The 72,089-nt window shown below is 36.2% G+C and overlaps 1 protein-coding gene and 2 pseudogenes across 1 annotated transcript; 1 reads left to right on the top strand and 2 right to left on the bottom strand.

Moving 5' to 3' along the window:
- Positions 1–6,568: 6,568 nt before the first annotated feature.
- LOC122529572 lies at positions 6,569–7,880 on the bottom strand (annotated as a pseudogene).
- A 31,469-nt stretch (positions 7,881–39,349) lies between these two features.
- On the bottom strand, positions 39,350–47,919 carry LOC122529566. The gene is made up of 3 exons (XM_043655824.1): positions 47,782–47,919; positions 43,384–43,876; positions 39,350–39,666 (listed from the first exon to the last, which is right to left on the bottom strand). The coding sequence occupies exons 1-3, from the start codon at positions 47,917–47,919 to the stop codon at positions 39,350–39,352; spliced, it is 948 nt and encodes a 315-aa protein (XP_043511759.1).
- A 13,388-nt stretch (positions 47,920–61,307) lies between these two features.
- LOC122529565 lies at positions 61,308–62,619 on the top strand (annotated as a pseudogene).
- Positions 62,620–72,089: the final 9,470 nt, after the last annotated feature.

Genomic DNA, 72,089 nt, shown 5'->3' with positions numbered 1-72,089 from the left:
GATAATAATATAATAAAAAATAAAAGAATAATAATAATATGAATTGTAATATAAAATTGAGATTATTTAAATAAAATAGGAAGTTTTTTTCATTTAAATATTAATTTAATTATCTAGATAAAATATAAAGTTAATGAAATTCAAAACATGTTTGAATAATTGGTATTAAAATTTCTAAAATTAATAATAAATTTAGAATGAAAATTATAAAAGCTATTATTCAATTTATTATAAGATTTCTTAATAAAATTGAAATTAGATGACCCCAAATTAAATTTGTTGAATAAATGAATTGATAAAGTACAAGGTTGAATAATTAATCTAATTAATTCATCATTACTATAAAATATATTAATAATTTTGGAAAATTTAGGAAGGAATTGTTTAAAAAGAGAAATGTTTAAAATCAGTTAATAAATCTGTTTTAAAAAAATATAAGGAAGCACGTGCTACGAAATATATAATGGCTATCGCATGTCATGAATCATAACACAAATAGAGTAGAAAATGGATGCAAAAAAGAGACTATCGATTACTATTGACACCATTGATAAAATTATCAATAATTTTTAATATTAAATTTAATTTTTAATGTTATATTTAATTATCGATATATTATTGATATTTTTCTATTTTATTCTTATTTTTCTATTCTTGTTCTTATATTTGATATATATGGAGACGTTGCAAAAAGTTAATGCCGCGCCCCTTTGCGGCCGATGTGGTGTATCAAAAAGTGTATGCAAATTCAAAGTGTCCAGTATGCTTATTTCAAATTCGAATCTCGCATGTTTCGGCAATCGCAGATATGTGCATCGTTTAATAGATTTTCGAAGTACGCGTGAAATTTTTCCTAAATTTTTATATACGCGTGAAATTTTTCCTAGATTTTTAGAATACGATTCTGTGCGTTTATTACAATTGTTCCTATTGCTTTCGAATATTTTATTCTGAAACAAATTACACGTGTTTGTGAAAAAGAATACCCTAACCTTATCTTTTCTCTATGTTGGCAATAGAAGCTCGGAGCAGAATTTATTAATGTATTTGCATTTATTATTAATCATTAACCTTTTATAAACATATTGAACATATGAAACATTAACCTTTTATAAACATATTGAACATATGAAACATTAACTTTTTATAAACATATTGAACATATGAAACATTAACCTTTTATAAACATATTGAACATATGAAACATGTATCAGGAATTCAAGAACTACTGAAAAGTTTCTGGACAGCAAAGAAAGTGAGTGATATTCGTTTCCCTCGTTTGTATCAAAATTTTATTTTGTATTATTTAATTTTATCTTGTATTTGCTACTGCCACACTATTTTTTTTAACATTGTGAATAATTTTTCTTTTTATATTTGTCTGTATTTTATATTTTATCATATTTTGTTAAACTGTTTTTTAATATTGGAATATTATATTGTAATCTTATATTATTTCTGTTAAGTTAACGTGAAATTTTTATAACAAATTTATTAGGATATATTTTTTTAAATATTTCATACAGTAAAGCATTTAAGATAAGATATTTAAAAAAGATTTTGTACTTTTGTATTATTATTTTATGACAATAATAAAAGTCAACAGTTTACAAAATAATTAGTAAAAATTAGTACTAAATATACTAAATATAACAGAACAGAAAAGTACTAAATGTACTAAATATAATAGAATAATAAGGTAAAATAATAGATTTGTAGTTGAATCTTTAAATTGAAAACAAAAGATTTACAGTTAAAATTTTACAGTAACAATAATGAATTAATTAGATTAATTATTCGAGGCAAACTAATAAAAAATCTAACAATTTTGATATCAAAGTTGTTAAAATACAAATGTAGCATTATTTGAATGATATGATGTTATACACATAAAATATTTTAGTTAACTAAGTGATTTTTATTTAATAATTGTTACTTTTATTAACATTATTATATTTAACATAAACATGTTTTTTAAAGTTTACAAGAATATAACTGTCGAAAACTATTTTGGACTTAATTATAATAAAGTAATATGATAGATTTTTAAAACTTGGATAGATGTTGCTAAGCTATTAATGCTTATAATTAATTATGATTATAATTATAATTTGTATTATTATTGTAAGGAATAATCAAATGTTAATACTGTAGTCAACTATAAAATGCTAATTTTGCCAATTTGCATTTTGCAATTGACTGCAATATTTATTCTTTACAAGAAAATGTAGATTTCATTTAAGTAGCTTATTGTAATTATTATTTTACTTCATTTCTTTATAATAAAATTACATTATATTCTTAATCTTTTATAAAGTATTACACAATAGTCTAATTTTCACAATAGAGAAAAGGGACTTAATTTACTTGTCATCCAAAAGATTTATATAACATTATGTTACATTACAATAATGTTTATTTCTGAGAGATTTTGCTTTTTGATTTAAAATTTTATAAAGATTATATGTAACTTATTTATTCCACAAACATATTTTGAAGTTTGATTTTTATATATTTTTTTTAAGAAACATTGGAATTTTTGTCATAAAATAACTGTTCTTTATATTTTATTTCGTTACAATAAAATACTAAATTGATATTGTTTTAATATCTCTTTAGTAGTTAGGAAAATAAATTTTTTTTTTTATACAAAATATTTACGTAATTTAAATGGACTCAAAATAGATTTTTTTTAACACTGAGTTTTTATATTTAGTAAAATCTAAATTACTTACTTTCAAGATACTATAATATTATTAACATAATATAGTACCTTGAAAGTAAGTAATTTAGATTTTATACTTCATTTTATTTTTATCAGTTTTTGTTTGTATTTTTCAATAACGATGTAGTTTATTAGTTGTTTATTTGTGTCAATAATTATTTGAAAATTTAAAGATTTGATCTAATAGATTTATTATTAAATAATAAAAATGTTAATGGAATGAAGATTCATAAGAATTATGCTGTAAATACTTATTAATAATTTAATATTATAATGATTTATAAAGAAATGTTTGATTTTTTTATGTTGAATAATAATTATCTCTATACTGGGCGGGTTTCGTAACATGATGACATCAAATAACTCATAAAATATAACTCATAAATATTTCTTGTATGAAAAAATGTTTCAGATGGAAGTTGCATGGCTTCCAGGGGGACATATAGTACTGTAATCAATTTTATGTTATTTTGCTTTTTTATCAAGATATGGTCATCTTCAATTTTTTAAATAGAATAGTTAATATTTCTTCCCGAATTCAGATAAAGCATTGAATTCTACATAAAAAAAGTACAATTACACCATATAGGGTCTAAAATACTAGTTACTGAGATATTAACAAATTATTTTATTCGATATTCGAATTGCTGCCCGTTACAATCAATTATGTAATCTTATTATCAGAGAGCGAGAAACATTTTATAGTTTCTGCTGTTATTGCACGATTAATACGTTGTCTTCTACTGTCGTTGGTGGCTTGCAATAAACTTCGTTTTTTAATGGTTGCCAAAGGAAGTAGTCGAGCGGCGTTAAATCTGGTGAGCGAGCTGGTCAAGCAATGATATTACTTTAACGTCCGATCCAACGGTTAGGAAACATTCTGTTTAATACTTGTCGTGAGCGGTGCCACCAAATTTACTTATGATTTTTTTTTTAAGTCTGTTAAAAAAATAAAAGAGCGGAACAAATAAGGAGCGAAGAAAAATAATACTAAATTCACAAATATATTTTAGTATATAGATTACGATACAAAATAAGAAACGAATGAGTATATACAAGGTGTCCCAGTTTTTTTCGGCATAACTTTGCCAACGTGTTCTACAAGCAAAAGTAAGAAAAAAATGTTATATGAAGATATACTCCTAAATGTTTTATTAAGGAGTTATAACTAATAACACAAAATGAACTGGCATTTCGTCGACACAGCGTACGAACATATCATCAGTGTTACAGAAACTCACATAATCTCATTGAAGCTTTGTGTTTACTAACAAAACTAAATTCAACAAAACTAAACAAAATAACAGTAGATATCTTCTTAATGTAATAACATTTCAAAATGACGTCCGTTATTACGAATATAGGATTGGCATCTAACAAAAATTGACTCTATCGCATTATTAATGTCTTCTTCATTTTCTCTAATCGCAGCGTCATTAATTGCGTCATTAATCTGTATTAACTACTCATGAGTGTTAATTTGTGCTTCATAAACTTTTACTTTCACAACTCCCCACACGTAAAAACCCATTGGCATGATATCTGATCTTGGAGGCCGTGAGATTGGTCCTTCTCGACCTATCCGTCGTTGTGGATAATGGTCATTTATCCATTGCCCTACTGGTACTGCGTAATGTATTGGACAATCGTCTAATTGAATCCATGTTTTGTCGAAATAATAATGGAATATCTCCGGCTACATCTATCTCAAATTCGTTTTCTAAGAAATCCAAAAAAGACTGTGCCGTTAATCTATCTATCGTAAAAAGTGAGGTATCAAACATAATTAGCTCAGTAAAAATCAATGACGATCATCAATGACGAAATATCAACTACTTCAGCAAGAAAACAAGAGTTCATGTAAACACAAATATTCATAATACGTTCCTACATTTTGTCGACGAAATGCCAGTTCATTATCATTTTATATTATTAGTTATAATTTCTTAATAAAATAATTTAAGAGTATATGTTCATATAACATTTTTTTCTTACTTTTGCTTCTATAACACGCTGGCAAAATTATGCCGGAAAAAACTGGGACACCCTGTATGTATATCCACGAGGGTACATTCTAGCTCTCACACACATAGGACAGCCCCCCCCCCCTCTCTCTCTATATATATATATATATATATGTATGAAATTTCTAAAAATGTAGTGGTATAACTGTCTCACTCGTTACTAAGCCGAGGCAATGAATCACGCACCGATCCACACACACACACACTAACTGTCTTCTTTTGTTCGAACGAAGTTCAAACTGACTCGTCTGTGAATATAACATTTTTCCAAAAGTCAATTGGTTTATTATTTATTTATTATTTATTATACATAATCTTCTTGCCTTGCGGCTTAAGGATGGCTTCCATTTGATACTTTGACTATCTTAAACTAGCTTAAGTGTAACTTCAACTACTAGTCATAAATTTCTTTAACACTAAACACATTACGCTATGAGCTATAACCAATAAACAATAAACAATAAATTCTAAATTCAGTGATAGATTTTGGCTTGTCTATATTAGTCACTACTTTTTTTCTTTGGCTATTCTTTGGTTTCCATTGCATTATAATGTTCTTCATTGCTTTGTGCCCTTTGTACTCTTCCTTTTTTCCCTCTCCTCAAGGTTTCTTCATGGTTTCCCTCTCCTCAAGGTTTCTTCATGGTTCTTCATGGTTTCCATCCTTCTTCCATTTTCGTCTAGAAGTTTTCCTATGTATATGCATTATGCTTTCCTCCGTCTCTCCACAGAACCTGCACATCTTTTCCTCCTCCTCCCTTCAATGCTGTCTTGCCTTCCACTCATTCCCGCACCTAAATCTCGCTATCATGCATCTTTCCTTTTTCTTTCTTATACCTTTCAAATATTTTGGCAAGTTTTCTGTAACCAGTCAATTGGTTTATTCACAAATTGCATGGCAAACGCTAATCTCTGAGCGTTACGTTTGCTGATAAGTGGTCGCTTTCTCGATACTCTGCCATGATATGTTGCTTATTTTATTCTCATATGGATTTGTGTTTCTTTGATAGGAAGATTCAATTCAGGTTTCAATTGTTTCGCAGAAATGTTGCGGTGCACCTCTCTTAACACTTACGGGCGTTTCTTATATATCTATTTCTACAAAAATCCGTCAATTTGATGGGTAAACAAAAATACACATTTTAAAAAGTAATACGCATAAGTAAAAAGTCTTTTTTTAAAAATTATCACGGAAATGTTAACAATAATATTAACGATATACGGCAATCATATTTATTGAGCACATTTTTTACAAACATACTGAATTTTGTTTGTGCATTTTCCGCACACGATCTTTTTACATACAACAATACATACAACAATTATTGCTTCTATTTTTCTTGCAGTAGCCCACTTGGCAACTTTTTCGCATTTCTGACGTTGAAAGTGACAAAAATGAAGCGTCTGGTCTTTGGCAAATGTTCTCCTTGTCTTTTTGAGCTAATTTCTCGGCTAAACAAAATATGAACTCTTTCCTTCGATTCCTGGATATTTTCGATCCGGTACACTCTTGATATAATATCCACGTGTTTATCGCTGCCAAGTCTAAAATATTAAAGAAAACTTGGAGAAGCCATCGGAAACTCCCTGCTTTCACAGTATATTTGCGTGCCATCTGGTCAACGACGTCACACCGAACTTTGTTTTATTATAAAAAGTAACAGTTTCTGGAACAGTTTATAATCGTCTTCTACTTTTACACCTGTATGTTTGGTACTTAGAAGGAGAACTTTTACATTCGGCTTTACTACATTACTTTTATACACAGTAAGCGTGCAGTTTTCCGATTTATAAAAGTGTGAGGAAAACAAAATCATCTTGTCCTTTTTTTCCTTCGCCGGTTTTGGTAGTTCTCTTTTGTTCGACCGGATGATCCCAACCAAGGTTGTACTTTTTGTAAGCAATTTTTTGGGACGCTTGTAAAGAAATTGACTGTTGTTATATTTCTGCCTCGTCGTAAATATGGTTTGGCTAATATTAATGTTACAAACTCGCTCAACGGTATTGAGCCTCGAGTTTCATTTTTCCCCATATAAGGGAAACCATTCAAAATATATTTTGTTCGGACGTCAACTGCTAACCAAAACTTAATACCAAATTTATACAGTTTCTTCGGCATATATTGCTGCACCGGGCTTTCGATGGAAATAACTGTTCGGCTATTGAGATATTTTCATATGGCTTATAACAAGCCTGGCTATTATTTATAAATCTATTCCATATTTCGAATATCAGCGCAAATTTATCTATTTGTAATCTTTCGAATCGTTGGTTTGTCAAAGCATATGAATCTCAGAATTTCTGTAAATTTATCTCTGCGCATTGTGTTTGCGAAGAAAACGGGTTCCCATTTTTTCGACCATAGATAAGAAGCTTTCAATGATCTCGCTTCATATGCGCCCCGGGCATATAGAATCCTAGAAACCTATATAACTCAGGAACTGTGATTGTCCACTCTTGTTTCAAAACTCGACGTGCCTTCGTTTCAGTGCAATCTTTTATGTGTTCTATTATGTGTGTGTCAATTATCAATTCGAAAGCAGTTACACAACCCGATATAATATTTTTCTTAGCCAGTAGGTCCTGCGATATCCTTGAATATCATACGAATGGGCGGCCTACCCACGGATCCACCGTGTTCCGTCAACTGCAATTTCAATTTCACATATTACATTTTGGGATGTGCTTGGAATGCTCGTCCTCCCATCTTCGGTGTCAGAACTAGAAAGAATACGCATCCTTTTCTTGCTCCGATACACTTTAAAGAAATTTTCCTCTTCACTATCCGAAGATCCTTCTATTTCTCCACTTTCAATGCATTCGGAGCTTTCACTCTCATCTTCGCTTTCGAGTAATTCATATTGATCTTCTTCGGAGGTATCTTCAGAACAATCTTCATTGATTTTGACAATTTTGTTCAATATTTTATTATATCTCCTGGATTTACTCATGATTGCTAGAAAAGATATTGGTCAAAATAAAAAAATACTGTGGTCCAATTTAATTACCCTATTGTAGATACTTACAATAAGCGGAGACTGTCTATAATAACTTTCTACAATAACAATAACTATAGAAACTTTTGCACACTGTCTTTCAAACACGTCCTTACATTGGCAGTGCAACGATCATATTGAAGATCGTTTCTAATTTTAGGGATTCCGGCAATAGACATATGCAATTTCGTTCAATGTGTTGAAAACAAAAGTAAACACTCAGACATATAATCCGCTTGTTTACATTCTCGCGGCGCGATCGAGATAAGAGATTGGATTGAATTTACGAACAAAGCAAATATATAAGGATTATTTAGCTAGTCCGTCAATTTGACGGGTTTAGTAGAAATAGGTATACTACATACAGATTTTAAAAATTAAAAATATCGGCACTTTCTTACATCTATTCTGACAGGAATAAATTTTCTATTGGTTTGGATATTGGTTGGTTCCAGCTATGTGGCATTTCATTTTAGTAGCGTATCAGCCAGGAATATATTTGTAAAATAACGGTCGTTAAAAATATCATATCCTGCAGCTTCAGGGTTTGATTGTAGAAATTTTGGTACAGCTGTAAAACTATTCTTGCACTTATTCGGAAATCAGGCCTAACTGATTTTTCAGTTGTGAAACTGCCATAATATGGCAAAATGGTCTATATATATAACTAATATTAGCATTTGCAAGAACATAAATGCGGATACCTCACTTTGTTGGTTTTTGTGGGTTGTATGTAATAAAACTTACTCTCCCTTCAATTTTACTATCGATTCATCCACCGACAACTTGGTCGGATACAAAATCGACGTCCCGGATACAAAATTTTCCCTACATTTACGGTTGATATATTCTAAAAAATTGTTAATTTTCTGCGCTCGAGTTCTGGTGATTTGCGCTCCTTGTGAATTTTCATTTACATGAAGCATCCAAAATATTGTAAGAATCGATCTCTTCTGAATATTTCGGTAAAGTAAGGAATCCTAGAATTATTATCTGTCAACCAATATTGCTTTAGATTTGGAAGTGGTGTTGTTTCCATATGCAATATTATACACAGAGATGCTCGCATTTCCTTTTCTGTAACATTTGTCCACGTATGCCAAATAGACCGTTTTTATAAATGTTTTTCTTTTATCTTATTATTCGTATACCGATTAGTCTCGTCAACTATCTTTTTTTTAAAATTTTTATTTATTGAAATTAACCTTTTGAACTGGAGGCCTTTTTCGCTCGGGCGAACCAGCAACTCGAGACGATTTTCCGTATATTTGGTGAATTTCGTACAGCTAATTAACGTATAAAACTTTTTTATTTTAATATTTTATGCATCTTTATACATCAAAGAATGAAATTTGTTAAACGTTAAGTTCTATATCGTTGCTTTGTATGATATTTTGTGAAACAATCTCCAAGGTGCAACTTCGGCTTGTCGAGGCAAGTATTACAATAATATGTGGTTTGGTGTCTTTCGCCATGCTTATTCCGTTGAGAGCAAACCTTGCAATTCTTTCTAACTTCTGTTAGCATAACATGTAGCTTCCCATTCAATCGGACTTCATTAAAACTGCAGGTCGAAGTAGAAGCTCGATGTCGTGTCTGGCGAAAATCTCCTCTCAATTGATCAACCAAAGTTTTTGGATACTGTAGATGAGTAAGCGGCTGTTCGTTTCTCTGTTTCTTCACTGATTTATAGAGGATATAAGAATTTATAGAACAGATCTCTAAACCTAAAAATAGCTTTCGCGGCCAATTGGTCAGCTCGATCAACACCGCCCATATATTTTATGTAGTTAATGATTATATTGGGTTTTTCTACAGCAATCTCAATACCACCTCGTAAAATCATTTTTACGATAGTTATTCCCGCATTATCCCAAGTGGTCAAACATGTGACGATCATATTTTCTTTCCATGCTAGAACTAAGGTATTAGCTTCGCGATATGCTACTGTGGAGTTCATGTGGCTTTTTTATTTGACATCCTATAATCCTGAGCTCCTTTCTATTAGAATCTAGTTAAGTGGCACTTCAGTTCACGTAATTCTTGAGCTAAGATATAGCTTGTGTAATAATGATCCGTGAACAGGTAGTGTCCGTGAGCACCGGGAATTTTATCCAGCGTCATTCTGTAGAGGTGCAGTGGAATTCTGGTTGATACCAGAAGGTCTGGTCTTATCTCTGTTGTCAGAGATCCATAATAGGGTAGGATACCACAAATGTAGCCAGTGTTGGAATATGCCATCGTGTAAACTCTAATACCCCATTTGGTTGGTTTCTTTGGATTATAGGTAATGAATGAAACCCGACCTTTGAATTTGATAGTGGACTCATCCACACAAATCTGTTCTCTTGGTATAAAATAATCCAAGAATTTTGAATTTATATATTCAACGAAGCAGCTTACTAACTGCAAATGGATTCTTGGTTCTGTACTTTGTGACGAAATTGTTTTCAAATGAAGCATCCAAAAAATCTGGCTAAATCTATCTTTCGTGAATGTATTAGAATAAAAAGAAATATAGCTAACGTTATTTCTTGACCGATATTCTTAAATGTTTGCCAACGGCATAGTCCCTATATTTATTATTAGTGCAATAAATGCCCAGAATTCTTCGATAGTCACATCATACCAAGTTCTCCCTTCTAACTTTTTTGTAGCGTAATAATTAGTTTCACTCACTATTTCACTAATTAGTTCATCGGTAAAAAATAACTTAAAAAAATCCAATGGTTCTTTCATGTCTGAAGATACTTGCGGTCCTACGGATTTTTCGCCGGCTACAAACGGTATTCTTTATGGTATTTCTTAGAATTCTGTGCACGTTATCCATTCTGGAATTTCTGTCTCTACTGCGGAACCACCGTCACTTTCGCATTCACTCTCTATTTTCCTGATTTTTCGCCTCTTTATACCTCTTATTTCATCACTGTCGTCATCACTGCTTTACTCCTCTATCGTCAGGTGTTACACATATAGACATAATTTCGTTCTTCAACAATGAAAAATCAAACTCATCTTCACTTGAACTAATTTCATTACTACATTACATGCTGATTCGTATGAATTTGTTAGTAAGACCGTGAACTGTCGTGCGTTGATATGTTGCTGTTGAAACTTCTGTTCATTCTGCTCGATTGCCAAAAACTAACGAATTTTTTTTGTCAGTTGGTCTTATATAGATGTGATTGAGCGAGTTCGGTCCCAGAAAGTATTATCTACGCTTCTAATGATCCTAAAATGCGTCCCTCGCAATATGTTTGGTTTTATGTATGTTGTAAAAAAGTTGCAATAAAAAAACTTGCCGAGCCTTAGAATTGAGTCAGGTATGACTACAATAATGAAAGAAATAGTAAGGGAAAATATGAAAATACGGTAAGCAAAATCGCCGCCATAGAGAAAATAGTAAATTTGAAGATTTTATTCTTGGCTCGACGAATTTATAAATTAGAAATATGAAATTATAAATTAGAAAGTTACTATCCTTGGCTCCACGAGTCTTTGTCTTTCGCGTTACGATTTATCCCTATTATGTTCGGTGAGGGAACAGAACAGGGCTCAAAAACTTTGAGAATATTACTCCTATTGCCACGACTGTCAAGTTCGAGCAGACACTGAAGACGGATTCCAATCTGCGAATACGAATTAATTTGAGATAAGATCTCAGAGCCATTTCAAAAGGTGTCATTCAACACTTGAGAAGATTATACACAAAGATCTTAGAAATGCACTCACGAAGCGAAACCAAACCCAAATAAACATCGTCGCCGCTCGAATCACTGCGTCAAGTGGTGACCGAGAGTCACCTCTCGAGTTGCCGCATAAAATCCAATGGTGACCGAGAGTCAAAAGGTTAATTCATACCTTTCGGCTTTGGATGACTTCCAGTCTTTAACAATATATCATCGAGTGCTGGTCCTTAAAAGTAACGTTTAACGCCTAGCTTGCGACACCTTAACCTACCAATATATGTATGTATACTATCTCTATTTTGTTTACTTTGGCTTGCAACTTTGGTTTGTTTTGATGTTAGCCTCATATCTATCTTCTTTTAGTCTAATATTTTCTAATTATAATTCTAATAATTTTCTTCTTTTATTCCCACTGCTCTTCTTCACCTTCTCGTCTCTGTTCCGTCCTTTTTCCTCGTCTATCTTTTCCTTTCCCTTTGAAAGTAAATCTGTGAAAGTTTTAATTGCTTAAAACCTTCTCTCCTGCATCACCCTTCTCATAATATCCAGCCCTGATCACCTCGTCCAGCAGTTCTTCCCCCCTCCTTCCAGTCTTTGTCTTTTGACATTCCTCCAAAATATGCTTCACATTTTCTTCTCCTTATATTTTCTTTCTTCAAAATTGTTCCCCTCGTGCTTATTCCCACACCTAAATCTTGCGATCAGCCTCTTATCTTTCATTTTCCCAACCTCTTTTAAATAATCTGGGCGATATTCAACTATCATCTTTTCATATTCGCTATTGTATCTTGATTCTTCTATTCTCCTTTCCTTCTTTCCCTTTCTTTTTGCCCCACTCTTTCCATTATTACTCGTATGGTTTTCTTGATTTCTCTCTCCGATTCTTCTCTTATTTTGTCTCTTTCTGATCTTCCTATTCTATATCTATGCAAAAGATTTTTTCTATCTCTCACCCATTTTTGTTTTCCGTTACTCTATTCAACTGTATTTCTTTTATGCATTCGATGACAATCTTCTTTTCTGACTTTCTCGCCTTTTCTTCGTAGCTTAGAGAGCTCAGTGCTTTAATCGACGTGTCCCCTTATTTCAATTCTTCTGTTAGGATGCAATTGGGTGTGTTTTTGTCGAGTCCATATATCCATTTTAGGTACTTTCTCTTGATCCTGTCTATCCTCTCCTTCCATCCTTAGATTTCCGTTCCACAAAGAGCCACGCTCTTTACTGGTGCCTCAAACTCGATTGGTCTCTAAATAATCTTTGTCCTATGCTTCAGGTCTTTACCATAGCAAAGGTAAAGTTTATCATCGCTCTTCTTATTCTTTCCCTTATATGCCTGCTCCTCCATTCTTTTGAAGTATATATCCCAAGTATTTGATTTCTCCAACTTCTTCAAATTCTTTCCCTTCCCATTTCCATTCTCTATACTTTCTTTTTCCTCTTCTCTTCTCGAATACTATAACCTTTGACTTTTTCATATATAGTTCCATCCCCTTCCTTTTAACATATCTTTCCAGCCTATTTATCATTCCTTTCAGTTCTTTCTCCCCTTTTGCGATTAAATAGATGTCATCCGCATAAATTAGCGACTATACCTTTTGTTTTCCTACTACTATTCCGCTTTCACTTTCCTTTTCTCAACTTTTCTTTTAAATTCACAATATACAGGTTAAACAGGGTTGGACTTAATAGGCAACCTTTTTCGTCCAGAAAGCTACCGATCTCTTTTCCCTAATCCTTACTACATTTCTTGTTTCTTTGTAGATTTCTAATATTCTCTTCCTTAGCTGGGCTCCTATTCCTTTCCTAATCATTATATTCAGCACGTGCCTATCAATCTTATCAAACACTGACTTGAGGTCCGCATAGAAGGAAAAAACTTTCCCTCTCTTTTTTAACACTTTCTTATTGGCTACATAATTCATTATGTACACTGCGTCTTCCGTCCCTCTTCCTTTTCTGAAGCCCAACTATTTTCTTGATCAATTCATCGGTAAAGAATGATTTGACGTAGTCGATAGATTCTGTATAGTTTGGACTTACCTGTGGACCAGGGTTTCCGGACGTCAATTGTATTTTTTATGGGATGATATCTTGATTTGTAACATTTTTGCATTCATTGTTGGGGCTTGCAACATTTTTATCAATATTTGGTTCATCATCACTTTCACTATCGCTGGATATATTGTATCGTTTGAACTATCTTATTATACCGATTTCGCATCCACTGTCTGAATCACTGTCGTTATCTTCTATCATGTCAGATTTAAGGTAATACTCATTATCACTACTATCACTGTTAAAAATGTCCTTTTTGGGTCTTTTAGGCATCGCGTAAACGAAGGCGTAAAAATATATAAAATATAAAATATATGAATAAATAATAATAGAAATAATAATATATGAAAAATAAAAGGCTTGCTGAAAGGTTTGTCTGATAATTCCTGTAAAAGACTGATTCGAAAGACTGAAATTCGTTCTAATAAATCTCATACCGTGAATTTACATCAGGAGAAGATAAGACTTCACCACATAAAATCCCTGATATACTTCCATACAAAGGAAAGTAATATATATGCATTTTGTATAAACCGTTTAGTTTATTATACCGTAGCGTATTTAATTTTTTAGAAAAATAGTATAATTCGAGTACACAAACAGTAAATAGACTCGAGCGGCTATTTACCGACGCTCGTCCGCAAAGGGTCAAAATCAGACGCGATTTTTTTGAGTTTTAAACGTCTATTAAATATTTGAAACCAGCAGGTGTCAATTCACAAATTTTTGGCGTTTTGTAATAATACATATAGGTTTTACATGTGAAAATGTTAAAATGGTAAACAAAATGTATAATTTAAAATTTAATTATTATAATTAATTTTTAAAAAATTATAAGAAAATGCAGCTAAAAATATAATATATGTCAACTTACTTTCCGCCTACTTGATGTCAAATCACACTTCGACAATATACACCTCTATTTCACACAAAGAACGAACTTCAGCTGTTCGTACAGTGTCAACAAACGCTAACACAACATTCTAAGAAACGAAAAGTCTACACATTGTGTTTACAATTAAAAAAAGCTCAAAATAGAGAATTTGAGCGTGTCAACCTACTTTTGTAATATGTTTAGCTACGGCTGGACTTTCCGCAGTATTGTATCTGTGTACGGCAAGTTTCCACGCGGACTGCGCGTAAATTGTGCATGACGTTTCTTACTATGACATTAGATCGGAATAGAGTTATAAGTGAATAAGTAATAATTTATTTATACATTTTCATGTAGAGTTCAAAAAATACGCAGATACGTTTTAAAGCAAGGAACGACACAGAGTTCCACGTAACAATCTTCACTTTCGTACCGTGATCTTCTCCTTATATCATTTTTAGAGTACACTACACAGTTTCGCAACGTTTTTTTGGTATTTACAGTTTTACAAAATGACGGGAAATGTCTTTCTGTTAATTTTAATGGATGGTTGGCAATAGATTTATTACGATTGCTATAATTACTGTTTAACGTCTTATGTTTTTTGACCATTTCTTTTATTAATTGAAGGTGAAATGCGCGCATTGCCACTTTTTCATTTTTCTTCATCTTGTACAAACAAAACGCATTCCAAATGGCCACATCAAGTAAATGGAAAAAATATTTTTTGTACCAATTAGTACTTTTCCTGACGGATTCAACATTAGTTGTTACTTTATCCCTATTATTTATTGCGCCTATATTTACGGTATAGTCCACGATGCAAGACGATTTTTGGATAAATTGCTTCCTTCGGTAATTTATTTTTTTTGTATTTACAAAATCTGCAGAGTGACAAGTGGACAGCATATGTACATATCTTCAGTCCCCAGAAAAATAGTTTTTGCCATCACTTAAGTGATTTCTTCCAAAAACAATAACTGGTGGCATATTGATCAGCCCGATCAACACTGCCCATCGACTTTTTTTTATCCGACAACTGCATTTGGCTTTTCAATTATTTTTTTTATACCTCCTCGTCTAAATCTTTTATTGGTTATTATTCTAGTATTATGCCAGTTGCTTAATAATGATACTGTTTTCGATAAAGTTTAAGAACGAAGTTAGATACCTAGGCGTCGACTTCGATCAGATGATCGTGAGTCCGCACTGCTCACGCTTAGGAAACAACATAGGGAAGCTTTTCGGTAAATTAGTTAGATTAACCGGCACTCGGTGGGGACTTCATTACGGTGCTCCACTATCTACCATGGCGTTTTCACTCCTGTAGTGGAGTACGCAACCTCCGGATGGTACGGAGACTGACTCGAGAAAGCTCCGTTTAGTACAGAGACAGGTTCTCCCGGCGGTTACAGGCGTACGAGCCTGTGCGTTATCGCGGGCGCGATTCCCATCGATCTTCTCCTCGAGAAGCACAGGGCCCTCTTCAGTTTTCGAAGAGGAAAAGACGCCGAGGTTGGGAGGAGAGTAATTCGCGCGAACAACGAAGCTAACGAAAGTAGGAAACAAGTCGTTAGCTGTGCGGAGTATGGCAGGCTAGGTGGAATTCTTCCCACAAAGGCCGCACAACTTACGTATATTTTAGAGATGTTAGAGAAAGATTGAATTTGAGATGGATAAGTTCATCTTACCACTGCACGCAGGTACTCACCGGTCACGGAAAGCTCGTATCTCCCCGAGCAACAAATAGCCACGGACGAGTCTTGTTCGTGTTGTGCTCAGAATGATACCGTGGAGCACTTTTTGTTAGAATGTTCGAACCGCAAAAGGAGGCTTTGCGGGATGTCGTCCCAGCAGGGATATGTAAATGGCAGCAGAATACTTCGTCTCGTTCAGTACTTCATCTCCAGAGGCGTTCCACATCTTCGCAGGCTTCTGTGAAGAAGCACTTTACCTGAAGCATTTCGAGTAAGCGTTCCAATCTTTTTCGAACGCTCTGATATATAGTAGAGTTCTTCGGGGTTAGCCCACTTGCTCTGAGTCTGACAGGGCAAGCATGGCGTGGCGACACTAGCAACACGTCGGGCGCTCCAAACACTGCGGCGTCAGTGTAGTATAGGTTAAGAAGGTGAGGAGTGAGTACTCCTTCTGTTTTTGTTCATCGACCACCTGTTCAACGGGAACATACCACTGAGAAACTATATGCATTTCCTAGTGGTCAGAGTGGCGTGCTGGCGTGCACGCGTGAGTCTGCCTCCCCGTGGTTCCCCGTGGATGCGCCTCCGAGCCGGCTCAACCAAAGGACTCATCCACGGCAAACACTCCGTGGCACTGCTGGATTTTTCCCGGCTCTGTCCCGAAGAGTGGTGTAACTATGGGTAGATGGAGTAGTTGTGTGGTGTATGCCCCTCGTGGGCGAGGTCGCAAAGCCGTTGTGCCGGTTTGCCGGACAGGCTAAACACTAATTGGTCGGTTTAAAATTTTCGGCTGCTGTGGATATATCATACTCATGATTTAATGTTGATAACAAGACAACACACTTTTGCGGCTTTGGAACGTAGGAAACCAGAGTTAAATTTTCTGTGAATAAAAATTCTGAAGAGTATTGTTTGCATTTTTTTATTTCTATGAATGACTTTAGTAAATTTCGTCTATTTTTCCGCATTGTGCCAACCAAAAAAATGTTATTTTTCAGTAATTCATCCCCTAAATTAATGTCCGTGAAAAAATTATCTGTTGTCACACAGTGTCCTAATTATTCTCGAATTATTCCAAAAATTTGTCAACTGTTTGACAACGCGTTGTCCTTGTTGCTTTTCCGGGGCGCTTCCGCGTTTCCTCAGATAAACATCCATATTGCAACAGTAATAAGTTTTTGAATACTCTCTTGTTAGTTTCCATATTTTTGCAAAGCGTCCATATGTTTATTCCATATTTCCCGGGCTTGCTTGGCATATATACTTTGAAAGAACATCTACCGCTAAATGTAACTAATTGTTCATCAACACAACCAACTTCTGTCGCATCTTAACAATCCTTATAATTTTGTGAAAAAATGTTTGTTACTTCGCTCAACGGTGCTAACTTGTCTTTTACTTTTCTTTCTTCGCGGAATCATCAAATCGAATATACCGTAGTATATCTGGTTATGCGACATTATTGCCGCATAAAAGTGCCGAGATAGTCTACTTTCCATAGATCTTGTTTACTCTCACGAGATTTTCTAAATCGGCCAATCAAAAGTCCAAAAAATACGTTGAGTTCTGCATGATCTACTGGTTTCCATTGTTTATTTGGTGGCATATTCTGCTTTGCCTTCTCATTGGTGTGTTAGATGATGATGTCCATCATTTTTTTATTGATAAATAAATGAAAACATTCTTCCATCGTTTGCACATGTTCACTATTTTTAGTTAGTAAACACTTACGAGAAGGATATTGAATAGTTACATACGCCATTTTTAGGAAAAGTGAACTGCTAATTACGAGTAAATTCATTTTGATCATTTGAAACTGTCCTTTCGATTGTTGCCGACGTATCCACTTCAGCGGAATCATAATTTGAAACTTCTGGCTCAGCATCGCTGTTTGATGCACTTCCTCCATTCGAAGATTCTTTGCTATTGTGGACATCTTCCTCAAATTCGTCATAGGAAAATTCGTTGTTTGCTAATACAGCTATTGTGTCTGAACGCAACAATGATATTTCACTATACAAATATTACGTGTATGATACTAGTCTGGGAGATGCTGCTTCTCTTCTCATGGAACTTCTCTGACTGTTGCTAAGAAACTGAATGCTACGTGACTTTTTGGTGCCAACCAAGAATCCTTTTTTCTAGCCTTGGCTTTGTTTTCTATCCTTACCGAGCCTTTCCACATGTTTCAGAAGGCAAGAGAAAGTACCATAAAATGGGACAATGCCAGGATATTTGAAAATTCTCAGCAAGGTTGCATAGAGCGTCACGTTGTTGCGGAAATGTGGTGGAGGCCTCTTATCTTTTCTTCCTTCGTTTCTTCTGTCATAATATAATTGGGTGTGCATTTATCGAGACCTAATATCGATTTCATATATCTTCTCTTTATCACGTCCAGCCTTGTTTCCTCCTCCTGTCCCCAAATCTCTGCTCCATATTTATTTTATTTATTTATTTATTATATATAATCATTGCCTAGGCTTAGGATGGCTTCTAATAAATTTACATCTTTCTTATTTTCTACTTCTATAGTTAATCCTTACGTCTTATGGATCTAATTTGTCTTGTGTTCATCTTCTTGTAGGAACTATAAGTAAAAGTAAAAGTAAAAAGTAAAGGTAAAGCAAAAGGTAAAAGGTACTAAAACGTGAAAACTTTCTACTGTCTTCTACTATTGCTTTTTCTTTATTGTATTGTCTTTCTGTATTGTCTTGTTGCTTCTTCTTTTCCCCTCCTCCCTTCTGCGTTCCTTTATGTCTATTCCTCCCAACTCTATCCTCCTCCCCTCCACCTGTTCGTTTGACTCTTCTGTGCTTCTCCTTTTCCTTTCCCGCTCTATTCTCTTCATCCGCTCTAACCCTTCCTCCTCAGCACTTCTTTCACTCTCAAGTTTCCTCTCGTGACCTCACATCTTCCTAATGTCTCCTCTTCCTCATTGCATATTCTACATCGTCTATCTTCCTCTTCTCTCCAGTGTTGCCTTCCTCTAACTTCGTTGCTGCACCTGAACTTTGCTATCAGGCTTCTTTCTTCTTTTCTCATCCTCCGCTTTAGGTATTCTGGCCTTTCTTTCGTTGTAATTTCCTTGTAGTGTACGTTGAACTTCGACTCTTCGATCTTTCTTCTCCTCTATCTTTTTCCTTACTCTCTTTGCAACTTCCTCTGTTTTTCCTTCCTCTTGCTCTCTAACTCTTCCCATCCAATCCTCACTGATTCCCAGTCTCCCCTTTAATCCTCTTCTGCTTTCTTCCCACCCACTTAGCTTTTTCTCCCCCCTCTGCCTTTCCATCTCCCTTATGCATTCTCTCACTAATTTTTTGTCTGAACTTCTTGCTCCTTCTTCATATTGAACGCTCTCCTCACTGTTTTCGTTCGTATTTCCTCCTCTTGTGTTTCCTCTCTCTGTAATTTGGTGTGACCTTGTCCAGCCCTAGGATCTACTTCATATATCTCCTCTTGATATATGATGTCCAATCTTCCTTCATCATTCCAGCCCCAGATTTCTACCCTGTACATCGCCACACTCTCCACTAAAGCCACAAACATCTTTATCCTTCTTTCGAAGTCTTCCTTGAACAATCTTTCTTCAATGTGCCATGTTCTTTTCATCCCCACCGCCGCTTATCCTTTCCTGTATGTGTTTCTCTGCTTTTCCATCCTTTTTCACTATATATATAGCCCAGATATTTTATCTCCTTTACCTCCTCCAGTTCCTCTTCCCCCACCTCCATTCTGTCCTTCTCCTTCCTCTTCCTCTGTCCCTTTCGAAAACCAGCACCTTAGAGTTCTCTCTGTATTTACAATCAGCCCTTTCCTCTCTACGTATTTCCTAAATCTTCTCAGTATTCGCTTCATCCTCACTTCTGTCATCGCTACAAGCACGATGTCATCCGCGTACACTATCCGCTCCTTCTCTCCTCCTATCACAACTCCTACCTCCTGCACCTTGCTCATGTCCTCTTCTAAGTCCGATAAAAATGTATTAAAAAAATTGGGCTTAGCGGGCATCCTTGTCTCACTTTTATTGTTGTCGAGAATTCTTCTGTTCTCTCCTCCTCGATCTTCACCATGTTGCCTGTTTCCCTGTATATTTCTCCTTAAATTCCCCTTCACCTCCATTTCCTTTAATCTTTCCATCATAGCTCTTTTATCGACTTTGTCGAATGCCGCTTTCAGGTCCATGAAACAGGCAATCAGCTTCCCTCTTTTCTTACTTCGTTTCTTGTGTCCCATAATTTTCACTTATTTCCAGTAAATTTTTTTCTAAAACATCCTTATACGTATACTGGTTCACCGTACCTTCTATTCGATGTAGTGAACCTACACCGAACGCCGTAATTCACCCTCACACCATAAATGAACCACCATCAAATTTAATTGTTTGCTTCACATGGCGCGGTAAAAGAAGTTCGTCTTGCTTCTTCCAACATCAAGAACATTTAAATATTTTCTTGCAAAATTCAGACGGGCTTTGACATACTTTTTTGATAGAGCAAGTTTTTTTTTCTTCTCAATTGCTGTAAAATTGGCTTCTTTTAATGCTCTTCGCGCCGTCTACTTACTAATTTTCTTTCCAACATCGCTTTCCAATAGCTTTGCAGCCATTGATGCCGTCGTTGCAATTTCTGAAGTAATGTATCTTGTCAATCTTCTCTTCTCCTGACAAGATAGTTTTGAACGGTCTCCAAAAGATGCAGGGACTTCATTACAGTATTTTTTCCGTATTTTATGTACAACTCCCTGACTGACGCCAAATTTTCTAGCAATTACGCGTTGATAAACTCAATTTTAGTTGGAAAATGATGTTATTCTTTATATAGCGTGCCAATCTGAATTCGACATGGAACGTTGATTAAGCTTGCTGCTTTCAATGTGATTGATAGTCAACTGGTTCCAGTGAAGTTTGATTCGTATGATTGAGATAGTAAGATTGTAGAACCTTGAGTTGTCGCGCCTTGATATGTTATGCGTAGATGTGTGTGCTCCTGAAACTTCTGGTCACTCTGCTGGATTGCCAAAAACTGTTCGAACTGCCTTGTAGACGGTCTTATATAGTGAGAAATTCCATTGTTTTTTCCGGTCACGAGATTGGGCAGGCAGCTAATTGGACACGGATGTGTAGTTAAGCGAGGTCGGTTCTGTAAGGTCATATTTACTTACTCTATGGGCTACGGAATTTGTTGTTTCTTAAAAAGTTGTAAATGTCTAAATAAATGAAAATGCTAAGTTGGTGCTAAGTCTGAGGAGTACGGAGGATGCGAAAGGATTTCATATGACAAATTCTTAATTTTTTTTATTGTCGTTTTCAAAGTGTGTGGTCGGGCATTGTCGTGAGAGCAAAACGCTGTGTCTATTTACCAACACAGGTTGCTTTTCACAAAGTTTTTCAAATTGTTTCACGTGGTTTAAGAATAGTGTATAACTCCGTGTACAGACCACCAAACTGTCACCGTAACTTTTTTTTGATGAAGAGCTTGTTTCGCTGTATGTTTTGGGACTTCGTCGTAGTTCAACCATTAAGCAGATCGTTTTCGATTATCGTACATGATCCATTTTTCGTCACACGTTACGATTCGGTGTAAAAAAGGATCCCTTTTATTGCGTTCAACAAGAGAAATGCAAATTTCAAGTCGACCATTTATCCAGCTTCTTTACCTTTCCGATTAATTTTAGGTGTATCAAAACTATAGAATAAGAAATATTGCAGCTTTTGTGCAATATCTCTTACAGTCTGACTTGAATCAGACTCAATAAAATTCATCATTATCGATGACTTTCTTCTGCCAAACACGCGGTTCATTTTGCAGCTTATAATCTCCTGTTCGAAATTTTTGAAACCATTGCGTTCATTAGCTGTATCTGTACCAAAAGCTTTGTTAATATTTCGCACTGCTTCCATAGCACTATGTCTCAACTTAAATTCGTACAAGTAAATTGATCGAATTTGTTTGGAATCCATCTTTCGCTTTTTATGTTTATGATTTTTATGTTTATGAATACAACGTGAAGTTGTCAACTAATACCATGTGCTACGAATCATTAGACGATAGACAAGAACATATAACATGACATTCGACATTTAACAGTGACTTTCATTCATGAAAGTTAGATAAAATCTATCAATTTGAAAAACTGCCATTTTATGCACAACAGTCTTCAAGTACCACTCTTGAGCTGACAAAAACAAATATCAACTCGAGAGTTCGACGCCACAATATATATCAGATTTCTCTGTTGCCCGAATACATGCAATGACAAATGATTACGTATTGCAACATATAAAATCGTAACAGATTAAGAATTAAAAGGTAGAAGATCGATTTTAAAATGTTATAATTACAACGGATGGGTGGGATTTTTCTGGATATTCGGAACTCTCGGATTACACATGTTATGTATTTTTGGTCACTCAAAAAAGACAGAGACAGCGACCGTTTATTCATCATCTAGCTACACTACTCCTCTCCGAGTCGCTCGACCCGGAGGGAAGAGCAGACGATATTTGCCCCTTGGCAAGTCCGCGGTTGTTGTTCCTCCTATAACTCTACGCCGGTTTCAAACGTTCCGTCGAAATAGTGGTTTCCTTGCCTTTCATATCGATTAAGAATACATTGTCGGAGATATATTTTAGTATGCGGTATGGACCCTCATACGGCTATCCCAAAGAGTGCTTTACATGGTCCACTCTCACAAATACATGCGTTGTTTTAAACAAATTGTTGAAAATGAAATATGAGCGTCTGGAGTGGTGTCTCGTTGGTCTTGGTCGAATTTCTTGCATGTATTTTCTGATTTTGTCGACGATAAAGTCCGTATGTGTTTCTGTGTCGACGAAAAATTCTCCCGGCATTCTAAGGGGTGTACCATATACTATTTCGGCCGCGGTTGCCTGTATGTCGTGTTTAAAACTGTTCCTCAACCAAGAATTACTGTTGGGAGTACTTCCAGCCAATTTTTGTTTTTGTGGCAACGGATTGCCGCCTTCAGAGACCTATGTCACCTTTCGGTGATTTCATTGGATGCAGAGTGATACGCAGTTGTGAGGATGTGCCTGCACCCAATTAATTTTGCTAACGCGTTAAATATTTGGGATTCGAATTGTGCTTCGCGGCCCGTTGTTATAGTGGACGGGGCTCCAAATCTCGCGATTCAGTTGGCATAGAATCCTATGGCTATGATATCTGCGCTTATTTCCTTTAACGGAACCGCCTCGGGCCATCTAGAGACTCTGTCGATCATCGTCAGGCAGTATTTATAGTTGTCGACTGTCGGTAGAGGTCCTATTATGTCGATGTGGATATGTTGGAACCTCTCTTGAACAGTAATATGGCTCGGCGAATTTTTGATGTGTCTGTTAATTTTGCTTCTTTGACAGCTTACGCAATTTCTTGCCCAAAGTAAGATGTCTTTGTTTATTCCCGGCCATACGATTCGTGATTAGATGTCTCGCGGCTCGGCCGGTAGAAAAACCCAATATAATCATTAATTATATAAAATATATTCGCGGGATGAGCGAAATTGTGCTCGCTGTCAAAGATTTTCCTACGCAGCACTACTGGAATATATGGTCTGATTATTTCGATGGAAATATCACTGCGTTAGTTTGAGGTCCTTTGATTGTTCTTCGACAAGTTCTGTTGTGCTCACCACGACTACCATACTCATAACGTACAGCCGTGATAGAGCGTCTGCCACTTCATTGTCATTGTCATATAATCTAACTGTATCTGTCTCGGTGAGGCCTTGTCGGATTTCTGTAAGAACGCGTAAGCAGCGGTTTGTAGTCTGTCAGTATCGTGAAGTCTCGTCCTTCTCATAAATGTTTGAAGTGTCGTATTGCTTTGTAGACAGCAGTCAGTTCACGATCGTACGTACTGTATTTTATTTCTGCTGGCGAGAATTTTTTTGAGAAGAACGTTACGGGTTCCCACAAACCATTCACTTCCTGTTGGAGTACAGCCGCACAAGCTACGCCAGATGCGTCAATTATTAGCTGTAAAGAACTATTGAGTTTTGGATGGGCCAGTAGTGCCGCATCCGCCAATGAGTCTGCATAATTTAAATGAATGATCCATAATTTAAATGAATGATTTTCTTTGCTTCTTTTGGTTAGAGGAGCTTATGCAGCAGCGGCATTTTTTAAGAGTCGTCAGTAGAAATTAACCATCCCGAGGAAGCGTCTTAATTCCTCGATGGTTTTCAGCTTCGGAAAGTTAACTATAGCTTCTACTTTCTCAGATACAAGCTTGGCTCTCTTCTTATCGATCTGGTACCCCAAGTACTGTACTGATTGCGCTCCAAATACGCACTTAGCTGTGTTAATTGAAATGCCGTACTGCTGCAGTCGCTCCAATACCTGTCGCAAATGTACCTGAGGCTCAGACTCGTTGAAGGAGGTTATTAACACTTAGCCGACCGCGCGCGCCACAGTAAACTGTACGATTTCCACCGCGCATTTTTCGCAACGCGAGTGATACTATCTATTTGAAATAAAAGAAGTCTGAAAATTATTTAAGTGGTCAATTTTATTTAAGATAACTGTGGTACACAACCACAATGTGAAATGGTTCTTATTGTTCGGTTTTTCTTCGCTCGCCAAAGTTGTAAAAGAATTTGTCCTTTTCTCGCAAATTTTGTTTGATGTTCTCTCAATGTGATATTTTTTAAATTCTGTGGAAATCCTCTATTTGCCCTAATTGTTTCGCAAATTCTTGTATTTTTCTGTAGCAGTAATTCGGCTGTATGTACGCTATTGTAATAATTGTCCATGTAAATATGATGATGGAATCCCACATAGGGATCTAAGATAAAACTGTATCTTGTAACGTTGTTTCTGCGCCTGAATATACTTTAAAATTACAAATTGTATTTTTTTACTAATTATATATTGTGTTTTATAAAAGTTCGTAAATAATTGCGAACAATTTCAGATCAAGTAACTGATAATAACAGAAAAAGAGAAACGCGTCGCTAAAGTCAAAGTGGGAGATCTCCCCGATCGGTCGGTTAAGTGTTAAGAGATTGTCGCTGAAAGGTTTGTGTTGCATTCTTTAAGCCGAATGGCATGACGTTGTATTCGAAAAGGCCGAATGGCGTTTTTTTTACGGTGCCATCAGAATTTGGTGATACACTCTTTCTAAATCTAACGTCGAGAAGATGTTTTTACCGTTCAGTGCGTGCGTGAAGTCGTGAAGGTGTGGTATCGGATATTTATCCGGTGTCGTCTATACGTTTAGTCAGCGGTAGTCACCACATAACTTCCAACCGCCATTTTTCTTTGAGACCATGTGCAGCGGGCTGGCCCATTCGCTCGAGGATGGACTGCAAATTCCTTGCTCCATCGTTAACCGGAACTCCTCGCGCGCTGCCTTGAATTTATCCGGTGCCAGCCTGCGAGGTCGTTCTGCACATGGTCTACCTGTGGTAGTTATGTGATGACGTACAGTCGCGTCGGTAAGTTGACGCTTACTCTTTTCGGGAAATTTAAACTAAAAAATTTGTAAATGATATTTGATTTAGGAACAGAGTCATTTATTTCATTGTCATAATTATAATAGAGGCGATACATAATGAATGAACATAAACAATAAATAAAACAAAGTAAAAATAATAAAGTTTTGTATTTTATCATAACGGTAATTAAGTTGACGATAAATATTTCTATGAGATGCAATATAAAATATAATGAATTTTAAATTAATTAATAAGAGGTTTGATAACCCTTGGCTTTAATAACCTCTAGTAAGCGATGAGGCATACTATTTATTAATTTTTTTAGTGTATCTGCCGTAATTTCATTCCACTTGCTTTTTATGGCTATAATGAATTTCAATTTTGTATATCTCTGATTTTTTGGCATTTGTTGCTCAAGTTCATCCCATAGATGCTCTATAGGATTTAAATCCGGGCTCTAAGGTGGCCAAGGGAGAACGAAAGTACTGTTTTCTTCGAAAAATTTGTTAACTATTCTTGCTGTGTGTTTCGGGTCGTTATCATGTTGAAACAAATAGGCCCTGTCAACTCCAAATTTTTCAATTGATTGAAATAAATTTTCATTTAATAACTCAATATATTTGGCAGCAGTCAGTCTTCCATCAATAATAGATATTAAATAAATAATAAATTTCCTACTTGTCATTGAAACAACTCCATATCTTTATATTCCCACCACCGTGTTTGACAGTGGGTGTTATTAGTGTCTGTTTGAAAACATCGCCCTTTTTCCTCCATACATATTGTTTCCTTTTGTTTGAATTCAGTTCAAATTTCGATTCATCACTCCAAATTATTGATTTCCAAAATGAAATCGGCTTATTGTAATGTTCTTTAGCAAAATTTAGACGTTTCAGTGCATTCACTTTTGAAATGTATGGTCTATTTCTAGATATCCGTTCATAAATATTGCTTTCATTAATGCGAGATTTGATTTGCGTGATCGATATTGGTAGACAAAGATTTTCTTTGATTTGTTGTGCTGTAATGAACGAATTTTTTTTTACTTCATTAGTGATTAGCCGGTCTTCGCGAGCAGTTGTTTTCGTTTTTCTACCCGATCTCACCGAATTTTCAGGTTTACCTGTCTTTTGTAATTTTTGGCATATCTTTCTAACGCCTTCTTTTGATATTCTAAATTTATGTGCAATTTGTTGCAAACTTTTTCCTTTCATTCTTCTTTTGTAAATGTGTAATCTGTCGGATACTTGTAGCTCTCTAGTTTTTGGCATACTATAAATAAAAGATACTTATTGTCAAGAAAAAAATGTGTGAAAATAACCTGCGGATTATTAACCTACTAATGAAATTAAAAAATAATTAAAAGATGATGATATTTCATTCATAAAATAAAAGATCTATTGCGTCAACTTACTTTCCGTCAGGTCTATATTTGACAAAAAATGCTTAAATGTACAATAACTTTGTTTCTTATAATGCTAATGCTTCAACTCTTTGCAGGCAACTAGGGCATTAACCACACTTAATGTAGACAGAAAACAAAAGAATTTTAAGTTATGTAAGAACGTCACTATAGCAAAGAAAGCACAACGCACCCTTCAAATTTGCCGTCGTCAACTTAAATACCGGCGCAACTGTACCTTGTGTTTCGGTGGTTCAAGTCCTTGTGTGGGTCATGTCGATGTATTGTTTCAACAATGTGTTGTATTTGTCGTGCTCTCGGTTTCCTATTGTCGTGATTGATTGTTGGGTGGTCGTACTTATTTCGCTTACTCTGTATATTTTCGTGTAGTCCAGTCTAGTCCATTTCCTCTTCCCATGGCTTTTCCGATTTGGTTCCCGTAGCGAAAGTCGCCATGCTTGGCTTATGGTCGGTAAGTGTGGCGCCCGGAACTCTATGACCTTGTCCGCTATTGAGACAAGCGTCACTAGGTTGGTATGCACGCTTGCTACAAGAATGTTGTGCAGATTTGGAGGCACTTGCTCGAGGAATACATGGACGTTAAAATTGCCCCAGACACGCTGTTTCCGGCCAAGCATCTTAGGCGATGTAGGAAGTGAGATGGCTTCTCGTTGCCCATCCTGCACGTCTTGAGAAGTTGGCGGGATTTCGATTCCTCGGTCTCACTGTAGAGCTCCCTAGCCGGATCATGCAATTTCGCGTGTGCTGCATTTATGTGCAGTATCTGGCATGAGCTCCGCAACTTCGGTTGTGCACGCAAGAGGCATTGCCTAGTTCCGCATATCCGCACGAGTGTAGTAATCTCAGGGCGCCTGAGCCGGATCGTACAAAATGCGCGTGTGTGCTGCATATTTTCGGTTGTGCAGTATTTTGTACGAGCTACCAGCCATTGACTGAGCACGCAAGAGACCGTGGTTTTTAGCATGGAGCTAGCTTCCCCAGGGGCCTGCAGGCACGGGACGTAGCAATCCCGCGGTTCCCGAGCCGGATCGTGCAAATGCACGTGTACTAGACTTCTAGTATCTTGCACGAGCTCTCCTATGGACACGCTAGAGATCGTTTGTCATCGTTTCCCTGTCAACGTTTCGTCTGTGAAGGACCCTCGGGAAATTCCAGACAAAACGGTTAAGTGGGTCACTTCCCGCATGGGATCTATCTCTCTGATGATACTAAAATGTTGAGGAGAGGGTTTTTCCAAGCGCCGCCGCTTGGATCCACAACATCTAAGGACGTGACTCTTCGCAGAATGGTGCCTAACGCTAACCCAACATCAAGTGTAACAGGCAAAAGCCTGATACACGAATAAGCGAGCAGTAGCTCCATAAGCTCTATTATATAAACACTAGTTGTAGAGCTCCAGTAGCCGTTGTTTTAATGCGTTATATTTGTCTGTAGCTGGTGGTGTATCCACGACGTCCGTTACGTATTTGAGTATGTTTGGACGTAGCTGTGATAGCAGGAAGAGGTACTTAGTGGCGTCGCTGGTTATTTTCGCCATATGTAATGCCGCTTCCGCCTGGATGAACCAAAACTTCGGATTCTCTTTCGGGAGTGACTTAAACGAGTTGATTGTGGTGATGTCGCCTTCTGGTTGAACACGTGGCTCCTTTTGATTGTCGCTCGACCGCGTATGGATTGGGGATCGCGATGTGGCCATCTCGGACTATTATGGTTACTCGCGCACTACGTTTGATTATTACCGCGTTTTCACTCGTGCACTTCAAATCACGTCGGGCAGTCACCAATTTGTAGAAACCGGAGTGGGTAAGGCAAAATTCTGCCTAAGGTTCTCGTACAAGAAAAATATGTCTAATCTTTTGCAGTATATACAGTGAGCAACGAAAGTATTTGAACGGCAGAAAATAATTGATTATACAAAAATTGTATAATAAATTGCAATTTATTGAAACAAATTGTTTTTATATTATTGTGTATACATTTGCTAAATATGTGTAAAGTTAGAGAAAAATTAAATAATAAGTAAACAAATTACATAACATTTTTCACGAGTAAGTTCATATAAGGCGTAAAAGTATTCGAACGATGAATTATAAACACTATACATTGTAAACACAAAACTGTCGCGAGGTCTAAATGTAAATATCTTCAGTGTATTTTCAACGGTATTTGAGAGCAAACGAAACTGAAAGTTAAACGTTAACCTATAATTCAAAATAATGAGTGGTAAAACATCAGAGACAAGTAAACCCGAACGAGAAATTATTGTTAAATTGCACAAAGAAGATAAATCATATAAAGAAATTGCTTCTCTTGTAAGCAGAAGCAAATCAACAATTCATTATATAATAAAAAAGTATAATACGAACGGAAATATTGTAAATGATCTGGGCGTCCAAAAAAATTAACACCACGGGAAGAAAATTGCTTCTGCGTGAAATAAAGAAAGATCCATTTACATCTGCTTCAAAATTGGCAACAATAGTTGTTACAAACTTTAATAAAGAAGTAAACGCCCAATTATGTCGAAAAATGTTATGGAAAAACAATTTCCATGGTAGAGTCCCACAAGAGAAACTACACATTAGCAAGAAGAATAAATTACTTCGTTTAAAATTTGCCAAAGAGTATATAAATAAGGACATAAATTTTTGGAACACTTATTTTTTCGGATGAAAGTAAATTCAATTTATTTGGGTCCGATAGTAAGAGAATAGTATGGAAGAAGCCAAATAAGAAGTTGGATTCAAAAAATTTGAAGTCTACAATGAAACATGGTAGAGGCTCCGTAATGGTCTGCTAATGGGCCTAAAAATCTCGTATTCATCGATGAAATCATGGACAGAACTAAATATTTAAATATTTTAAAAGAAAATTTAATCACTAGTGCCGAAAAATTAAATGTGTCAAGAAATTTTTGCTTTCAGCAGGACCGAGACCCTAAACATACAGCTAAAATAGTACAAAAATGGATCTTAGATAATGTATTCCATACATTATCCAGTCCACTACAGAGCCCTGACTTAAATCTCATCGAACATTTATGGGAAGAACTCGATAGGAGACTTAAAAGAAATAATGTAACGAGCAAAGATTCTTCAAAACAAAATATCCTAGCAGCATGGCACTCTATGGATTCAAGAATGGATTCATACCAGAAAGTTATATTATAGTCAATAGTATATAATCGTCTTCGAGAGGTTATTAAAGCCAAGAGTGGCCAACTAGATATTAAAATGTAATATAATCACATATATTGCATTCTATCATGACTATTATAATTGCGTTCGAATACTTTTGTTATGCCTTATATGTACTTATCCGTCAAAAATGTTATGTAATATGGTTTAATTTTTCTCTAACGTTGCATATATTTAGGAAATATATATACAATAATATAAAAACAATTTGTTTTTATATTATTGTATATATAATTTTGTTGTTGTATTGTAAATATAATTTTTGTGTAATCAATTATTTTCTATCATGTTGTTCGAATACTTTCATTGCTCACTGTATATAGTCTTTAGTTTATTCGATTATTTTTGCGAATATCACAGTTCGTGCGCTTACAAATTTTATGCAGAGCGTTTCTTACCAGAGTAGCAGGAGTCATAGTCGCAGGTGAAGTAGTAGTAGAAATAGTAGGCCTTTTTCCTCTTCGGTTTTATACCCCTGGTTTGCGAAGAAGGGGAAAACTCTTTTCCTGCGTTTTTCTGGTTTTTCCGAGTTTTTTATTTTTTTACAAAAAAGGTGTCGCTGCATGTCTTATTGGAAACTCATCTTGCGACGGAAAATTTGAGCGGATGTAGGTGGCGCTGTTTTCAATTGCACGGAGGTAGCGGTCGCTACATATAAAGGTACAAAGCGGTAGATTGGAACTCTCCAACATAAAACAATCTCAATTATAGTATAAAGGCAAGTAGATTAATTATAAGAATATACAACTGTTAGTCCCTCACATTGCGGTGACGCTTGAATTTGTGTCCCGCGGGAAACTCACCCGATTCTCGTTGGGCGCTCAACGCGATAAAGAAAAGTGCCGAATCTAAGACTTATTGTTGGTATGAAACAAAAAAATAATATTAATAGGAATAATATTCTTCCTATAAATAGTATGAAAAAACACAAAGTGAAAATTGGAAAATTGGTTAACCCTGCGAGTATCGCAGCAGAAAGAGCCGTACCAAAGTCACTTCTGACTCACACCAATATTTCATTAACACATAGCGGCTCAAGCTCGTGACCTCCACTGTACGAACACAGTTACGGTTGTTCGAGCTCTAGACGCTACTACAATGTAATAGATTTCAAGTTATGCTCGGATTTTCGTTGTAGGTACAAAAAAGTAATAGACTGGTAAATTATAGAAAAATTATATTTATTGTGAAATATTGCATCCATTACATATAATTTTTTGGATTTCTGTTGAGCGGGTATTACAAACGTTTTTTGCATGAATCGCATACAGATGAATATCTATTGTTACTTCCTATGCGGAAACAACACCTAGCATGCTTCTGACTATCTATGCGTTCTATAATAATACATGTAGTTTCTACATGTGAAAATGTTAAAATGGTAAACAAAACATATAATTTAAAAATTAATTATTATAATTAATTTTTAAAAAATTATAAGAAAATGCAGCTAAAAATATAATATATGTCAACTTACTTTCCGCCTACTTAATGTTAAATCACACTTCAACAATATACACCTCTATTTCACACAAAGAACGAACTTCAGCTGTTCGTACAGTGTCAACAAACGCTAACACAACATTCTAAGAAACGAAAAGTCTACACATTGTGTTTACAATTAAGAAAAGCTCAAAATAGAGAATTTGAGCGTGTCAACCTTTTGTAATATGTTTAGCTACGGCTGGACTTTCCGCAGTATTGTATCTCTGTACGGCAAGTTTCCACGCGGACTGCGCGTAAATTGTGCATGACGTTTCTTACTATGACATTTGATCGGAATAGAGTTATTAGTGAATAAGTAATAATTTATTTATACATTTTCATGTAGAGTTCAAAAAATACGCAGATACGTTTAAAAGCAAGGAACGACGCAGAGTTCCACGTAACAATCTTCACTTTTGTACCATGATCTTCTCCTTATATCATTTTTAGAGCACACTACACAGTTTCGCAACGTTTTTTTAGTATTTACAGTTTTACAAAATGACGGGAAATGTCTTTCTGTTAATTTTAATGGGTTTCTGGTAATTTTAATGGGTCGGCAGTAGATTTATTACGATTGCTATAATTATTGTTTAATGTCTTATGTTTTTTGACCATTGCTTTTATTAATTGAAGGTGAAATGCGCGCATTGCCACTTTTTCATTTTTCTTCATCTTGTACAAACAAAACACATTCCAAATGGCCACATCAAGTAAATGGAAAAAATATTTTTTGTACCACTTAGTACTTTTCCTGACGGATTCAACATTTGTTTATCCCTATTATCTATCGCACCCATATTTGCGGTATAGTCCACTATGCAAGACGGTTTTTGGATAACTTACTTCGTTCGGTAATTTATTTTTTTTGTATTTACAAAATCTGCAGAGTGACAAGTGGACAGCATATGTATATATTTCCATTCCCCAGAAAAATAGTTTTTGCCACCACCTAAGTGATTTCTTCCAAAAACAATAACTGGTGGCATATTGATCAGCCCGATCAACACTGCCCATCGACTTTCTTTATCCAACAACTGCATTTGGCTTTTCAGTTGTTTCTTCTATACCTCCTCGTCTAAATCTTTTATTGGTTATTATTCTAGTATTATGCCAGTTGCTTAATAATGATACTGTTCTCGATAAAGTTTAAGAACGAAGTTAGATACCTAGGCGTCGACTTCGATCAGATGATCGTGAGTCCGCACTGCTCACACTTAGGAAACAACATAGGGAAGCTTTTCGGTAAATTAATTAGATTAACCGGCAGTCGGTGGGGACTTCGTTACGGTGCTCCACTATCTACAATGGTGCAGTAAGCAGCCTCCAGATGGGCTGATCTACGTATGGAGGCTGACTCGAGAAAGCTCCGTTCAGTACAGAGACAGGCTTTCGTGGATGTCACCGGCACGTACAGAACCGCATCGTGGGAATGCCTGTGCGGTATCAGTGTAGATTAGGTCTGGAGAGTGATGGTTGATATCAATTTATTTTCAGGATTCGACCAATTGATCAATGGGAGTACCACCGGGAACCTTTATCCATTTCCTGGTGGTCAGAGTGGCGTGCTGGCGTGCACGCGTGAGTCCGCCTCTCCGTGGTTCCCTGTGAATGCGCCGCCGAGCCGGCTCAACCAAAGGACTCATCCACGGCAAACACTCCGTGGCACTGCTGGATCTGTCCCGAAGTCAGTGGTGTAACTGGCGGTAGGTAGAGTGGTTGTGTAGCTTATGCCCCTTGTGGGCGAGGTCACAAAGCCGTTGTGCCGGTTCGCCGGACAGGCTTATACACTAATTGTGTGAGACGGAACATGCCGCCGCCCGTTGAACGATTGGTTTAACAGATGAGATGCTGTTTGGTCTTTGCGATTGGATGGTCTTACATCCGATTGTATGAGTAATGATGTGCTATCATTATTAATGGATAACGGGGTTATGTTTCAAATATTTCGAGTTATAATTTCAGCTGCGATTTTGATGGAGGTCGTTCGCACGATGCCATCAACCCCAGGTTTTGAACGATCCTTCCCATTTTCCACTGGAGCGGTGGCAGGTTGTCCTCTCGGATGATAATCAAAGTCCCTTTTCAAAGTTTGATCTCTCCCTGAGTCCACTTCGTTCGAATGTTCAGAGCCTTTAAATATTCCTTACGCTAACGAGTCCAAAAATTCTGACGGATTTTCTGTAGATGCTGTCATCTAGATAATCTATTGACGGGTGTATTTCTGAAATTATACTCGGGAATGTCTGTTAATGGTTGACCAATTAAGAAATGACCTGGGGTGAGTGGGGATAAGTCATTAGGATCGGTTGATATAGGGGTAAGAGGACGTGAATTCAGTATTCCTTCAATTTGGACAATCAATGTATTGAATTCTTCATATGTGAATAATGTTTCGCCCAGTTCGTTTATTAATCTTGTGGTCTATGTTAATGGGGCTGACTAAATAGGTGAGGGAATCAATGTGAATTGAGAAGAGTTCTAATGTCTTCAATGTTGAATCCTAATCAGATAGGGTTAATTTGATGGATCCTTCTGGTAATCCCTTTAAAAGGAACTTATCGTTGGATGCTCATTAACGGATGTGTAATCCACCGTCTTTTAACAGTTGAATGAGTTCGTCTCGGATCGCTTCATGTTTTGTAGGTGTACCCATAATGAGATTGTCTACATAGAAATCTCGTTGTATAATCTTTGATGCCATCGGGAAACAATGAGCTCCGTCCCTTGCTAGTTGATTTAAACACCGTGTTGCTAAATATGGGACCGCTGAGAGACCAAATGTAATGATGCTTAGTTCATATGTTCTCAATTGACCCTTGCCATCTCGATAATTTTCTGAAATTTTCGATCTTCTGGGCAGAATCAAAATTGACGGTACATCTTTTCGATGTCACCTGTCAGCACGTAAGGATGTAGACGAAATCTCAAAATCAATGATTGAATATCTTCTTGAATCGTTGGTCCTACCATAAGTGTATCATTTAGTTATAGTCCAGTGTTGGATTTCATGGAACCATCGAAAACAACGCGGACTTTTGTCGTTTTACGCACTGTGAAAACTAAACTTGGTCTTCGCAATTTAATAGCGCAAGCGACACGTGAATCGTAAATTTGTAGTGATTATGATGATAATTTAAATTAATATCGCAATACTACAAATAGAAATAAGAACAACTTTGTAACTTTAATAACATTTTATAAATTATAATAAATGATATTTTTATAACACAAATAAATAACTGTTTCTGTGAATGTTGATTATGGAATGAATAATTAATTATAAAATGGGGCCTATATATACATCTTTGTCAATAAATAAACATGGTAATAACATCTCCATAGTAATAATAAAAATAAATAAAATATCAATTTACAAATATTCTAATGTTAGATGTCGATTTACAGTTGGCGATGTCGATTTACAGTTGGCGATGTCGATTTACAGGGAAACGTCTTTTTCTCCGACATCTGCTAGCTGCTGCAAGATGAATCTGACAGTGAGATTTCACGTTGAGATTGAAGGGAAGTAAATAACTATGGTATTTACATATTTACATTGATTTACATTTAGTGCGAGGATGGAGGAAGGAAATGGAAGGATAGGATTTTGGTGATGGGTAAGGTGAGGAAAGGTTTGCGTTTCGTTTGGGAATCGCTGCTTAGACTCATCAGTGAGGCCTCTTACCTCAGACGCTTGTTATTGTAACTACTCTCTAGGCCGGCACAAGATAAATGATTGCCAAGGCTTTCTAGTCCTTTCTAAGCTCAAGAGTACTCGTGTCGGAATTATCTGTGCACTCCTATAAGTCTAGTCCTTTTAGCGACATTTTCATTACAAAATTCCATGAAAAATAATTTGATACACCGTCTAATTTTGGCTCTATATTTGGTATACTACCAAGTATGACCGTTGGCGTATCTTGAATCGCGGTGTGTACGGTCGCCAAGTTTGAATATTCACATGCGAAATATCGACGAGAAAGAAAAATTTGGGTTTTCGCAAATAAATGAATATTATAATTAATTGTGAAACCTGTTGATATTGAGAATTTTAACTATTAGTTGTTCTCAATATAATTTTTTCGAATTATTATATTATTATATTATTAGAAAAAAGAAAATCGTGTAGGAACTTAAAATTGAAATTTGTTCCGCCACGTGGTCTGGTTTTCAACTGTCGTTTCCTTTTATAATATTGCGGAAAGATTCGTTTCTTCTCTTTTACTTTTATCCTTATTGTCCCGGGCCCATAACCTGTTGTTTGCAGTGGTTTAAGGTAGAGAAGAAAATGTTTTAAACTCAGACACAATTTGAAGTATATTCGCATTAGTCGGTTTACGTACATATATACACAGCTTGCTTGCTTGCTAAGGAATAAAAAGAACGAGGAGCGTCCAGCAATGAATGAATGAATCTTTATTTCAGGCCTAGAAATAGACCTCAGTGCCTTACATTATTCTTTACATTTTGTTTTCCGTTTTAATCCCTTACATCTAGTATTGCATGCTTTAACGTAGATTAATTAGACTAATAGAGAATGATATTTACACACTGCCTCTACAATATTTCTCTTTGGTACTATACTTTGGTTTGGTACTTCACTTTATCTGTGTCTCTATATTTAGTTTTCTATTACTTTTTCTCTCTTTTTCCTTCTCAATTTTTCTGAGCCAGGCCACGGCTTCCGCATCACTTTCTTCTGCTAGGATCCTTTCTATGTTGAGACTGGTTTCTCTCAATTCCCTGCATTGTCTCGAATGTTCCTTCCTCCTCTTCACACAGCGGACATTCCCTGTCTGCTTCATTAGCCCAAAATTTGTTAGCATTTTCGGTAGAACCGCATCTTGCTCTAGCCAGTATTCTCTGCTCTCCGTTCCTTTTCCTCTCTCTTAAATATTTTGGCAAAGTTCCGGGTGTATTTATATCTTCTATTGTATTTGGTTTTCCTAATTCTGATCCAGTGTATTTGTTTCTCCACTTCTATCTCTCTGTTTCGTAGAACTTCGCCTGCCTTTTTTCCTTCTCTCCATAATAAATCTACGCCTTCCTGGCTGAAGCCGCATTTTTTAAAATGGTCCAATCTGTCTTTAAGATTTTTCTTAATTCCCTTCCCTGCTTTTCTTTCGTTCAAACACTCTTTGACAATGCTTTCCTCTATCCCTCTCAATTTTTCCTTCATACTCCATCGCTCTCTTTGCCTGCATTACTTTCATTTTTGTTCTGTTCGCTTCCTCCAATACTATATAATCAGGTGTTCCTCTGTCTAGTTCTAGCGTCCATTTTATGTACTTTTTGTGTATCCTTTCGAGTTCTCCGATCTCTCTCCATCCCCAGACTTCTACACCATACACCATCACTCCTGTGACTAGGCTGTCAAAAATTTTCATCCTCCTTATGAAGTCGTCCTTGAAAATTCTCTCCCCTATTCCCCAGGTGAGTCTCACATTCGCCTTCTTTGCGAAATATCTTATATGGCCGCTGCTTTTACCGTTGCTTTTCAGCACATAGCCTAGGTAGCCTAGGTACATAAACTCTCATTTCCTCAATCGGCTTTCCTTTCCAGCTCCACTCCGTTTTCCTTCTCTTCCTCCCTCCTTTCATAAACACCATTATCTTCGACTTTTCCTCGTTCAATTGCAGCTTCTTCTTGTCCAGATACTTTTCTAATCTTCTCATTATCTCCTTCATTTCTTTTTCCTCGTATGCTAGTAAGTACGATGTCGCCTGCATAAGCTAGTGTCCAGAACTTCTTCCTGCCCACCACCACACCACCCGCTTGCCCCTTTCTCATCTCCTCCTCCATGTTCGCAATTAGGATTGTGAATAAGGTGGGATTCAGTGGGCACCCTTGCCTTACTCCCTCTTGTGTCTAAAATTCTTCAGATGTTTCATCTTTTATTCTCACCTTACTTTTGGTTTCCGTGTAAATTTCCTGTGTCCTATCGACTAGTCCCTCCGATATGCCTGCCTTCTTCATAGCCTGTCAAATGCTGCCTTTAAGTCTATGAAGAACGCGAATAATTTTCCTCCTTTCCTTTCTATTGTCTTTTTTACTACGTGCTGAAGTATATAGATATTGTCCATTGTTCTCTTCGACTTCAGTTTCGATTCTATTGTTCAGTACCATTGCGTAAATCTTATACGCCGTGTTGAGTAGCGATATTCCTCTGTAACTTCCCGCCACGTCTCTTTCTCCCTTTTTGAACAGTGGGGAGATTATACTAGTCCTCCAGTCTTCCGGCATTTTTTCCCCTTTCCAGACGTTTTCAATTAGTTCGTATATTTTTTCTTTTGTCTCCCCTTGCATATGTATCCATGCCTCGTTTTGGATGTTATTCTCTCCCGGCGCTTTTCCTTTCTTCAACTTCTTTTTCTGTTTTTCTATCTCCTCCCTTGATATGTTCTGTACGGGTGTTTCTTCTTTGTTTTCTACTACCTTCTTTCATTTGTTTTCTCTCTTTCTGTCTGTACCGTTTAGGAGTTCCATAAAGTGTCTCCGCCACTCCTTCAGTCCGATTACTTCACTTGTTGGTGTCCTTTGTTTCCTATATCTCCATATTTCCTTCTCTGTCTTAGCTTTTCTGATCTCTTCAAGCTCGCTTTTGGCCATCTCCCTTTGCTTTCTCTCACATATTTTTCGGAACTCCCTCCTTTCCCTCAGATATTTCTCTTTCACCTCCTTTCTCTCCTTCCATTTCTTGAGTAACTTTCTGACTTCCCTCTTCTTTCTGCCACATTCTTTATCCCACCAGCTTTTGTTTTTCAACATCTCTCCCGCCTTTCTCTTTACTTTGGTCACGCCCTCCTCTATCGTTCTCTTTATTTCTTTCCATCTACCTTCCATGGAAGTTTCTTCATATACTTTTTTCCTTGTCACTTCCTCGTATCTCTTCATGCTCTCCTCATTCCATTTTACCATCCATCTTGTTTCCTTTGTTGATCTTCTTCCTCCTCTTGGAATCTTGTATTCCAGTTTGCAGTATATCGGCATATGATCCGACTCTACTCTCTCTTCCACAATAAATTCTCTTACTTTATTCAATCCTTTAGCATCTACTATTGCGTAATCTATCACCGACTGACCAGTACTACGTATGAACGTATATTCTCCCTTCTCACCTCCTTCCACGTTTTCATTTAGAATATGCCAGCCATTGTTTTCGATCCCCTCTGTACTGGTCAGTCGGTGATTACCTTCCCTTCTCTGTCGCATACTTTGTCCTATGAGCTTCTTTTCTTATGTTCACTCTCATAGATTCCTCCTTTCTCCCCAGTGCTTGCATTCAGGTCTCTTCCTAACAACATTTTTGTGTTTCTCTCTCCTTCTTGTATTATTTCTATTTGTTTTATCAATTCTGCCAGTTTCTCTTGATTATAAATCGTCCAAACAATCCATGTGTCATTCTCTATTGTTATTTTCGTTCCTATCGCTCCTTTTACATGGTACACTTCTTGACTTCCCCTAATTAGCTCTCTTCTCATCCCTACTAGTATTCCTTCGCTTGCCCTTCCTTTTCTCTTTTCTTTCTGTCCCGGTTGGTACTCCCATCTATATTCTCTAGGTAATCTGCTCCTCCAATTATTCAATTTTTTTTCTTCCATTCATGTTTCCGTTAACCCTACGTAGTCGAATCTTTCAATGTACTCCCAGAAATCTACTTCTTTCTTCTTCACGCTAGCCACGTTCCAGAATAGGACTCCGACTCCCTCTTTTTCCTCTTCTCTCCGTCAGTACTTGTCCTTCTCAATCACTTTTTCTAGAGTTTCTTTTCTTTCATTCCAAATATACCATTTTTTGTCTATTCCTATTTTCTTACATCCTACTGTAATCTTTTTTCCTTCTCTTCTCTTCTCACCTGCCAGTTTCCTTAATTTCCCTTGTATTTCTCTTTCTTTTCGTGTTAGGTCATCTATGTATATTCCTGTTTTCAAGTTTTTCTTCCTGGTCATTATTTGCTTTTTGCTCATTCGCTCTTTTAATTTCACCACTACCGTTTCCACTCCTTTGTCCTTTCTTACTTTCCATGATTCTTCAACTTCTACATCTAATTTCAAGTTTTCTTTCAGAAATTTCTTTACTTCTTGCGCTCCTGCCTCTTTCCATTTTGCCCCTTTTATCACTATGTTACTTCTTCTACTTTCTTTCTCTCTCCTCTCCTCTCTCCTCCAGCTCGTTTATTCTTCTCTCTTTCCTTTCCTTTCTCTCCTCCATCTCCTTCATTCTTCTCTCCCTCTTCTCCTTTCTCTCTTCCATTTCCTTCATTCTTCTCTCCAGCTGCATTTTTTCCATTTTCCATTCTTCCCTCTCTTTCCTATCCTCCTTTCTTCCTTTATCCCATTCTTTTCTCCATATTTTCCTTTCTTCGCTCATTTCATTTTTCAACTTCTCTATTTCTCTTAAGAATTTTTGAAACATTTTTTTCACTCCTTCCAAATCATTCGTTATTTCCTTCTTTACCGATTCCCTTTCGTCTCCGTTCTCACATGATGTCTCTCCTTTCTGTCTATCCTTAGACTGTACAAATTTCTTCATTGTCCCCTTATTCCTACTAGATGTTGCTCTTGTCGCCATATCTTTCTACCCCTTTTTTTTTAACCTCTATTTTCTCTTTTTGAATATCCTCGTCTTCTTTATATTTGGCTCCACATTCTTTTTCGACTTCTCGTTCCCAACTCTTCTCCGCTCTTTCTCGTTTGAATCACCTTACCTAGATTAGCACTACCTGCCTTACCTGTGACTGTATAATCTCTCTTTTCTCCGGACTCTTGGAAAACACGACTACACTCTTCCCCCTACTCAACTGAAGTCTCACGTGTCCAGCAAACAAAGCTACTAATAAACCACGTGATAATTACTAATTAACTAATTACTCTAAGAGATGTCGCGATTAGACCAATTACATGTTTCTACATTAACCGATTAGTTTTTTTTTTGTGTACAAAGAACCGTGTTATGTTCCTGGTTTGCTCGTATACCTACAACGTATTTTGGGTAAATGAGTTACACACACACATACACATACACATACACTTATATCTATGCTAGGAAGGTTTGAAAATATGATTGTTTCTAGTAATGTAAGATGTAATGATTTGCAGCTTTAGAGTTTTCACACTGTTAATGTCAAGGCCTCACGGAAGCCAGGACATTGATATTTCTGCTCCGAAGATTGCTAGTCTATAGTAAATTAATGGGTGTATCTCGATCAGAATCGGATGTACGCATCAGTTGGATCTAAAGATTACACCCTGATACGCATTTCACCTGAATATTAGCGTCCGGTTGTTTCATCGTCGCCTGGCGAGCCAGGACGTTAACATTCTAATACATTTTCTGTATTTTTGGTGAATTACAAAGTCTTTTTAACAAAACAAAAGGGAGAAATATAAAACAAATTATTACATTACTAATAGTAAAATTTATTTAAAAAAGAAAAAACAATTAGAAATGTAATTTTTAAAGTATAATGCGAAACAGAGTTTACATTATAATCTGTATATATATTTCGTTTCTTTTCTTCTTCTTTTTCCTTTTGCGTCTCTTTTCGAAGAGTAAATAACGCAAATTCTATGGATTGATGCAAAAGTTCCGTTTTTTGAGAAAAATTTGAACAAAAATTTTGTTTACTAAAAGTTACGTTTAATTAATATAGTATGTGCCGTTCTGTTCAATGACTCGATGTTTCTTCATCTCTCCGATAGCTGCATAATTCCGCACTCATAGAAGTTCTGAGGCTTCTTGCTAAAGAACTGATCTAAGTGATTTTTCCAGTCTTTCAAGGAAATAAAGTTTTTACTATCTAAGCTGTTTTGAACCGACCTAATTAAATAAATAGTAGGAAGGCGCAAGGTTTGAATACGGTGGATAGACCAAAATATCCCAGCCAAGTTGTAAAGGTTTGGGGTCAAAAACACATATGATCTAGTATTGTCATGCTGGAAAACAGTGCCCTTTGACAAATTCAGGCTTCTGATTGATTGCTCACTTTAATTCACTTAGTCATGAATAGTATTTTTTCGAATTAATATGATTTTTAGGTAACAATTCATAATAAACGACATAATATACACAATAAACGATAATGTTTTTATATTTTTATATTTTTTTCCTCTTCCCTTTGCTTACGAGCTTGATTTTAAGTTACTTTTCACGTCATTATAAGTCTTATCTTCTGTATCCCATTGCACGATTTCGTGAAAATCTTTTGGTAAAGTTATAGGAAAATGTAACAGCTACTGACGAGTTTTCCAATATGTCGCGTGTATCGTTGTTCATTCCACAACAAATATCAACTATATTTTTCACAAGATTAAAACGCATATTGCTAAACAAGAAATCAGTTTTTCTTAATTTACAATAATTATAAAGTATATTTTTATATTCAAGTCACACTTTTTGCGGACATATGTTTATATACACTTCGGAAATGTCTATGTTTTTGTACATTTTTTGTACATCTTTATGTGAAAATTGTAATACATTAATATTTTGTATGTAAACTTTTGTTTTTAATGACTGCGACACATCTTCGTGGCATAGATTAATAAGCTAGCTAGTATCGAATTCCATGCTTTTTGTACACAAGTGTAGTTGTTCAATATTTTTCAGCTTTTGTTCTTTTATATGTCTATCTACATCAATTCACAACATTTCTATAGGATTTAAGTCCGGGGACTGTCCTGGCTACTTCATTACGCGGATATTATTGTCATTCAAAAATGTCTTGACAACTTTTGTGAAGTGCTTTGGATCATTATCTTGTTGTTAGATCTATTTTTCTGGCATATATTCTTCAGCAAATGGAATTAATATATCTTGCACAATATTTAAGTACACGTATCTTTCCAGTATTTCTTTTAATTTCTATTAATTGGATCTACTGTTATAGAGCCTTATACGAGGACTGATCCATCTCCACCTTTTACTGTCGGTTTTATACAGTTGTAACAAAATTCTTCGCTTTTGTGACGTTTCATGTACACTTTACCATCTGATCCAAATCGACTGCATTTTGATTCGTCAGTAAAAATGACTATGTCCCATTGCTGAGGTGTCCAGTTTAAATGTTGCTCGCGAAAGCAATCCCGGCGATTTTTTTTCAAAATGAGCGGTTTCTTTCTGGCTACGTTTCTATGTAGTAATTGAAACTCATTCAATCTTCGTTGCATAATTCTAACAGTAACTTGTCTTTCGAGATCTGTCGATATTTTCTTGTGGATGTCAACAACAGTTCTGAATCTATCAGCTTCCAATGACGATGAATCCTACGATCACACCTTTCATCAGTTTTTCGAACTTTCGCTTTACGGAGAATGTTATTTGGAGTTCATGATGTTTAATCTGTTACATAGCTTGATGGCAAGCCATGGCGGATATTTTTAATTTCGCAGCAATCTGTCAATATGATAATCCGTCTTTTCAAAGCTGCTGCACAAGTTGCCGCTGCTCTGACGTGATGTTTTTTTCCCTTACTCATCACAGCACTTTAGCAATAACTAACAATATTGCATGGCAGATATTGGCGAGAATTGTTTACATTTCGAATGGATGACCGCATTAAACAACTTCTCACAATTAGAAACAATTAAACAAACTCCTCTCCTTCCCATATTATAAACATTATTAGATAACATCCTGTACCAAAAAGTTAGGTGCAAAGCAAGTAGAGTGAAAGTACCGCTATGAGTCAAAAGTGACCCGATATTGGCTTGTCGCATCGCTCATTTCGGTCGGTTATTCGAGGGTTAATTAAATCTCTAACCGATATTTGATTTATTTTCCAAATTTGAATTATTTTCTAGCAGTTTGTCAAGCAAATTTAATTTATCAAATATATCGAATAAATAAAATATAATCTTTGCTATTTTCTTCAGTCGCACTCTTTCCAAATTTTTTAAGGTAACCCAAAAGTACAAATCTTCGCAGATAGTTTCTCTTTGACAGCCAGAGAGATTGTCGTATGCAAGACGTTCATGTTCTTTATCATTTTCTTCATGAAGTTGACGAAAGAGTAAACTTTGCGAAGGATTTGATTTAATATAATTCACAGCTTTTATAACTGTAGAAAGTGCTTCATGCAGTCGGCCTTCTAAATCTTTTGCCACTAAATACTGCCGGTGAATAACGCAATGGAAAACAAAACGATTCTTTAAATACAGCAGGAGTTCCTTGTGTATTTCTGTCATCAGAGCTGCCTCGTCCGTAGCACAAGATATAATATTTCCTAATGGGATGATCTTGTCATCAAAATATTTCTGTATCAAAATATGTCATATCAAAAATTGATTTGTCGGTCGTATCTCTTATTAATTTTCTAGTAAAAAGTATTTCTTCTACTTGGTCATCCCTTACAAATCTCACGTATGTAAGAAGAATTGCTTCGTTATTTATCAAAATATGAGTACTCACTCAAGTATCTCTCAAACAAAAACGCATTCAATCTCTCATGTCAACAAATAGTACACAAATACACTCAGATCGAAACAAGCATACTTTTTAGTAAATCGAACATCCTTTATATATATTCATACGTTACACATTGCGGCAGTTATCCATCTTCTCCAGATACTCTGTTTTATATTGTACTCTTATATATAAAATTATATTATATACAAGGTGAATATATCAATATATCAATATACCTTATATCCTGTTGCTTTGTCATGGAATGATTGGGAAAAGAAATTGTAGACGAACCTACCCCACTTTAGTTAACTATTTTACCTTGAACAAGATCTTGCACAAATTTCTATTTTTTTATTTACTTCTCTACTATTTTCTGAGTAGTTTTGTACCACAAAAGTATATATCATCCTTATGTATTAAACAAGCACTAACGAGAAAATTCCTAATAATTTTTCTCTGTTATATCGTAAAAATAGTATAAATATCTTTTTGGAAACTAATGTATAAAAAGTGAATGTCAGTAAATTTTTCTGTTGTCAGGACGAATATTTTGAAATTTGTAATAAAACTGTTAGGAAAAAAATATAAGCGAAAAGTGTGGTCCACAACCGCTTCTACAATTGGAATGTTTTTATCATAGCTTAGTGTACTTTATTGTATAATAATACTGTTTTGTGGAATATGTGAAATGAGCTGATAAACTTAGGTGAGGAGTACCAAAGAGCCATCACAATTATATCCCCAGTGTCCTCCAATTGCGGGAGATTGGGCCTTAAACACTCTCGTCAAGTTGGAAGGAAATTTTTGACGTGGTTTCTACAGAGTTTCCCCCGTTTTGAAATAAGAATGTAATTTTCGTTAGAGCCCGCGCTTTGGAATACATCGGCCGGGATACTCTCCGAATGCACTCCAAAATGCTTCGCGAGCAAATCTGACGTAGCATTTCAAAATTGCAACTCTGACATTCTGTGCCAAAGCATTAGCAAGTGTTTCGACATCTTCACCTCCTTCCTGCGGATAATAACCGCATATATAATATAAAATACAATATAATATATAATATAATAACCGCATATATAATATATAATATAAAAAGATCGAAATTGTAACAAACGGATAGAGAATTCGCACTGCAGTGCAGTGAGTGCAGTACGTCTCGTGCCGAGCCTTCCAGTGTTGGTCTGACCCTGGAAGCTTCTATCAAGCGTTTCTAATTTTTGTATTCTACAATTGTAAACAATTTAATTACAAAGAACTTCATTAACGGTGTCACTTCGCAAATACGAGCCGAATTACGCGCGATCAAAGCTAAAATTCGCTATTGTAAATCGAGCAATGAAGTACGCCGCATTGAGCTTGGCAAAAACAAGCCACGCGAAACGATCACTGAAGAACACTTGAATCACCGCTATCTAATCGAGAATGCGTGTCTGCCACTTTCTCCTCCACGCACAATGTAGATATCGCGTTACGAAACTTCACGTAATTAACGGCTGCAACTCGAGCCACGTTAAGACAGCTTTTCGTGTCGTGCGCCATCATCACAGAAATATTGCCAATATTGCCGAAATGTAGGCCATCCATGAATATAGGAAATGCGAATTTAATAACGTCATGCGTTCGAAAACGTTCCGCGACGAGAGGAAACGCCTTCGGGAAATGCGTCGTGGCAGAAACCGGAAAAAAGGATACCGAATCAGAAGTCTAAGGAGGGACAAAACTATCCCGCGCGTTAGCCTAACCGCGTCCCAACTTAAAAGTGAATTCACCGGACGATCGACACTAGCGCGAGTCCGAACTTGATTCCGAAACATGATACCACGAAAGTCGATTTCTTCAACCGCGTATAGCAGATGAATCGGTATCCACACCGGAACGACATAGATCGAAATCTGTAATCGATCTGTCGATTTCCAATTCGTTTCCGACTCGGTTTCGATCGATACTGGGGACTCCTCGGATCCTCATCCTGCATTTCGGAAGCTATCTTCTATCCCAGATTCGGAGTTACATACGGGGATGTAACCTTCATCGATAGCAAAGTCTTCATTCCCGTGCGTTACTCTGAAAACCACCGGGTCTTTCACTGCGTTCATCCGTTGACAAGAGATAACTTCCGGCGTGACGATTCACGATTCTTTGATCCGTTGCAAGGACAACTCCTTTACTGTGTGTAAAGAAATCTGACGATGAACGCGTCTTCTTTCCACCTCTCGTCAAGTTGGAAGACGTCGAAGAAAACGTGCTCGTCAGACTCGAAACAATCACCTACCTGAATCGCGAGTTTTTTCAATATCAAAGACTAAGGTAGTCGACAAATGAATCGAGGAAATCCTTCACATAATTTCTGAGATTATCTAAACAAAGAAGAGCTGGCCTACGTTGACGATATCATATCGACTCACTACGACTTCTTCCACCTGCCTGGGGACAAGTTATGGAAAAGAAATGTAACGCATAAAATCCCCACGGTAGATGACACTGGTCCATACAGAGCAATATTGTTACCCGCTTATCTACAAGACCGAGATAGATAAACAGATGAAAGAGTTCCTTCAGAATGGCATAATTCAATCCTCAAAATCTCCATCAATTCGCTCTTGTGGATAGTGTCCAAAAAATCCGACGAACACAGTAACAAGCGTTGGCGTATGGTTGACTATTGTGAGTTAGAAATCTGTAGCGAACGCGTACCCATTCCCTAGTATCCTAGAGATACTAGACCAGTTGGTCAAATATTTCAGCGTTTTCGATCTGGTTAGCCGATTCTTTCGGATAGGGACGGAAAAGCGGATGCAGAAAAGACCGCTTTTTCCACTCCATACGGGTATTACGAATACGAACGAATGTCTTTCGGTTTAAAAAACACATTGACAATGTTCCAGAGACTGATGGATTCAACTGGTTTGCAGCGAACAGAGCTTTTTTTTTATTACGTGAGATCTGTTGTCGGATCAAGTTTGACAAAGTTGCGTAGCGCTTGCGAGACGCTAACCTAAAGCTTAGATCGAAATGCGGATTCGTACATCGCTAAGTGAACACATAGTGAAGTAGATGTAAAACCTTGTCTTGGAGAAATTACCGCTGTTCACGAGTTCCAGTGTCTAAAACGGCAAGATGAATTGGTGCGTCATTCACCTTTCTTCTTGTTATATCTTTTTGTTAAAAACCACATCCAAGAAGAGCGTCGGAATTCAAACATGCATTTAGCCCTCGCAGTTTTAGCTATAACAATCACGATCTCGGTCTTGGTTAGCTATGATTGCAGCCAACTATGGGTTTACCATAAACACAGCGATATCTTTCATGACAGACCTAACTTGGACATATGGAGCCATCAAGGATTACAATTGCAGCTCCTCCAACTGGCGGACTATAGTGCCGGACTGAGATTGACCATTTACCACTGCGATATGCACTCACTCGTCTCGGTCCATAATGGTCGTCAGTAATACGTTCATACTACAACGCTGGAAGTATTTCAACTGCTTTACTCCTCCGGATCAGCTTTCGTTACATCTGCGATCCAGATTAGCGGAGTTCTCCTAAACTCAACAATAACACAGAGCATCACTTTAGTGGGCAAAATCGGGCCCAACGGCAGATGTGACGGCACAACGTACTTCGACCCCTATAGCGCGTGGACAAACGCAATTGTGCGGATAATAACGGATAACAGTTTGTTTAAAATGTAGGGAAAAACAGAAGAATTGAGACAGACGAATAGATGTTAAAAATGAGTGTATTTCCTGACCACGTTCTGCACAATATGGCTGCTCACGATGGTGAACGTCGTCTGATACCACTTGATCGAGCACCACGTCGTCGTGAAGGCCGGGACGTCTGATGAACGTCGTCCTCTGCCGCTTTCCTCGGTGCGACGGCTGGACATGTCCTCGTGCAGCCAACTGCCGATGTCCTCGATGAGAAGGCAGCTCACACAGCTCACGCAGCTTACAGTCGTTGTCCTCGATCAGAAGGCAGCTCACACAGCTCACGCAGTTTATAGTCGATGTCGCTGAGAGGAAATGTGATTGTGTTAGGCACGCTTGCTTTATGATTTCACGAGAGAAGTCCCGTGGGTTGTGCTAGGCACGCTTGCTTCACGAGGGATTCGTTTCGGTTGACTAAGTCCTTCATAAACCAGGAAGTTTAAAATCTGCTCAACTGGAAAGTTCAAGACCAAGGAACCAACGTCAATAACTTGGACATATTTACTTATGTCAGCTCCAAGTTCGTATATCTAGAGAAGTACCTGAAGACTCAGATTGTGCAGTTGTACAGGGTCGTACGCCAAAAATGCAACATCGTGAATCGGGTCATACGAAACGCCCTCACTCTAATACATGTCGCCCTGGAAGACGTTGCGATCAATATCACGGGAGAATTTGGACATCTGGTCATAGCCTCAGGGGAAGTGGTACACATTGTCAAATACATACCAATCATGTGCCACACAAAAGAGTCCACGGAGTGCTATAATAAACTCCCCATGCTCTACAAGAATGAATCCTGCTTTCTAATCCCGAAAAATATTCGAGACCAGGAGAGAATGCAGTTCTATCCTGTCCGCAATGTTTAGAATTCATGGCACTTGGTACCGATTCGCATCAAAGGATCGACAGCGTCCCTCCGCTGCCACTGCAGCTCATTTCTAAACCACAATGGTATTATATCGACCTTCAAAATTTGCAAACGGTGAAATATATTCCGCCGAAGACTTAGAAAAATTGAAAGATCACATTATCCTAGCCGAGCCTCAATTAAGTAAACAGCCTCGCTCAGAGAGCATCAGGAAGACCATGTTCAACCGATGCTATACAACTCCTGGACGAAGAAGGATCTGGGAAAAATTGTTGAAGTTGAAGTCAGTTACTGTTGAACTCGTGGGTTTACATGGCTTGACGCATTTTTAAAACCATAATCAACACCATCTTCAACGGAATTACTTTATATTCCATCTCTCCAGTCTGGAGCTCTCTGATCTATGCATCTTTCTACACGGTGCGAGCCTGAACTTAGCAACGACGGATCCGAGAAAGTCAGTGAAGTACGTTCCCTACGAAACACCGTGAATGACGTATCCACTATGCCATCCCGCAAAGAACACCCAGTGATTCCAAGCGAGAAGAAAATTCTCATAGACTCCAAAAGACCACGATGAAAAATTGTATCCACGGGAAGAAAGGTGTAACGTCGACCCTCCAACATCTGCTTAGGCTTAGTCATCATGGCGCAATTTCAGAAAAGAATTTGTTAGAGTACGCGTTTTGGAGTACATCGGCCCAGATACTCTCCGTGCACTCCGAAAAGCGCACGCGGTATTTCGAAATTGTAACTCTGGCATTCCACGTCAAAAGCACTAGCAAGCGTTTCGACATCCCGATCTGCATTCTTCAAGTATAAAAGATGGAAATTCTTTTTAACAATTAACGTTATTCGTTTGTCGAGAGTTCAGACTTGACGCCAGTTCAGTGTCGTTTTCGGCGCCGCCCGAACTGGCTTCAGAGTTGAGTTTAGGGTTATCAGGTTCAAAGACCAGTAGAGGCCAGTTCGACCCAGTTTGAACTCAGTATCAAGCGTTTCTATCTTCGAATCCATAAGCGTTTCTATCCCCAAATCCGTAAGCATTTCTATTTCTAAATCCGTAAGCTTACTATTTCTTAATCTTCGATTTTTCGTATTCATAATCTCATTGCAAGTTATCTATTATTAAATATACAGCTACGTTTACTCGCGTGTTCTTATCATTCACCGATAATCGAGCCAGCCAGTCAACTATTATTGTATCGTTGTCCTGCGAGCCGAGAGTCTAAGATCTCATAAAGTTTAAGTAAAAGTACTTTAAAATCCGCACGCAAAGTCGATCATTACAAAATTTAGAAAAAAAATGTCATAAAGATTGTACAATTATTGTACAACTATTGCACAAAAAAAAATAACTACACTCAAATAAAAGCTGATCAGCATATGCGTAAATATCATAATGTAAGAAAGAAAAGGATCATTCGTCTAGAAAGATAACTACACATCAGAAACAAACGAGGAGTATTTGATTTTTTAGCATCTCAAGCATCTCAAAGTATTCGGAACATTAGATTCTAAAGATCTCGATGTAATTAATCAAAAGATCGATAAACTATTCACAGCTATATCATATACTTATACTTATATCATATCATATACATATATTCATAATGACATCATATACTAAGACCACAATCAAGCCGCAATTATTAAACTGTTATTAAACTCTTCAAACTTAATTATGATCGAAAGTAACAAATATTACAATGCCTCGAATCGAGACATTCACCTAACAGCTCAATTAAGCTCAATAGTATTACTTTCGGAAGTACAAACCCATATAGAGTTTACAGTAACGCATTGCTCTTAGGAAGAATAGGAAGAATAGATGACCTTCATTAATAACAGACAATGTTTCCCACTGGGACTATTAATTTGGTATTAGGTTTTTATTTCATAAAACAAAGGTATTCGGTTTTTAATAAGTTTTTATTATTACAATCACTTTACTTTTAGATCTATACGTTACAATGGCTTTTATTGTTCTATATAGTTTCTTTATAATGCGGTCCATACATATACAGTTAAGGACAAAAGTAAGTGGACAGATAATGAAGAAGAATATCAATGAAATTTATTCAATATAGCATTGTAATTACATGTTTAAACTTTATTTAACATTTATCCTTATAATATATAGATTATTTGAATAACAATTAAAAGTAATATTTATAGTCGGTGCAAATCCAAATTAGGTTTAAATAAAAAATCAACCAATTACAGAAAGACAAAAGTAAGTGGACACTACCGATACCTGCTAATTAGTAATTAATATTGCCGCCTTTTGGTGCAATTTTCTATATAATCTTTGTCAATATTGTCAAAAGTTGATTTTAAATGATTAAAAAAGTCCATTTTATTCTTTCGCTTGTCCAAAGGAAGTTTGGAATCCAATACATACTACAAATTCTCAATCGATTTCAAGTCAGGACTTTGTGCTAGCCGTTCAAGTAACTTAATATCTGAATCACTAAAGAATTTCATACTCGTTTTGACAACATGTTTTGGATCATTGTCCTGTTGAAATATAAATTCTTCCACCAAATTCATTTTTACTGTTGCCTCCAAATTTTCGTTGATTGTGCTAATGTACTTATCAGTATTCATAATACCATCAACTGATACTAAGGTTCCAGTCCCATTCCATGAAAAATAACCCCACACCATTAATAAACCATCTCCAAATTTAATCGTTGGTCGTGATAAATGATTTTTTGTATGTTTCATTTTTCTTCCTCATCTATTTGCTTTTTCTTCTTGCTGTCGAAGATTTTCCTGCGCAGCATTACTAGAATATATGGCCTAATCGTTTCAGTTGAAATATCACAATATGTTTTCAAGTTCTTTAACTTTGTAAGACCTGTGTTAATTCTGGGTCTTTTGATTGCTGTTCAGCAAATTCTGATGTGCTAACTACAACTGGCCTACTGATAACATCCAGTGATAAAGCGTCTGCCACTTTATTATCAGATCCCGGAATTTTAGACGAAATTGTCCTGTATAGTCCAGTTGTCGTAGTTGTCTTTTCTGTAAGACTTCTTCTGATTTTTGTAAAAATGCATATGTAAGTGGTTTATGATCCGTATCGTAAAATCTCGTCCTTTAAAAAAAATTTTTTTTTTTATTATTATTATAAGAAATACTATAGACTCGTTTGAGTCTATGAGTAATTCAGATACATTAAGTTAGAGAAAGAAAAGAAAAATAACATGTGTAAAGGAAGCACCTTTGTGCTCCTTTTTACAATAGTTACACAATAGTGTGCTTTTAGTTTATTATTAAATCATGTGTTTTGTTCTTTTTAATCTTCGTGTATTGTTTTCAGTGTTGAGTAGTTTGTTTGCCAGTTGGAGTGTTGTTGTAGTCTGTTATTATGTGTTTTGGCGTACTGTTTAATGTAGTCACGAACATATTTGATATGTAAGCTTTGTGGAGTGTTTCATTGCTGGTGTACTATGGTGCGGCTGCTATGTTTCTAAGTGCTTTGTTTTGAGGTCTCTGTATTATGTCAACATTAGATTTCTTGGCACACTCCCATAGTTGTATACCATAGGTCCAGATGGATATTATAGATACTTTGTATAGTAGCATTTTATTGTTTAGCGTTAATAGTGATTTGTAGCCAAGTAGCTTGTAGTAATTATGATGATAATTTAAATTAATATCACAATAAGAACAAATAGAAATAAGAACAACGTTGTAACTTTAATAACTTTTTATAAACTAATAATAAATGATATTTTTATAACACAAATAAATAACTGTTTCTATGAATGTTGATTATGGAAAGAATAACTAATTATAAAATGGGGTCTATATATACATCTCTGTCAATAAGTAAACATGGTAATAACATATCCATAGTAATAAAAATAAAATATCAATTTACAAATATTCTAATGTTAGATGTCGGTTTACAGTTGGCGATGTCGATTTACAAGAAACGTACTTTTCGGCGGAACGATTGTGTGATGTTGATGTTAATTTTGAAGAGGTAACAGTCGCTATAAGTTCTCCTTTTGATGTCCGTGTTGACATCCATGACCTCTAATGGTTCGCCCTCGTGGGTGCCAATGTGGCAGAGGGGTGTTTAACCTAACTTTTTGATTTTGTCTTCTTTTAACCTTATTTATTATTTTTATTATTTTTTTTTAGATTACTAGTTGCTTTTTTTTACTTTCCACTTGTGAATAAGAATTTGAAAAACTCATGGGCCGTGAAACGCTTTTACCACCTGCTTACCTGCACGCTTCTCTCACAATTCACAAATCCTCTATTCATACGTTTCCTTCTTCACGCATTTTTTCACACTACAGGCCATCTGGTATAACGAAACTATAGCTAAAATAATGACTTAAACTTAAACTAACGCTACTAGAATATTTTTTTTTGGAAGATTTTATAGCAAAGAAAAACCAATGGTTGCAATACAGTATGCAATCTTAACATATACATTGATATTATTGATGATTGATACGATTTTAATCGATTATGTTAATTATGTTAAATTTTATCTGATTCTATGGATAGTGATGCTCAGTGTCTTATGCAGCGTTTATATTCGCTGCTCGTTGTAACTTGGTCGTCCCCAGGAAGTAGTTCAGTAATCCATCCGAGAGGTCAAGAGAATGGTGGTACATGATCCTCATTGACGATGACGAGGGATCCTATTCGCAACTCCGTTGGTTCCTTCGGTATGTCACTTGCTACGAACTACTAGTTGGTTGAGATAGTCTTTGTGCCATTGTATCCAAAAATGCTGCCGCATACGTCGTACGTGTTGTCGCTATGACAGTAACATCTTTATCAGGTATGCTGGTTAATACGTTATCAATTAGGAAATGGCTGGAAGTCAATGCGGTAAGGTCATTCGTATCAAATGATATGGGAGTGATAGGACGGGAATTCAAAATGGCTTCAATTTCAATAAGGTTCATGGTTTCGAATGTGAGTAGATGATTCCTGATAATTTTAACGAGATGGCTTCTCAAGTCTCACCGAAATGAGGTGCGCGCGGCAAAATAAAATGCCTGTTTCTGTGTTAGATAACCGCGAATGATAGACCTTGTGTTGATCATTAATTGGTATAACCCTCGTAGTTCACGATTTGCGCCTATAAAAGTTTTTGCATTATCAGAATATATATTTTGCTTTTCCGCGTCGCGCGAAAAATCGTTTCAACATTGCTAAAAAAGTTTCAGTGGTTAGATCATTTACCAATTCAATGTGTACCGCTTTTGTGGCGAGACACACAAAAATGGCCGACTAAACTTTTATTATTTTTGTATTGCGCAGCTTCTTTTCCTTTATGAGGACTGAGCCACAATAATTTATCCCGGTGTCTAGAAATGGACGTTCAAACATTACGCACTCAATGAAAAGGTTTCCCATTTGGTACGTGCGAGGTATTGGCTTGGTTCTGCAGCAGTTTGTAGTATAAATTATACACTACACGAATAAAAATTTTGCCAAAATTGTTAAATTTAAAACACATTCCGGAGAAATATACGTATAAATATATTCAAAATGCTATGTTACACTGTTTACAATTATGGGATATACGCGAGACGCCAGCCTTTATCACTACGGATAATGGACGAAATATTTAAAGCCATGTACAAGTATAATAAATGGAGCAGAGCTCTTTTTGCCCATTGTCTATAATTGGCAGTTAAGCCAAAGTTTGAAGAAATTTGAATTATACAATCATCTCTGGAGAAAATTCAAGGAAATAGTTACGTTCTTTTCACGTTCCACAACCACAAAACATAAACTTATAATTGCACAAGAACCACTCCAACTACAGGATATCGATACAAGATGGAATAAGACATACGACATGTTTAAACGGTTTATTTTTTTGCAAACACTAAATAAAGTACTGTTTGAAGATAATATGCCGAATAGATCCAGTTGAGTGGAATTTCATTATAGCAATAACAGATGTCTTTAAACCTATTAAAGATGTTACAGAAAAAATGAGTGGTGAAACATATCCAACTGTCTCCCAATATTATCCAATGTATTTCGCATTAATAAATATACTTCAATCATAGCCAACTACACTGATAAGAGATATGAACAACAATATTCGCGGAGCATTAAATATTATGAATAATTGACTTCGATAACGCAATGTAATCCCTATCCTATTCCCCTTGAACTTTTTCCAATTCGATCCGAAATCGTCGGGCTACCCAAAATTGTCGGACTACTCAAATATTTATATATTACAGGTACCTTCCCGACTCGAACCCGGAATTTATGTATTCGGGTACCCGCACACCCATAGTTTATACATGTTCGAATGTATTTTTTCTTCCATTGAATGCCATCGATTGGCCAGTATTTTTGCCAAATAGCGTTTAAGGTTACTTGTGCGCCTACATGAAACTGATTGATGTGGTATTGCTGAATGATGAGTTTAGTGATATGGTGATTTTCCGGTAGTATCACTATATTATGCTCACATGTGCGAAGCGATGACGCCTCCTTCTAGGCTATTTATCCTAGGCTATACGAAATTTTTTGTTATTAAATGTTGTAGATTTACCACTGGGATGAGCGAAGTTGTGCATGTTGTCGAAGATTTTCTTGCGCAGCACTACTGGAATATATGTATAGTCTATTTTTGTTGAAATATCACAATATATTGTATTATTAGAATTATCTACTTTCAACTTCTCTAGCTGTAGGACTGTACTTTGTAAAACCTGCGTTAGTCTTTTGATTGCTGTTCGGCAAGTTCTGATATGCTAACCACGACTTTGATAACGTCCAGCCGTGATAGAGCATCTGCCACTTCATTATCGGGTCCAGGAATGTGAGTAATCTTTGTTGTAAATTGTCCTATGTAGTCCAACTGTCGTAGCTGTCTCGGTGAAGCCTTGCCTGATTTTTGTAGAAATGCATATATCAGTAGTTTGTGATCTATCTGTATCTCGTCCCTCTAATAAATGTTTGAAATAGTATAAATATATTATATTAATTTGCTTTATAAACTGCAGTAAGTTCACGATCATACGTACTATATTTAATTTCCTGTAGTGAGAATTTTTTGAAAACAAAGCTATTGGTTCCTACAACCGTTTATCTTCTGTTTAAATGTAGTCCCACAAGCTAAATTAGAAGTATCTGTAATTAAGAATAATGGACTATTAATTTTGGGATGTGCCAATAGTGATGCGTCCGCCAACAAGTTTTTACATTTTTTAAATGCTTTTTCAGCTCCCTTTGTCCAAATAATGCCTTTTTTCTTCGCGCCTTGAAAAAACGCATTTGGAGCAGCATTTTTGATAAATCTTCGATAAAAGTTGATCATCCAGAGGAAGCGTCTTAATTCGGTGACGGTCTTCGGTTTTGGATAATTAATGATGGCTGTGAATTTTTCGGGTATAGGCTTGGCTTCCTACTGGTTTATCTGGTATCCCAAGCACAGTTGATGCTCCAAAAATGCAATTTGCTGTATTTATAGAAATACTGTTGTAATCTAATTCTAGTACTTGTTGCAGATGATTATAGTGTTCAGATTCGTTGGTGGAAGCAATAAGCAGATCATCGATATAATAAAACGCAAAGTCGAGTTCCCTGATCACGATATCTATAAAACACTGGAAGGTCTGTGCCGCATTTTTCAAACCAAAAGGCATCACATTATATTCGAAAAGACCGGATGGCGTAATTACTGCTGTTTTTTTCACGATTTTCTGGCCTTTTTATACCATTGGCCTCTCTCTCTCCGCCCCCGTCTCCCTCTCCCACGAAGAAAGCCCATCTCATCCATGAAAGAATTTAGTCCGCACAATCTGCTCTTATACTTTATATTTCGGTTAGTGATGGTTGTTGTACGTTTATTCGGTACTCCAATGACTTAATTTTTGTGTCGGCCACGTGTCTGTGTCGTCTGTTAATTATTGCGATCCGTTATACCAAAGGCGATTGTTAATTAGATCTGCGTAATCCGGGCTTCTAAAAAGGCTATCTCCTGGATTCTGATGCGATAGCACATGTCGCCATTGTGAAAATTGCGTATCCTGCTGAATCTGCTACTCTATTTGCTACAAATGTCTTGAGCGTATGCGGTGGCATTTTTATCCAATGTAATACAATCATTGAATCTGTCCACAATATTGCTTGATCGATTGGCATCATTAAGGCCTTTAGTGTATCATTTGACAATTTGTTTAAAAGCATAGCTCAAGCCGAGGTAGTGTTTGCGACTTGAGGGAAGCTACCCGGGATTTTGATCAAATGATGTGTACGTAGGTACAGTCTCAAGTTCGTGGATCTCAAGTATACATAGGCGTATGACTTTTGACTGGAGTCACAGAACCCGTGTACTTGTATGTTTATCGCGTTATCTTTTACTATTAGTCGCGGAAAGGTTAATTCTTGTAATTGTATTAATTGTGACTCAAATTGAAGCCACGCGTGGTGTAAATGAGAAGGAATTGATTTCGTCTCATCCGATTTCCAATTTCTACAACGCTTGCAGATTTCCAATTTCTACAAAGAATTTTGCCTTGACAATTATCGGTCTGAGTACTCCTCATGAGTCAAAAAATTGCGCAATGTGTGATGACATTATGCGCTTGATTACTCTTTGCGGGTATTGATTTTTTTCGAATGTCGTAATTCAGAATAGACCAAGCGTAACGATGCCACGATAGACCAAGCGTCTTTTTGTTTGGTCTTTTTTGTTCGATACCGAGTTAGGTACTAAACCCTGATGGTTGGATGATCATTGTCGTAGCACGAAACCTCCCTTGCTCGCGAGTTGCGTGAGCAAGGGAGGTTTGGGTTCATGCCTGAGTGTTAACACGCTTTTGTAAGTATCCACACCCGTTATCAAATCGTTCATCTAGAAATGTAACTTGAACTTGGCTCCGGCTCTGCTGTAATTTACTTCTTCGTCAGTTGCGAGTTGCAATGTCTTAATCGTGAGGTAAGGTACTGAAAGTATTCCGTATGTCACTGTATTCAACTGGTATGTATTAGTTTCGTCAGATCCCGTCGCAGAGTATTTTTTGGTAATGTCTGAAGTGTCTACTTTTATTTGTTGGTACATTTTTATGATGTCAGCTGTAAGCACGAATTTAACGGTCATTAACACGTCGTTCAGTGAAAGTCCGGTAGACGTCCTTGCCGATGCGTAGAAAACTACGCGTAACTTTGTCGTCAGGCTGTTTTCCTTTTCGCACAGTAGTAGCAACAACCTTCGGTTGTTGCGTTTTGCCTGACACTTGTCATGTGACCTAAAATTTCGTACTCTTGCATGCACGCCCAGTACTGATCGTGTTGAATTGGATTGCGTGCTAATAAACGTTCTATTGATATGAAACGTCTTAATGCTGATGCGTATGAGTCACCTAAGTCGTGAATCTTAGAATTGAATGATAGTTGAACTACAGTAGCTCACGAAAGTGTTCGAATTCGTACCAGTGGAAACTAAAACAAGAAAACTATGTATGTTAGACTTAAGTTTTGGAGATAATACTATAAATAATATCAGATGCAAGTATCAGGATAGTACATGTAAAATTTTAAGTTAATCAAATTATATATGTAGAAGTTACGAAGTATTTGCTATACAGATGTATTGTAAGGGAGTCATAAAAGTGTTCGAATGATGAAAAGTACTTATACCTTGCTCTATATTAATATTTAGTTGGGCCTTAATCACTTCAGCCAGATGTCGCTTCATGCTGTGCACCAAATTTTCAGTCACTTTAAAGCTCAATGGAGTATATCCATATTTCTAAAATTTTTTGTTTGAATTGTTCTTTTGAATTAATTTCAAAATTTTTTAACCTTCTGCCAATTACTTCTTACAAATGTTCTGATGGTGTATACAGCATATGGGGTGTATTGTAAAGCAACCACTCTTGTACAATTCTAGCCTTATGCTTGGGATTGTTATCTTGTTGGAAGTAAAAATTTTCTAGATTTGGAGGCACTTTCTTTCAAATTACTTTTGTAAATACTTATGTTTGTCTGAAGTACCAAAACAAGATTTCCGATACTATTTGCTGCCATACACCCCCAAACCACCACCATGTTTTACTGTTGGTCGTAAATTATGAATATCCATTTCCTTATTTGGTTTCCACAGTATTCCACACATAACGTTGACCATCTGACCCAAATACATTAAATTTACTTTGATCAGAGAAAATGACTGTGTTCCAAAAATCATTATTTTTACTTTCATATTCTTGTGAAAATTTTAATCGTTTAGCTCGTAACCAATTTTAATTGGTCTTGCTAATGAATGACTTTTTCCTTGCTACTCTATCATGAAAGTTATTTTTTCGAAGTATTCTGCGATATAATTCGGGATGTACATTTTTTGTATTTTCGGCATGGATCATGGACTGCGACGAATAATCTGTTATACCATGATTCGAATTTGCGGTTGCCTCGGTGGCAGCTTTATTATATTATATTATTATTTTATAATATTTATTATTATAATATTATTGTTATAATAAATATATAGGTAATTGTATAGAAAAGGAGGGGGGGGGGGGGAAGGTCTCACCGATTTCGATGATTTTTGAATATGTTATAGAAATCAACATTTTGAACAACTTTTTCCTAAGTATGTAACCGCCGCTCGGTCTCAGTTTCCGAGAATTTTGCAAAAAAATATTACTACTACTGCGATGAATATTGCCTATAGCTACGTGTCTGTGGCAGCGTGTGCGTTGAGTCGCCGATTGTTTATAGTTTCTATAAATACATCGAAGCGGTCGGCAATGGACGGGTGTACTTAAAAACTCGATTTGTGTAGCGGATTGCCTTGTGGCGGCCGTAATAAAAAAACCTAACCCGAACCTTACTTAAACCCTTTTACCTAGTAACTAATTTAACGGATTAAATTCCGGTTAGGTTTTTTTATTCCGGCCGCCACGAGGCAACCGGCCACGCATTCATCTTTTGTTTCAATTTTCTTTATTGACATTATCTGAAGTTGGAAAGATTTCAGTCATTATTTCGAAAAATTTAATTATTCGATCATTTCACTGCGGCGCACTTTCGGAGCGAACTATCAGTACAGATGGCGTGATATTCTACTATTAGGCGCTGCAATTGGTTGTCCACTGACTGCTGACCAAAACAGTATCTGGAAATTTGATGTTGTTCTATTCTTAGAAGTTGAAAAAATACATAATTGCAAATCAATTAAAAATATCCAGTATTAGATCTATTTTAAGTGGTTTTCTAAGCTATTTTTAATTTACTTAATTTGCATATTCCTTCAATAATAATTCGTGAAAAAAATGCAAAATTGATAATAAGGAACAAATTTATTTTGACAATTTTAACACAATGATAATAACAAATAAAGATAGTAGAAACAATTTAATAATTAATTTGTGTATGATATATTCTGAAGTATGGATCAACGCATAAATCTACTTCGCATTCTTTGCAGTGATATCTACTTTCCCGTCGGATTTTATGTTTAGTACATACACTTTTGCGCTTGATTTTTTCTTTTCGCAGCCGGATTAAAATATTTAATTGGAAAATGCCTTTCAATAAAACGTAATGAATTATCACTATTCTTTTTCCCTTGATATATATTTGAAGTTTGTAGATATTTTCCAAACATTTGTTTGATCAATTTTAAATGAAATTCCGCGAAACGTTCTTTACTTGATACATATTTATACAAAACATATGAGTTCAAAATACTTACATCTAATAAATGAAAAAAAATTTTTTGTACCACTTATAACTTTTTCTTATTGATTCAAGGGTACTAATGACCATATCAGTCTTATCGACAATTCCCATGAAACAATTACATTCTTGAACACATGTCGGTTTTTGGGTCGGCAATTTTGTTCGGTAATTAACCTTCTGTGTGTCTACCATATCAGTGTAATGAAAGCTGGTCAACATCCAAATTTCTCTCTTATCCTGCCATTTCATGCATAGTAGAGATTCTATAGATTGGAATGATATTTCTCTTCTTTGTAACTTATTTTGAATACTCGGGATATATTTACGGTTTTTTTTTACAGTATCACATGCTTTTGTCCTGTTTAAATGTAAAGTAGTAAATAAAATTGGACTTTGTGTACCAATTATTGACGAATAAACTGCGACCTTTCCCGAGATAATCTTTCATTAAAGTCATGGCTATATTACCGGATTTACTCAAATTTTCGTCAGAAACGGAAATTTCAGTTTTCGAACCTGAATACACAATCATGTCTAAAATGTACCCCGTACAGTCGCAAGCAACGAAGGACTTTATGCCAAATCGATTGCATTTAGGTGGAATGAATTGTTTAAACGATAAGCGACCTTTGAACAATAATAAACTTTCGTCTATACAAATATTTTGAAAAGGATAGAAGTTTTGTTTTAAGATGGGTCGAAATCTATCACTTAGTTCACGAATTTTGAACAATCGGCTCGACAGTTAAAATGTAGGCACTGCATCAAGTTCGCACATCTGTCTCGAGGCATAATATTATGAAAAATGTAAATTTTTATAAATTTGTCGTTTGACCAATATTCTGAATACGAAAATTTTTTACGCATGACATTAACATCACGGTACCCAAAAAACAATATATTTCTGCATTATTGGTATTATACCATGAATTTATTTGTGAATTAACTTTCCAATTACGCTTCCGTTTTACGAAACTGTGATCTTCATTTGTTTTTTCCACCATGAAATTCACCAACGATTCTTGGTTGCTTTGCATCCAGAATCTTTTGGATCAAAATTGTGTATTTTCGGATTTAAATTCTGGGCCGACCAACAAGTCCGTAAGTGGAACTGCCGTTGTAAATGTGTTGTTATTTATTTCTTGGTGAGATGTTTGCGATTGCGGAACATCTTCATCTCCGTCTTCTAATTCTGAGTCAGAAGCGCAATAAGCGCAAAACGCGTTTTCTTCTTCGTGTAATGAAATTCATTTCTTCGGATGAGGAGAATGTTGTATTAGGAAGCTCAACTTCTTCCTTATTACTACTACTTATTTGTGGACGTTTTCTTTTCTTTTGAAAAAAGAAAATTTAACGTTGATGAGAATAGTGAAAGTTATGCTAACATTGTAAATAATGATTTAATAGATATTTTAATAGTAATAGTGACAGTAGTGATATTTTATCTCCTGTACGAAAACGTTGTAAACGACTGGTTATTGAAGATTACCACCGACGATGAAGTCCACATTAATCAATTATCAGAGCAATAGATTTGGAAAAGAAAAATAATAAACAAAAAATCTGGAATTATACGATGATTCCTGGCATAAAAGTGGCAACTTTGTATCAGTTAGGTGCAAAAAATAAAAAAAGAATTAAACATGTTTAATATAATATTTGATAATAAAAAAATGGTTCTGGAAAAATATTGTAACGGAGACGAATCGGTACGCAGAAGAAATAATAAAAATAGAAGACGAAAAATCGACGAAACTTGGTTTTCTGTAGATTGTAATGAAATAAAAATATATTTTGCATTATGTATAATAATCAAGTTAAGAAATCAACAATTAAAATGAATTGATGTAAGAGGGCCGTTATAGAAACGCCAACATTTAAAAAAATGATGCTATTGAAAAGATTTCTACAAATAACTAGATTTTTGCATTTTGCAAATAACAATACTGTCAACAATACAGATAAATTACGCAAAATAAAATCTGCAACAAATTTTTTTTAATCAAAAATTTAAAAAAGTGTATGCAATGGAAGAAAATATTGCTATCGATGAGTCGCTAATGAAATATAAGAGACAAACATCTTACAAACAATTTAATCCATTGAAAAGAGCGAGATTCGGTATTAAATTTTATAAATTATTTGAATTAAAATCGGGTTATTGTTGTGACTTTAAACTATACACCGGTAGTGATAAACTAAATTCTAATGACAGTGTATCTGAAAGTGTTATCAAAGAGCTATCACAGTCAATGCTACACAAAGGACATACTTTATACTTGGACAATTGGTACTCTTCACCAAAACTGTTTATAATTTTGAAAAATTATTCGTTACTTATAAATAACGATTTTATTCGAAGAAAAACTATTCGTTATTTACGAATAATGATTTTATTTGAGGGAAAATTATTCGTTATTTGCGAATAACGATTTTATTCAAGAAAAAATTATTTTTTATTAACCAATAATAATTGTTTTCGAACAAAGATTATTCGAACATAACTTTATTCGTTATACGGAGTTTAATGATGAGTAAATGTAGCCGTATACCGAATTGATTATTTCGAGGTTTCACTTTTTTTTTTTATTATCTCCAAGAGCCTTCATAATTTGTCCAGCAAGGACATTCGGTGAATTATAGTATCGGGTATGGTTTATTAGCACATGGATGTTATGCCTGTGGAGAACATCTGTTAAAACTTGATGTCGTTAGGATAGAAAATCTTTTGGATGCTTCCTATGCAGTCTGCGAGGCAGACTAGTTACACATAATTTTTTTGCTAAGTCGTTGGGGTGATTGTATATTTTTTTTTTTATATCTGCCGCAGCGACTGGTGATTTCGTCAGTAACTGTTTTGATTTTGAGGTTCTTCCAGATTTCGCCATTTCGAACATACCATGGAGCATTGGTTCTAAGGATTATAGATTGTAATGCTTCAAGTTTAGCAATGTGGTTTTTGGCAGCCATGCCCCACATTTCGATGCCATTGGTCCAGATAGGCTTTATAATTGCTTTGTATATTAAAAGTTTATTGTCAAGACTTAGTTTCGATTTTTTGGACGTAAGCCAGTACATGTTTTTCCTCTTAATACGAATTTGGTCGATTTTACAGCGTATATGATGTTTCCACGTTAATTTCGAGTCCAAATGTAATCCCAGATATTTAATCGATTTGCTTTGTGATATGGGAATATTATTAAGTTTTATATCAGGAACAGTACCTTTCTTTAGGGTAAAAGTAATGCTCTTACACTTGTCCGTTTACTTTTACTTTCCATCGGTGCAGCCATTCTTCTAGGTTTTCGATGTGTTTTTGTAAGATATTTATCGCTGCCACTGGGTCATTGTGGGCGGATAATATAGCTGTATTGTCTGCGAATGTAAATGTATCGGTTCCGCTCGTGGTTGGAATATCTGATGTATACATTGTGTACAAGAATGAGCCTAACACACTACGCTGTGGGACGCCCGTTTCTATGTCGTAGATGTCAGAACACTCGTCTTGGTGCTTGACGAAAAAAGTTTTTTGCTTTAAGTAGGTATCGATGAGTTTATAGTAACGTCTAGGAAACCAATTTTGACCAATTTTGTGTAATGGAGCCTCGCTCCAGGCTTTATCAAATGCTTTTTCTATATCTAGAAAAAGAGCCGTACAGTATTGCTTGTGTTCGAGAGCATGTGTTATCTTGTTTGTAAGTCTGTGTATCTGTTGTATTGTTGCGTGTTTCTAAAACCAAATTGATGTAACGGTATTAAGTTTTGCTCTTTAGTTATCTTTTTCATTCTCGTTAGTATTATTCTTTCTAGTACTTTCAATAGTGCGGGTAGCAGAGAGATAGGTCTATAGAATGATAGCAGGTGTAGATTTTTATTGGGTTTATGTAGCAGGATAATCTGTGCTATTTTCCAATTAATGGGGAGGTATTCTTAGTATAGCATTAAATATTATGGTTAACATCCTGACAGCTTTAGATGGAAGTTCTTTGATGATTTTTCCATTAATTAGGTCAAAGCTTGGGATTTCTTTAGTTGAGATGTCAGCAATAAGATTTTTAACTTCCTTGATGGTGGTTCTTGGGATTTCTTGATTGTAGTCGGCATTTATCAGGACTGTAGATCTTGTGTTATCGTGTTATCGTTAGGTTGGAAATTGTTGTATAAGTGTTCGGCAAATATCGCAGCTTTTTCGAGGGCATTTCTTGCCCAGCTACCGTCAGGTTTCTTGATAGCGGGAGACAATGTGGTAGGTCTTTTGAACCGTTTGGTGGCTTTCCATTGTGAATAGTTCGTATCTTCGTTGGGAGAAAGATTATGGATGTATGAGTGATATTTGTTGTTGCAATGTTGCAGTACTAGCTGTTTCACTTCTTTGGTGATTGCGTTCAGTCTTTTCTTATTAAAAGGGGTTTTCTGCTTTTGCCACTTGCATTTTAGATTACGTTTGAGCTTAATTTTTTGAATGATGTGGTTATGAGTCTGGATATGAGTTAAACTATCGTTTATATTTTACTGTTTTAGTAGACCTCTATCCTGCCATTTGAATAAGATTAGTAAAATTAGTCACAGCTAATTCTATTTGTTCGAGGGTTTTTAGTGTTATGTTACAGTTTATGTTGTCTTCTAAGTAGTTTTTAAAATGTGTCCAGTTAGTACTATTGTTGCATAATGTTGTCATTTTTTGAGTGAGTACTGATTGGTGAAGATAGTTGAGTAGAATCGGTGAATGATCTGAACTGAGATCGAATCAGGAATATGCTGGAAGTGGGCTTCATTTAACCTTTTGATTATTATACCGAATAAATCTGGTGATTTGTCGTGTGTAGCTGGCCAATAAGTTGGTTCATTGGTTGTTAGTGTATCTAGAGATAATGTTCGTATGGTTTGTTCTAATGTTTTTCCTCTGGGTGAGTTTGTTTTACAACCCCACAAAACGTGCTTGGCGTTCAAGTCTCCACTGGCAATGAATTTGTTTCCCAGACTTCGAAAGAAGTTTGTGAATTGGTGTAGAGAGATTTTTTGCTTCGGGGAGCACTGGAGCCAGCATGAGTTTGTATTGTGTTGTGTTAATTGTTACTGAAGTAGCTTGTATATTCATGTGTGCTATTGAAGTTTGTAGGAAGTGTTTGATATCGTTTTTTATGACTACAGTTGTTCCACCACGAGCCATACCAGTGATTAGTGGCGTATATATTGTAGAATGGTATTTTCGTATAGTTTTTATCTGTTAGATGTTTCTGCTACAAGCATTATATCGATTTTATTGATGCTTAGAAATGTTTTTAATTCAGGTAGTCTTTAATGTAACCCGTTCGCGTTCCAAATAGCGATTTTTAATTTATTGTCTCTTATTTTGATTTGTTAGTGAGCACGTTCATAAGTAGTTCTATCAATAAGTTGATTTGTTTTGATTGTTCTTTTAACAGTTGTGAGTGTTCTAGTATCACGGTAGAGATGGATTCAGTATTTTTTGCGATTTGCACAGTAATTTTTTAAATTTCAGTTGTTTCTGATGTTGGTTCATCATGTACTGTAAAAGATTGAGTTTTGTTTCGTGTTATGTCAGCATAGGAAATTGTTCGTGGAAGCGAGTGACTGTGTGTATTGTTAATGCTTACTGTTTCGATTGTTAGTCTGAGCTGGCGGAGTGAAAATATCTGTGATTTTTTTGGCTCTGAGTGTAGAGTATAGTTTTTGCTGTAGTTGTTTTCTTATTATATAACTCTTGTAGCTGGCCGGGGTGATTTCCCTTGTAGCATTTTACTTCGACTATTTTGCCTGGTGTTGGGCAGTTTGAGGTGAGGTGCGTGCCAGCACATTTTACACATGCAGGACTTCTGAAGCAGTAATTCTTTATATGACCGTAAGCTTGGCAACGTATGCATTGTGGTATATCTCTTGTGGGAAATGTAGTGAAAATATAACACAAACTTCTGTGTGGAAAAGAAACGAATGTCTTTATTTAACGAAATGTTAATAATCAAATAGTGTATGCGATATAAATGAGGTAGTCACGCGGCAAGGACTGGCAAAGAACTAAACCTTCTGTTCGGCATGGTCCTGTCCGTAACTGAAGAGAATAGTATGAAGAGGATAGAAAACAGATGTTAACCTTTGCCCCTCATAAAGTCATTTTCCAGCCTTACACTGCTGGATGGTCGAGTCGTTGTATTCCAACATCCCTCCTCAACGACGATGGGAACAGCAATTTATTAGTTGCTCAATCCACATCTTCCAGTCATGTGTTTTAGTTTCACCTTTCTCAAAGGCTTTGTCATTTCTTCATCCATAGCCTGCTTCCATAGCCCGCTTCCACTTTTGTTGGACCTTGATGATGCCTCAGTTGCGTTTCGTAGCTATTTGTATTTGTAGCCATATGTGTGACTACGTACCGATCTGGTGGGACACCTCTAGTGGATCTTTTCGAGCGCCTGCATGGTTCAGACTTTGTTTCTTGTTCTCCTGGTTTTTCTGATGATGCTTCCTCCGGTCCATCATCTTCCGTGATTTCTTCATCAGTTTCCCTTGATCCAGAATCCCTCTGGTTTCCTTTATTTGAACATATTACCTCTTCAGCTACCGTAAGGGTCTGTTTATTTTTGCCAACTTTGTCCAGAAAAATCACGTCCCGGCTGATCTTTACTTTATTCGTTTTGGTATCCAGCAATCGAAATGCCTTAAATTCTTCGGAATAACGAATGTGAGTTTCTCAGCCTTATCGTCCAATTTCCGCCTTTGTTCCTTCGGAATATGTGCATAGGCATCCCAACCGAAGGTATGTAGGTTTCCAACGTTCGGCAATCTAGAATACCATAATTCGTATGGCGTTTTTGCAGTAGCCCTCGTTGGTAATCTGTTCTGCAAGAAATTGGCTGTATTTACCGCCTCTGTCCAGTACCTTTTTTCCATGTTTGCATCTAGCAGCATGCACCGTGCCATTTCGAGAAGCGATCTGTTCTTGCGCTCTGCGACGCCGTTTTGTTGCGGAGAGTAGGGGGCTGTGTACTGGATCCGTATTCCCTCCTTTAAATAACTTCGCAAACTATGGTTTATGTATTCCCGACCGCGATCCGATTTTATTACCTTTGGTCGTTTCTGATGTTGTGTCTTCATCATTTCCACGAATTGTCGAATACATGCATCCGTTTCATTCTTGTGACCCATAAAGTAGACGCTGGTAAACCGCGAAAAATCATCGATAATTGTTAAAATATATCTTTTATTTCCTGGTGTCGATGTCTGCATGGGTCCACAAACGTCCGTATGAATGAGCTCTAAGATCGAATTGCTTTTGGTACTTGCCTCTTTCGGGAACGGTATACGTGTCATCTTGCCCTTGATGCAACACTCACATGTCACTCGTTGTCCACAGTCCTTAATTTTAATGCCGGTCGTCAATCCCTTTTCGGCCAAATCCTTTATTGCCGTTACGTCACGATGTCCAAAACGTCGATGCCACGCATGTTGACAAATTTCTGTGTGACCTGAATTTCCGGCACTGTTCACTGCATAAGCCCTTTCAGCTGTCTTGAGCTCAAGTAGATCTGGGGATAACTTCGCGGTCGCGTAAATTTTTGTCCTTCATTATTGTGCATTGATCACCTTCGAAGGTTAATTTATGGTCTTCCTTCGCCAGCTTCTTGACCGATAGCAGGTTAGACTCAAGGGTTGGCACGTACAGCACGTTGTCTACTTTCATTTCAACTTCAGCCCATTGCGCATTTTATGATACCGATCCTTTGTATTTTGGCCCTTGTGTTTTACCTTCGTCTGCCAAGCACACATGGCCCTTTCTTTCTGAGTTGAATCTCTCGAAAAAATTTCTGGATGTTACCATGTGGCTCGTTGCACCCGAGTCGACAATCCACGAGTTCCTTTGTTCTTCGCTCCACAGCATGTTTCCTCAAATTCCGAAGAGTTAGTATAAAAACTATAGTCACCCGAAGAAACATCCTCTGTGATTTTATTGGATATTTCCTTTTTTCTCTTCCATGACTCATACTTTGTGCATTCATTCTTGAAATATCCTGATTTCTTGCAAAAGTAACAAGTCTTCTTGGCCTGTGCAGTTCCTTTATTTTTGAGTTCCGATTTCATTGCCGTCTCAGTTTCTTGGAAATTCTCTCTTTTATCTTTAACCCCTTTTCGTCTTTTATACTCGTCTATAAGTTTCCCTTTCACGAGATTTAACGTAATTTCATTTTCGGGTCTGCTTTCTAGTGCCGTTACAAGAGTCTCGTATTGTTCCGGAAGGCTTCCGAGTAACATTGTCGCCATGTCCAGTAATTCCTGTCCAAGGGCCGCTAACTTTACGAAGTAATTTGACATCGTAGTGATGTGCTCTTCCATATCACCATTGTCTTTTAAGACTGTTCGACACAAACGCTTTAACAAAAATACCTTAGTTGTTAGAGTCGCCTTCTGGTGATAGCCTTTTAGCGATTCCCGTGCTTTTTGCATTTCGTATGTGTTGCAACTGGTTGTCTTCAACTAACAAGCCAATTGTCGCACGAGCTTCATTGTCCTTTTGAATCCACGCGGAGTCACTGGATCAGGTTTTACGCCTTGTATCACGTTCCACACCTTTTCTTTAATCATTAACAACTCTAGCTTGTAGCTCCACACAGACTAATTTTCACTGTTAAGTTTTTGAATAGCGTAATGTGCACTTCCACCGTTTGCCATTTGGATTTACTGTTTCTGTCCGAAAAAGGTTTAAAAATCTTCACGGTTCTGTCTTTATCACTTTGCACTAATCAAACACTGAACACCTTATTAACTTTAGTCGCAGTTTACTGGGTCTGGGCCCATAACCTGTAGGAAATGTAGTGAAAATATAACACAAACTTCTGTGTGGAAAAGAAACGAATGTTTTTATTTAATGAAATGTTAATAATCAAATTATATGCGATACAAATGAGGTAGTCACGCGGCAAAGAACTAAACCTTCTGTTCCGGCATGGTCTTGTCCGTAACTGAAGAGAATAGTGTGAAGAAGATAGAACAGATGTTAACCTTTGCCCCTTATAGAGCCATTTTCCAGCCTTACACTGCTGGATGGTTGAGTCGTTGTATTCCAACATCTCTTTTAGTTTTCGGTGGTTCAAATGTAATGATGGTATTAAGGAGCTTATTAATTTTGAAGAAAAGCGGTAGCGGTTGTTTGGTGTCATGTTTAACTATGTTGTTGATCTGTCTTACCTGGTGGCCGAGGTCTTTCAGTTCGCTGATAATGTCATTAATATTTGTTTTTGGATGTATACCTCTCAGTACCGTCTTATAGCTTCTATCCTTTTTCAACTGGTACGTATAGAAGTTCACGTTCTTCTCTTTTAGGGCGAACACAATTCTACTATATATTTCAGTTGTATATACTTGTACTTTGATATGGTTGTCTTTTAATTGTTTTAGTGAATATTTGTTGTCTACTGATTTTTTAAGGAGTTCACGTAAGGGTTCAATAATTTGGGCTTCGACATGAATAGGAGGAGGTTTTGGTAATAGGAATTGCCTTTTGGCACAGTGACATCCATGGGCTCTCGTTTCATCTATTTCTTGCGTTAAGGGGATATTTCGGTTTTTCGGCTTGAAAATATCGTTTTCTTCGGGATTTTTTTGTGAGGAAACCATCAGACACGTTGGAATGGAATTTTCGCACACAGATTTATTCATACTTAAAGAGTATTTATAATTTTCTTTAAACCAAATTAATGAATGTTGTTAAAATTATGTAGCATTATTTAAAGAACGTTCTGAAAACGGGTTCGAATGGTTCACGTGATTTCAATCCACCTGGTTATGTGAAACTGAAAAATCAAAATGCTTCTTAAGTAGTATAAATATGGCTATCGCATGAACCACGGAAAAAGCGAAATTTGGAAAATTAAAAAAATGGCAGCATTTTGAATTTAAAATATCGATTTTCCTTGTTTTTTTCGTCGTTTGGGTGGTAAAAAAAAAAAAAAAATATGAGAAAACATCAGATTTTAAAATCCGTGGTTCATGTGATAAAGGTACATCTGTTGAAGATCTCCTCCAAATTTCAAATCAATCGGTCAACCAGAACTTGAAATATCACGTGAGTCAGTTTGAAAAATACGGATTCGAGAAAAACGCATTTGAAGTTTTTGTTACATGCTGGACAAAAATATTCATACTTATAATCAATCGGCCAGTCTAGGTCCATACAGTGGACCTTCCTCGTGTTCGTAGAAATCTTGTAGGGCAGATTTCTTTTCTCTACTAGTACTTCTGGCCCTCTTTGCAACTTCAGTGGATCGACGCCTTGAACGCTGTATACGACTTTCATCTCGAAAGTTTGCATAAACTTCCATCTGTTGTCCAATAACTATTCCAAGTGTGTTAAATATACGTAGGATCGAGGTGAAGCTTTCATTAAATATATTCACCGCCAAAAATGTCGATTTCAATTTTTTAATCCCGAATGCATTTGTTTTGGAGCGAAATACCCATTCCGCTTTTTTCATTTCGGAAAGCGAATTGGAATGTCTGCGTATTGCCAAGTCGTAATATTTGGTCAGTTCACCAATTATTTTGTCTGACAAATTTCCTTCCTCTTTTCCGTCAAAGCCCTTGATTGTCCTTTTTGCATTACGTAGTTCCCATTTGTTTTTCTACGTGCCCAATGCATTCTCTTTTTTCAACAATTGTGTCGTCATACGATTCCGCATCTAAAATACCTTTAAATGTCAACGTCTTTCTCGACAGTAAATTGATTCCCATGAAATCTTCTTCGTTTGGGACGGCTTGCTTGAGAACAATATTTTTTTGATCCTTTTCTATCCATTTTAATATGAAATAAATACTCGAATACTCTGGATGTTAATGTTTGGAAACATTACTGTACGAGTAGGACAAATCCTTTCATGAACATTCTCGAAAACATGCACTTTGAGAAAATGTGAAAAAAAAGATTTTGGGAAATTAGTCGTCATGCAACGTAAATAACAAGTGAAGAAGATCGGAGAAGATACAAAAATTTAAAAAAATTGGGTAGAAATTAATGTAAATGAAATGAAAGCATACTTTGCTTTGTATATCTTGACGGCGCAAGTGAAAAAATTGGTCGAAAATGTAATTGAGACTCCAATATACCACAGAACGATGCCTTTGTGAAGATTTATTCAACTGATTCGATTTTTACACTTTACGAATAATGAAGTTGTGGATAAAAATGATCGGTTAAATAAAGTTAAGAATATAATTGATGATTTAAATAATAAATTTGAACACGTTTACATTCCTGAAAAGGATTTATCACTCGACGAGTCTCTAATGAAATACAAGGGTCGCTTATCATATAAATAATTCCACTCATCGAAAAGAGCTCGTTTTGGTATCAAATTTTTATAAATTATACGAATCGAAGTCACAATATTGTAGTAAATTTAAAATTATATAGGACAAGATGTGACAGAAGATCTGGATAATATTACGTCAGAAAATGTTACAATTACTTTCTGCACATCAATAAATTGGTTATAGTCACACACTTTTCTTAGATAACTGATAGTCGTCACTCTTGAATTACATGATAAAAAACAAATGTTATCAGAACAGTCAAGTGTAATAGGAAAAATATGCCTAAAGAACTTGTAGCCGCAAAATTGAAAAAATCTGAAATCCTCTATAGATCTTGTAATGGCATTCTAGCTCTAAAATGGAAGGATAAAAGATACTTTCAACTAAATGACCGAAGTAAAATAAAAAACTACGAAAAAATAATGGAGATAAAAACAGAGCAAATACAAAACCAAATGTCGA

This window comes from Frieseomelitta varia, unplaced genomic scaffold (genome assembly GCF_011392965.1).
Source record: "Frieseomelitta varia isolate USP_RPSP 00005682 unplaced genomic scaffold, Fvar_1.2 scaffold_294, whole genome shotgun sequence".
NCBI classification, from domain to species: Eukaryota; Metazoa; Arthropoda; class Insecta; order Hymenoptera; family Apidae; genus Frieseomelitta; species Frieseomelitta varia.
Note: the sequence above shows the minus strand (reverse complement) of the source record. Positions and strands in the feature narration are given on the sequence as shown.

Bases quoted from the DNA above. Each gene is read 5' to 3' on its own strand.
- LOC122529566 (XM_043655824.1), bottom strand. From the start codon at position 47,919: ATGTCCAGCCGTCGCACCGAGGAAAGCGGCAGAGGACGACGTTCATCA. The intron at 43,877-47,781 runs GTCAGGAAATAC...ATTTTGATACAG, and splicing joins GCCATATTGTGCAGAACGTG to AAATATTTTGATGACAAGAT. The intron at 39,667-43,383 runs GTTAGAGATTTA...ACTTGAAATTAG, and splicing joins GGAAAATAAATCAAATATCG to ATGTAGAAGTTGAAGAATCA.